Source organism: Myotis lucifugus, unplaced genomic scaffold (assembly GCF_000147115.1).
Source record: "Myotis lucifugus unplaced genomic scaffold, Myoluc2.0 scaffold_914, whole genome shotgun sequence".
Classification (NCBI taxonomy): Eukaryota; Metazoa; Chordata; class Mammalia; order Chiroptera; family Vespertilionidae; genus Myotis; species Myotis lucifugus.
In genome coordinates, this window is record NW_005871962.1 from 90,362 (window position 1) to 162,091 (window position 71,730).

The following is a 71,730-nucleotide window of genomic DNA, read 5'->3' on the forward strand; positions in this document are numbered from 1 at the left end:
AACGCTAAAAGAGTTCATCACCACCAAACCAGTATTATATGAAACGCTGAAAGGTACCCTTTAAGAAGAGGAAGAAGAAGAAAAAGGTAAAGATACAAATTATGAACAACAAATACACATCTATCAACAAGTGAATCTAAAAATCAAGTGAATAAGTAATCTGATGAACAGTATGAACTGGTGATTGTAATAGAATCAGGGACATAGAAAGGGAATGGCCTGCCTATTCTTGGGGGGGGGGGGGTGTGGGGGGTGCGGGAAGAGATTGGACAATAATCGTGCACCTATGGATGAGGACAGTGGGTGGGGAGTGAGGACGGAGGGTGGGGTGGGAACTGGGTGGAGGGGAGCTATGGGGGGAAAAAAGAGGAACAAATGTAATAATTTGAACAATAAAGATTTAATAATAATAAAAAAATACAACTAAAAGACAAAACGGACATCATCCAGAACCACAGGAAGGCTGGCTGAGTGGAAATTCTACAACTAGAAGGAAAGAGAAAAGCACACTGAGACTCAGAGGAGGTGCAGAAGTAAAGTGCAGAGGTACGGAGGCGCACACTGAAAGGGCTGGCAACTGAGGACTCGGTTGTTTTTTTCAGTTGGGGGGAGACTCAAGCTCCCGACGGCCCTGACTCCAGTTCCGGGAGAGTCTCTGGATACCCAGACTCATACGGGGAGAAACTGGACTGTCTGACAGGGGGAGAACTCAAGGGCGGCTTTCTCTCAGAGGTGCTTGCAGCGATTACCCCTGCCACTGAGACCCGGGACCTCTTAGGGCAGTGCTGAGGATCAGCCATAGTTATTTGCTCCACCCTGTTGATTACCTGGACCCATGCTCCATCCAAGCTGTGTGCAGAGGCTTTTGCATTAGAATGCCATAGCCCTTTGCAATCTAAAATTACCTAACAAACTGCAGCTGGGTCAGAGAGATCCAGATCATCCAAAAGAAGGCCCAAGGCCCCACAGCAGACTGCATTGCTTCACAGCTGGGCCTCATCTGGGCACCTCCAAATCCCAAACAAAGCAGAGGAATCTGCAGATCTCTCCATAGCTCCTGCTGGGTAGCCTCAGGCAGAGGCTAAATTAGCACCTCCTTAGAGATCCAAGTGCCAGTGTACCCAGTGGTCAGAGTGGGACCATCCAGATTACAACTCCTCAGATCCATAAGGGACACACTCAGGGGGCAGACTCAGTGAGCACCAAAGCCCCACTGAAACAAGTCTTGCCCCACAAGGATGTCTCCAGCATAGAAGTTCTCCCATCGTAGACACAGCTGAATCTCACAGCCAATTGGCCTGGAGTTCAATTCCTCCCAGTGATACCAACTACAATCAAGGCTTAACTACAACAAGACTGTGCACACAGCCCACAAAGGGGTGCACCAAGAGTGTCCACCTCAGGTTATTGGGGAGGCTGAGCCACTGGGCCCTATAGGGCACCCAGCACAGAAAGCCACTCTATCAACACAGGGAAGCATAAAAAATGTGGAGACAAAGAAACAGGTCACAAATGACAGAAATGGAGGAAAGCAAACTATTACATATAGAGTTCAAAACCACGGTTTTCAGGTTTTTCAAGAATTTTCTAGAAACTGCTGATAAATTTAGTAAGACCCTCAATAATTCTAGTGAGAGCATCGATAAATTTAGTAAGACAGTCAATAAGTCTAGTGATACCCTCAAGGATATGAAAAAGGACCAACTAGAAATTAAGCATACACTGACTGAAATAAAGAATATTATATAGAGATCCAACAGCAGACTAGAGGATACCAAGAATCAAGTCAAGGATTTGAAGTATGAAGAAGTAAAAAACAGCCAACCAGAAAAGAAAAAAGAATCCAAAAATAATGAAGATAGTGTAAGGAGCCTCTGGGACAACTTCAACCATACCAACATCCCAATTATGGTGGTGCCAGAAGAAGAGAGAGAGCAAGATATTGAAAACCTATTTGAAAAAATGATGACAGAAAACTTCCCCTACCTGGTGAAAGAAATGGACTTACAAGTCCAGGAAGTGCAGAGAACCCCAAACAAAAGGAATCTAAAGAGGACCACACCAAGACACATCATAATTAAAATGCCAAGAGCAAAAGACAAAGAGAGAATCTTAAAAGCAGCAAGAGAAAAACCCTAGTTACCTACAAGGGAGTACCCATACGATTGTCAGCTGATTTCTCAACAGAAACTTTGCAGGCCAGAAGGGAGTGGCAAGAAATATTCAAAGTGATGAATAGCAAGAACCTACAACCAAGATTAGTCTACCCAGCAAAGCTATCATGTAGAATTGAAGGTCAGATAAAGATCTTTACAGATAAGAAAAAGCTAAAGGAGTTCATCACCACCAAACCAGTATTGTATGAAATGCTGAAAGGTATTCTTTAAGAAGAGGAAGAAGAAAAAGGTAAAGATACAAATTATGAACAACAAATACGCATCTATCAACAAGTGAATCTAAGAATCAAGTGAATAAATAATCTGATGAACAGAATGAACTGGTGATTATAATAGAATCAGGGGCATAGAAAGGGAGTGGACTGACAATTCTCGGGTGGAAAGGGGTGTGGGGGTGCAGAAAGAGACTGGACAAAAATCGCACACCTATGGATGAGGATGAGGGGGTGGTAAGGGCAAAGGGTGGGGTGGGAACCAGGTGGAGGGGAGGTATGGGGGGAAAAGAGGAACAACTGTAATAATCTGAACAATAAAGATTTAAAAAAATAAAAAATAAAATAAAATGTACAGTTTACACATGTGAAAACTAAGGCTATTTGCAGCTTCTCATACAAGTGAGAAGAATCCTATCTAATAAAAGAGAAAAGGGGTAATTAACCGTACCTCCGCTATGCTTCCCATTCGCTAATCAGCAAGATATGCAAATTAACTGCCAATAAAGAAGGCGGCCGGCAGCCACGCAGCTGAAGCGAGCAGGATGCTTGCTTGCTCCAGTGATGGAGGAAGCCAAGGTTCCCCGCCTGCAGTGGCCCGGCTCTGAGCTCCGAAAGCAACAGCTCCAAAAGCAACAAAGTTTCAATTATAGAAGCTAAACAAACCCCAGATAACTGCTTTCAGCCAGCTGCAGCCTCAGGTCTAGAGCGAGCAGGACGGCAACAAAGTTTCAATTTTAGAAGGTAAATAAATCCCAGAATAAAAAAAAAAGGAAAAAAAAAAGGAGAGGTTGGGAGCTTCAGTCGCTGGCCAGCCTGAAAACGGCCCTCATCCCCTCACCCAGACTGGCCAGGCACCCCAGTGGGGACCCCCACCCTGAAGGGGGTGTGACCAGCTACAAACAGACATCAGTCCCTCACCTAGGCACCCAAGTGGGACCCCCACCCTGTTCTGGGACACCCTTCAGGGCAAACCAGCCGGCCCCCACCCGTGCACCAGGCCTCTATCCTATATAGTAAAAGGGTAATATACAAACTGACCCTAACAGCAGAGAGACTGGGAATGACTGGTCACTATGACACACACTGACCACCAGGGGGCAGATGCTCAATCCAGCAGCTGCCCTCTGGTGGTCAGTTAGTTCCCACATGGGGGTGCTCTGCTCAGCCACAAGCCAGGCTGATGGCTGCCAGTACAGCAGTGGTGGTGGGAGCCTCTCCTGCCTCCTCAGCAGCGCTAAGGATGTCCAAATGCAGCTTAGGTCTGCTCCCCGCTGGCAAGTGGACATCCCCCTAGGGCAGCCAGGCTGCCAGAGGGATGTCTGATTGCCAGCTTAGGCCCCATTCCCCCAGGGAGTGGGCATAAGCCAGCAGGTGGTCATCCCGGAGGGGTCCCAGACTGGGAGAGGGCACAGGCCGGTCTGAGGGACCCCCCCCCCCCAAGTGCACAAATTTTTGTGCACCTGGCCTCTAGTAAAAACATAAAACAATACAATTCACTAGGTAAAGGATAGATATTTAGGCTTTAAAACGTGGTTTTCCGAATTTTGAAAGTCAGAAAATAGAACCAGTTCTTTCTTTGACCATGATTTCTTTATCCTATTTCTTTGAAGTCAGCCAACACCTGCCATGTTGAGTTGCTCTAACAGTTACCGTGAAATAATGAGGTTATTTGAAAGTAAGTGTAGCTTCTTGGGTGAGGAGGAAGAACAGGTCATGGCTGTATTTGGCTATGGAAAAACTAGCCCCTGGGCCTTCTTGAAAAGGTCCAAGAGGGCAGTGTGAACTGTGATATTGGGCCACCTCTGAGAGGAGATCTGAGGACAGAGGCTTTCCTTTGAGGCTGTGGCAAGGGCTGGCTGAGTGGCTGACTCTGTCCTTACACACACAGTGTACCTGCCAACTGGTAAATGCTCTGGCGCTCAGCGGCTGCGGAGGTATAAACTTGGAATCCCAGCTGGAAAACATTACTGGCATGCTGTTCCAGCAGGTGAGTGCTGGGGGCTGCAGGTATCCTGGGCTTGGTCTTCCCCTCTTGTTTGAAGGTGATGGTTACCCCAGAGCAGATCACTACCTCCACACTGCCCTGGGCTTTTGTCATGGTGACCGTAACTGCACACACCTCAGGCTTCCCTGCCTGGATTCTAGTCACAGAGTGGATATTCTCTATGAGGTAAATTGAATACATTTCTGTATGTTTCTGGGGGTGGAGGCCATTGTTGCTCCCTCTAAACTGGTTAAGGGCAGAGAGTCCAAACCGACCCATTAGGCCTGTGGGAAATGGCAGGCCCTCTGTGTTGTAGCCTAGAGGAGGAAGAGGACAATTGAACATTTTGCTTAAAGGTGTTACCGTCCATATATTTGCTGGCCACTGTCTTCTTTTCTTTGGGGCTGTGTAGGTGTATTCCTGGGTCCTATTTTCACATCCTCCTTATGGACAAGTGCCGCACTTTTTCTGGCTGCATACCTCAGTTTCTCCATCCATGCCCAGAGCCCCAGACTTTTCAGTGCTCCCAGGTCTGATGCCCTTGGTCTCCCCACAGCTTTCTGAACGAGTGAACCCAGCAGACCCTCACTCTGTGGAGAACCACAGCCTCGCCCTGAGGGCTTTCTTCATCATGGGTAAGTCCACACATTTTCCTAACCCCAGGTATGGGTCTGGGGACTTTGTACTCCATGGGAGGCTAGGTTCCCAAGACCGCCTTCTTTCCTTAAGACAAGATGCAAAGTAATCCATGTAAAGTTTGCCTGAAATTCAATGAATCTCCAAGGGCACAGACATTCTCCCTTCCCTATCCCTTTTGTTACCACTCCCTTCCCCTGGGATTGGCTTCCCGTTCTCCTTTGGTGATCCTGAGCTCAGAAAGGTGATACTGTGATTAGAGCACTGATGGTCAGGAAAGAGGTTCTGACCTAATTGGTGATCATATGGTGGGGCATGGGAGGGACAGGCCTAGGTTAGGAAAAGCATCTGCCCCCAAGCGTGGCACATGGTAAATGCTGGACAAACACTGGCTCTCTTTCTTCCTGCTTCTTTCTCCAACCTAATAGACCCTATTTATCCAGCCCATGGCATCAGTGGTTTGCTGTGAGCATGATTTACTTCTACACACCACCTCCCACTTAAACATACCCCTGACTCCCTTTATTCATGCCCTCTAATAGCCAAGTTATACCAGGATCAGATGGTATCCCTATTACTAACCGCCATGGAATCCAGTGATCCAGCCAAGATGGAATCAGCCCTTCAAGCGTTCACAGATGTGTTCCAGGAATGTGAGTGGGAACCCAGCCTGGTCCTAGGGATCTTCTCAGGAAATATCCTTGCTCTCTCTCTCTCTTTCAATAAAATAAAAACAACATATCCTTTGGGTGAGGATTATAAAAACTAAAAATGTAGGTAACATCAATTCTTACCTTTAGCCATTTTTAGTGGGAATTAAAGGACAAAACATATCTTGGATTGTAGGTTTTAACTTCAATCAAGTGTCCATCAAAACATTGCTGTGTGACTAACAGTACGAAGCACAAAAATTACACACTTAAATAAGATATGGTCTTTGTTCTGAGGAGCTCAGTCAAGTAGGGAATATGAGACTGTTCACACAGCAAAAGGATACAGGATAATAGCTGATAAACTACTTAAATGTGATGGCAATGGGCAACAGGAAGGGAGAAGGCGTCAGTCAGGAGATGGGACAGACTCTGTGTAGGAGCTGTGCTGAGAGTAGAAAGGAGACTGAGTCAGCAAAAGGAATTCACACAGAAGAGCAGTGCTGGCAGTTCTAAAGGTTGAGATAGGCAGAGGGTGAGCAGAACAGCTCCGCCAATGAGGTAGACTTGTGTGGTCAGCTGTGGGAGTCTGGCAAGCTCTGAGGGGCAAGTGCTAGCTTGATGAAATACTGTTTTAGGTCACTTTTTAGTCTGGTTTGAAGCAGAGGGGTGGTGGAGATAGCATCTTGGGTTTGATCTGGCCTTGAAGAGCAGGACTGTATCTAAAATTTCTCCTGGCTGTCTGTCTTCTCATGCCTCCCAAAGCAACAAAGGGGGAGGAAGGAGACTGACCGCTCCGCATGTCTGTCTCTCCTCTAGTGCCTCAGACCAAGAAGCTGCAGCGCATGGTACTGAATTCAACCATTCTGGTGATTCAGGAGGACCTCAAACCAGTGAGCAGAGTGGCAGAATGTTGGGGCTGGGAGGGCAATTGCTGATTTGAGAACTTGAGGTGTGGTAAGATGGAGAGGGGGAGGTTTGGGGGAATGAAGAGAGAGGTAAGGCCCCCTTGCCAATCTAGTTCTGGCCTCAGACTTCTGCCCATGGGTTACATTTGGGCTTGTCAAAACCTGAGAAAGGTTTGAGAAGTGAACAGGTGGTTGCTTCCTATTTTCTGAGCCTTTTCTGTGGGCAATACTGTGGTGAGCCCAGTAGGGACATGGAGCTCTGAAAGATATTAATTTTCCCCCCAGAGAATTCACAGTTTGGTTAGGGAGAGAAGCTGAAACATCACATCTTGCATGTGGTCTGAGAAGATATATATATATATATATATATATATATATATATATATATATTAATATATGCTTTTCTTTATATATCTATATATATATATGTAAATTCTTTCTTTAAAATTTTTATTCAATTACAGTTGATATACAATATTATATTAGTTTCACGTGTACATCCTAGGGATTAGACATTTATTTATATAACTTATGAAGTGATCACCCCAATAAATCTAGTATACACCCAGCATAGTTATTACAAAATTATTGACTATGTTCCCTATGCTGTACTTTACATCCCATGACTATTGTATAATTACCAATTTGTACTTCTTAATTCCTTCACCTTTTCATCCATCCACCCACTCCCCTCCCATTTGCCAACTGTCAAAATGTTTTCTGTGTCTATGAGTCTGTCTCAGTTCTGCTTGTTCATTTATTTTGTTTTTTATATTCCACAACTAAGTGAAATCATATTGCATTTGTCTTTATCTGTTTGACTTATTTCACTCAGTACAACACCCTCTGCCAATGGCCAGATTTCATTCTTTTTAAGGGTTGAGTCATATTCCACTGTATATATGTACCACTTCTTCTTTACCCATTCCTCTATTGATGGACACATAGGTTGTTTCCAGATCTTGGCTATTATAAATAATGCTGCAAGAAACATATGGATGTATATGTCTTTTCAATTTAGCGTTTTGGGTTTCTTGAGATAAATATCCAAAAGTGAAATTGCTGGGTCCTCCTTTGGCTCTCTGTATAGTCTTTGTTTTAAAGTCTATTTAGTCTGATGTAAGTATTGGTACTCCAGCTATTTTTGTTTTGTTACCATTTTCATGAAATACCTTTAGCCATCCCTTTATTTTCAGTCCGTGTATGTGTCTTTTGACCTGAAGTGACTCTCTTGCAAATGGAAGCATCTTGTGTTCTTATCCATTCAATCATCCTATGTCTCATGATTGGAGCACTTTATTCATTTGCATTTAAAGTAATTGTTGATAGATATGTACTTACTGCCATTTAATTATTCATATTTTTGATATTCCTTTCTTCTTCTCCTTAAAGAAGTCCCTTTAACATTTCTTGTAATATTAGTTTGGTGTTGATGAACTCCTTTAGCTTTTCTTGTCTTGGAAGCCTTATCTCTCCTTGGGTTCTAAAGGACAGCCTTGCTGGTTAGAGTGATTTTGGTTGTAGGTCTTTGCTTTTCATTACTTTGAATATATCTGGCCAGCAAAGTTCCTGTTGAGAAATCAGCTGGGAGCTCCCTTGTAGGTAACTAACTGTTTTTCTCTTGCTGCTTTTAAGATTCTCTCTTTGTCTTGAACATTCTGCATTTAATTATGATGTGTTTAGTGTGGGCCTCTTTGGGTTCATCGTGTTTGGGACTCTCTGCACTTCCTAAACTTGTATGTCTATTTCCTTTACCAGGTGAGGGAAGATTTCTATCATTATTTTTTTCAAATAAGTTTTCAATTCCTTCCTATTTCTCTTATCCTTCTGGCACCTGATGATACGAATATTTGTATGCATGATATTGTCCCAGATGCCCCCAAACTATCCTCATTTTTTTGGGTCCTTTTTTTTTTGCTGTTCTAATGAGGTGTTTTCTGCTACCTTATCTTTCAAATTGCTGACTCAATATTTTGTGAGAAACCATATTTTTTAAAAAGCTCTTCAGACAGGGCTGGAGACAGCAGAGACTGCTTCAGTTCTGGATCACACAGAATAGGGGAACAGGAGAAGAGGAGAGCAGTGGTTTGGGGTACCAAATGCACGACAATAGCATCATCCCTAAAAATACATCCTCAGAAGGTTAATAGAAAGCTTGGAATCTTGAGGGATGGGCCCTCAGGACTTGTGGGATTTGTTCCTGGCTTTCCCTAGGAAGGCCAGACCATGGGACTTTCCTGGACTCAGATTCTCCCCCAATCCCACACTCCTGCTAATTTTCATATCTCTGGGGAAATAAGGTGAGGGCAAGGTAAGTACTAGAGTTCTCCATGGAGGTGGTGGGAGCTGAAGCGGTTAGAACTTCAGGGCAAAGTACAGAAGTGGTCAGGGTTAGTGGCTTGCGGTCTGTCATTATCGAGAGCCCACTGTAGAGTCTCACTGGGTTTGGTGTCAGGAGATCTGATCCCCTCACCTGCCTTGGTCCTCTGTGTCCTCACCTGGATTATGGAGGGTCACACTGGGAAGTCCCTGACATTCCTTTCTGTCTTGTCATGTGATGGTCTGTGACTCCACAGGTGCCGAAGTTCCTCGTGCACTTCATTGAGATACTGGGTCAGCATAACTACTTGGCCTTGCCCCAGGGGAACACTCTAATCAGCTATATCATCAAGCTTGTGGAGACTGACTCATCAGTGAGCAAGGGACTGGGCAGGGAGGGGACCGAGGATGGGAGCACACCTCAGGGGATAGAACAAGAGGAAGGCAGGGTTGGGAGCAGGAGGGAAACAGGAGGGTATGCCTGGCACATGTGAAGGGTCTTTGGTCTGTAAAACCCTAAGCAGTGAGCCAGGGAAGGCTGTGAACCCAGAGACTTAGCTAGCATTGGTTTTAGATTTAAATCTTTCCTTTTCTTATCCTAGAATGAAGAGGACATCCGAATAATGTGTTCCAGAATCCTACAGATGGTATAAACAGCTAGGGCCAAACAGGCCTCTCCATTTCCTCCTCCCCTGGCTCCCCAGATTACTACCCTGACCCTGCCCCCACCCCTGACTGCCTCCCACTTTCCCCTTCCATCAAATGCCTTGTGGTGTCTCTGTCCCCTCAACCCACCTGCATTTCATTCCCTACAAGTGCCTGGGGTTCCACTGAGAAGTGCTCAGGGCAGCAAAAGAGGGTCTCTGGGTGTGGATTTGGAAGCCAGAGTCTGAGTCCTGATCAGCCAGTTTTCTAGCTGTAAAATCTTGAATAACTTGTTCTCCCAGCTGCAGTGTCTTCTTTTTTTAAAAAGGGGGTGGTTATATTTCCTGACTGTTCTCAGCAACCTCCAGGGGTTCTGGGAGGCTCATATGAACTGATTTGCATCAGAGCTGAGGAAAGGGCTGTGTTGTGGGAGGGAAAGGACTTAAGATTCACTCTCCCTCCCAGTGAGCTCTGCCTCCTGACCTTCAGCATGTCTCTGACTCTGGAAGGTTCCTCAATGAAGGTGATTACAAGTCACACATTCCAAATTTCAAGAAGTCCTCATCTGTCAAGTCAACTTATGCCTGCTATAAGTTTAATCAGGACCTTGGTTATACTTTTCCAACATGCAGTGAGGGGTTGGGGGTGGGGTGGGGGAGAGAGAGAAAGAAGAGGGAGAGAAGGGAAAGAATGGATATGAATGGGTTAAGGGGGCTCTGTATACAGGCCTCAAATACTCGGTCCAGAAAGGGAGACAAGGTCTTGGGGTTGGAGACTGATGACGGGCTGACTTGGGGCTTGGCATTGAAATTCTTGCCACATCTCCTGCCAGGTATCTTTGCCCAAACTGGTCACGTTGGTGTGTGAGCCCAACAACACCTTGGCCTTTGTGCCTCTGTGTAAGGCAGCCACACAAATGGCTCTGAAGGCCCGTTCCCTGGGACAGGTTCCTTACCTCAGCAGCTTTCACCAGGATCGTAAGTACAAGGGTGGGGCAGCCTGTGGAGAGGTGCTCACTGTGAAATTAAGTCTGTTTGTGGGCATGGAGTGTTGTAGTTGGGGGCTGGCTGAGACACTGCAGGGGTGATGGTTGTGGGGAAGAGGATGAAGAGGATGGTGGAGATGGGGTTGTAGGTTCCATGCTTGGGCCATGATGGGAAGAGTAAGGCAACTACTTAAGGCCATTTGGCTTCATGAATGAAAAGGGGATGCCTCTCAAAGTCACAGTTCCTTCTTGCCTTCACTCCTTATTATAAAACACTTGATTCAAGATGTACAAACATTGTTAATTACAAAGTCATGAATACACACACTCCTGACCCTTAGTTCTTCCTTTGCCCTAACTCTGAGCCTCACTCTGTGCTCACCCCATCCCTGACCTTTAACCCCAGTGGGACTTAGGGTTAGAGTTAGGATGTCTGTTCAGCATACCATTGGTGTGTGTGTGTTTTTTAAAGGCTGAAGATATAATGGTTTGTGTTTTAGTCTGAATCAAAATGTCACAGCTCCCGTGGCATTGACACTGATGTTCCCTCTCCTCTTTGCTCTTTCTCCTCGTCTAAAGTACTGACGGGGAGCTGCCAGTGGAGGCTGGGGGTTGAGTATCCTGAAGTGTGCACTGACTCTGTCCTCTTCTTTTATCCTCTCTCTAACTTAGCTACCGAATACATTTCCCCTCAGAGACTCCTGACCCATCTTGTGGTAAGTGATGCCAGAATGAGTACTACAGTCATATATTCTTCCATCCACTCATCAACCCATCCATCCATCCACTCATTTCACAAAGAGCTGGTTACTACTTTGTCTCAGGCATTATGCTGGGTATGGAATAATGAGATAGGGGCCAAAGAGCATGGAGGAGGGACCTGGGAGCATAGTGGTGAGGCCTCGAGATGAGGATGTGGGCAATGGGAAAGGCTTGCCTTTCTCCTGTGTGGCCTTATTGTGAGCTGCTCTCTGTTGACCGTGGACAAGCCCACATACCTTTCTGGATCTCTGTTTTGAGTTTCTCTATTAGCCCAGACATTATGTGCTAGAAATATGCACACTTGGAATGACAAAGGTAGACCTACCCTTGAGGTGTTCACAGACTTAGTGGGGAAGACAAGTGTGGGAATAGCTATCTACAGCCTAGTGTGACACATGTACTAATAGATGAATACATAAGGTGCAACGGGACTTAGAAGAACAACAGGCTCACATGGTCTCCAGGAGGCAGGAAGGCATCACAGAAGAGGTGATGTTTCCAGAGCATCTGGGAGGATGTAGGAGTTCAACAGGTGGCAAAGAATGGGCAGGGCCTAAGCTCCAGCTCTACCATTCTATGGATTTGCTTTCATTTTCTTTCTTCTTTTAAATATTTTCTCTGCCTCCTGCTTGCTTCTCAGATGTGTTCCCGGAAGCCCTACAGGGAAAAGGAGTTTGGTACAAGCTCTCTGAGGCTACTATCTGCCCTGCATCCTATCACTTCTCTGCATCCTATTATAAACCACAGTGTTGGCCAGCTGTGGAGGAAGGTGATCCCACAGATGTTGGAGATACTGGATGGTAAGGGCTTGGTTAGCAGGGGGAGGAATGAAGCTGGGACAGTGGCCAGACTCCAAAAGAGATGGCGTCCCCAGGTGCAGGATGGACCTTCCTTAGGGTGAGGAGAACTGGAACCAGTCTCTCTGTCCCTTTGAGGTGCTATTGGATGGGTCTGCTTTTGGGGGCAATGTTGTGAACTGAGCAGAAACACAGTCCAAAGTTCTGTGGCTCCAGGGTTCCCAGAATGACTCCTGCACTTGCTTATGGGCAGAAGATCAGGGAAGAGTGTGGGCTTTGGAAACAGACCAGTTTTGTATCCTTGCTCTGACACTGGTCAGCTGTGTGTATTTGACCTTTGGAAAGTCATTCATCTTCTGGAGGCTCTGGAAAGTGGGAGAGCAGTTACCTTGTAGGCTGAGTGCCGCATAGTACTTAAATGTTTTCTTCTCCCTGGCTGGGACCTTCCGGTTGAGTGGGTCCCCATGCTCTCTCCTTTCCTAGATCATACTGAGAAGAGCCTGAATCAGGAGGAGTGGGTGGACAGGCTGTTCCTGGTAAGCACTCCCCAAGACCTCCCTCCCTCCACACTTGCCTTCTTTCCCATCTTCAAGTATCTGAGGGAGGATATCACCAGGCCCCCAGAGACTGAGGTCATGATCAAGGGCCTAACTGCTCAAACAAATCTCTTTCTGTGGTCCCCTTGCCTCCTGGCCTCTGCCTCAGAGTATTTGACTATGTGCTAAGTCTTGAGCCCCCTTCCATACCCTTACAACCCTATATCAAGGGGGAGTAAGGGAAAGGGCCATAGCTGTATGTCCTTGGGCAAGGTATTTAGCCTTTGCATGTCTCAGGTTCTTCATGGGTTAAATGGAAGTAACTCCTGCCTCCCAGAATTAAAAAGGATGATATCAGAGAGGACCTTGTAAATTGGAAAGGGCTTCACACATGTAATTGGCATTACCATCATTGTCACTGTAATGTCATTCTTCAGTCCTAACTCCCACCATGTGTTTCACCTCTTTATCCATATTTACAGGCCATAACCCCTGTCTCTTGCTTCTTCTTGACCCCACTTTTGTGGAGCAGAACAGCCTACCACTGTCCTTTGTGGTCCTCTTCTCCCTTCTTCTTCCTCAGTTTTTGAGTCAGTCATTAGTGGCTATTGATGATGACCGCTGGCAGGAGCAACTCATCAGAGTCATCTTGGAGAGGATCCGTTATTTCAGTGATGATGGTGATGAGAAGGTTTGTCTGGGTGTGTGGTGGTTGCAATGTGGGGGCGGGGGGAGTGCATTGAAGGTGGAGGATGGTGCTGAAGAAACCTGGTGCTCACACAGGTGCCTGAGGAAATGTGAATGAGTAAAGGCCTTGGGGAAAAAATAAACCAGTGTTCCTGCATCCTGGCAATCAAGGGGTGGAGAGGACCACAAACTGGTCGTCACACTGGCATGACAAAAATATCAAAAGTGTCTTACTTTTGCTTAGCCTTTTAGGCTTTATCAAGAACTTTGCCATCTATTGTCTTCATTGAAACCTCCTAATAGTCTTAATAGAATGAAGCTTGTACTTGGTGCAGTGGAAAGATTGTTGATTTTAGAGTCCTATTTAAGCAGTCAATTGAAGTAATATTTGAGGGCATCCCATAGACCAGTGATGGCGAACCTTTTGAGCTCGGCGTGTCAGCTTTTTGAAAAACCCTGATATTTGCAACCATAGTAAAACAAAGACTTATATTTTCGATATTTATTTTATATATTTAAATGCCATTTAACAAAGAAAAATCAACCAAAAAAATGAGTTCACTTGTCACCTCTGACACGCGTGTCATAGGTTTGACATCACTGCCATAGACTGTGCTTCATGTTGGGGATACAGAGTTGAGGAAGAAATATGGGCTCCTTTCCTCACAGAGTGCAAGGTTGTTGGTGGTGAAGGCCTGGGGTCCTGCCCTGGCTTTTCCATGTGCTCCCAATTTAGTCTTAATAAAGTGTCAACAATAAAGATTTTTAAAATATTAGCCTAAATAACCTATAGCTGTTGTCATCTCTACCTTGATGTTGAAGAAAGACAATCCAGGAGGATTTAAAATCTTAAGAAAATTATTGGTAAAACTGGCACCTGAATCCAAGTTTTTTTCTTCCTTTCTTTCTTTTTTTCTTCTTTACTTCCTTCCTTCCTTCCTACCTTCCTCCCTCCCTCACCTGAGGATATTTTCCCATTGATTTTTTAGGGAGAGTGGAAGAGAGACAGAAAGAGAAATATCTAGGTGAGAGAAACACATCAATTGGTTGCCTCCTGCATATGCCCTGACTAAGGACCAGGCCAGGGAGGAGGCTGCAACCGAGATATGTGCCCTTAACTGGAATCGAACCCTTCGGTCCACAGACCAACACTCTATCCACTGAGCCAAACTGGCTAGGGCCTGAATCCAGGTTTCTTGATTTTGATTCCTGTTTTCCTGTCACCGAGAAATACTTTATTTGAGCTCTGGAGGTTTCCAGGAAAGAGGCCTTATTTCTAAGACGGTTTGCTCTCTTATTATTAACAGTACTTATGAAGCACCTAATGTATGCACATCTTTGTGGTTGGTAGATTAGGGACACAAAATGAAGCAAGAGAGAATTGTGATCTTTTTAATTCAGTTATTTAAAAGGTGCACTATCCCTAGCTGGTTTTGCTCAGTGAATAGAGCGTTGGCCTGTAGACCGAAGGGTTCCGGGTTCGATTCCAGTCAAGGCCACATACCTTGGTGGCAGACTCCACCCTTTCTTGGTCCCTGTTCAGGGCGTGTGCTGGAGGCAACAATTGAGGTGTCTCTCTCACATTGATATTTCTCCCTGTCTTTCCCTCTCCCTTCTACTCTCTCTAAAAAAAATCAATGGAAAAATATCCTTGGATGAGGATTAAAAAAGAAGTGCACTAAATGCGTAGAGCAGAGCAGACACTGGGCTGGGCCCAAGGTATTCATGTAAAATCAGCCTCTGTCTTCAGGAAAGCATCATCTGCTTGAGTGAATAGACAAGAAAGTGGGCAATTATTCTAAGCCTTGTAGGTGTCAGGGTGGAAATATGCACTGTGTGCTTGGAAGCAGGGAGGAGGCCTGAGGGGGCTGGGCAGAGAAGCTTTGTCAGAGGCGATCCGCTGTTTAGGTTTGCTCAAGACTGTTTTGATGTTAGTCCTGAAAGTTCAGTGTCCGGGGAACCGCCTCAGTCCTGGGCAAAATGGGAAGACAAGTCTCCTGCAGAGGAGTGGATAAGTCTGGGAAGATGAGTAGTCTTTGCCAGTGAAGCAGAAAAGTAGGTGCCTTAGGTCAGGTTTAATTGATGCAGAGCCTAAGGTGAGGATTCTTGTCAAGTGACTTGGCGAGGAAATGCTCTCAGGAGAACTTGTGATAGAGTGAAGGGCACAGGATAGGGGAGAGGAGAAGCCAAGCCAGGATGTGGCCTGATCCCATGGGAGCCCTGCATGGAAACTGCAGAGTCTATCCTGCCTGGAGACAAGTGAGGGAGCTTTTGTACCCTCTGCCCCCCAGGTTGTTTGTCATTGGCCCAGGTTTCCAAGGTTGGTCCTGTGCAGGGAGGGGAGAGAGAACAATGTAGCGCCTGAGCATCTGGGGTAAGGAGGCCCCAGTCACCTCAGGACAGTTCTCCCCCAAGGCTGCAGGGAGTAGCTGTTCAGAAAAGTTCCTGCAGCCAGTTGAAGGGAAGGAACCCTAAGGTCTGGGCAAGGCACCATGAGCATCTGCTAGAGGGAAAAGATACCCATAAGAGGGGGAGTTAAGGCATTCATTGTACAGCCGGAATGTCCTGTTTGCCTACTGCCTCAGGCACTGATAGCAATGGGGCAGAGTAATGAACTGGGTAGACACTGCTCTTGAGCTCCATTCTCACCTGAGTTGTGGGGTTGGTGCAAGTTGGGAACTAACGGAACAAATCCACAGTCAAGATGAGAGATTATGATAAAGCCCTGAAAGAAGGAAACGGTGATGAGCTGGAGAGGGACTTCGGAGGTCAGAGCAGGCTCACTGAGGTGATATCTGAAAGATGAGAATGAGACATTTGTAAAAATATATATTTTATTGATTTTTCACAGAGAGGAAGGGAGAGGGATAGAGCGTTAGAAACATTGATGAGAGAGAAACATCGATCAGCTGCCTCCTCCTGGGGATGTGCCTGCTGGGGATGTGCCTGCAACCAAGGTACATGCCCTTGACCGGAATCGAACCTGGGGACCTTGAGTCCGCAGGCGGACGCTCTATCCACTGAGCCAAACCGGTTTGGGCAAGAGAATGAGACATTTTGAAGAGCCTGGGGAAGAGGGTTCTACTCAGAGAAAATGGGGAATACAGAGACCCTGAAGAAGGGAGTGGTGAGTCCACACAGTCTGGTATTACAAGGTAGACAGGACAGTGTGCAGTAAGCAAGGATAAAGGCCACTGAAATTCAGAGGAGGGAGAAAGAAGAATTACATAAAAGTTCTTCTTCAATTATACAATTTTGGTTTTAAAGTTATGCAAGTTTAAGGAACTTTTTAAATTTCCTAGCTGTAAGTGGGAGGTATGGGGGTCAGAGAAAGTTCCTAAAGGATCATCCCTAAGAGGCTGAGACATTGGAAAGGCAGCTTTCTCTTCCCTGTAACTTGAACCCCTGCTCTTTATGATCACTGCCTTATCCAGATGCCTCTAGAGAGCAAGGGCCAGGGTGGAGGATGGGGCTGTGGGCAAAGGTGGTGGCTAGTATAGGAAATGCTGCCCTACCCTCATTTCAAGCTATGCGTGACCCTGCCCTCCTACCTTTCCTAGGCTTTTCTCTATAAATTCTTTGGCTTCGCCCTGTGGACCTCAAGAAGTGAGAAACTGGTGAAGATGATGCTCTCCGCCATCCTTCAAACTTCCCATGAAAACGTGCAGGAGAGGGAGGTGAGGCAGAGTGCATTGGCCAAGCATTTTCAGGTTGAGTCAGGATGGCAAGGTGGCTAAAAGCTTGGGCCTGGCAAACCAGAGCACCTGGGTGAGAGTTCCAGCTCTGCCACCTACTCGCTTTGTGCCCTTGAGCAAGTTACCGAACCTCTCTGTGCCTCAGTTTCCTCCTCGTTAAGACAAGGCTATGGTACCTTCCTGATAGGATATTTCTTTAAAAGATTTATTGAATTTTAAGTAATTTTATATTTAGAGGAAAGTTGCAAAAATATCCTAAAGAATTCCTATTTATTCTTCTCCCAGATTCCCAAAATATAAATGTTTTTCCATGTTTGCTTTATCATTCTCTTTCTCATAAATTACATAATTTATTTACTAACATTATTACTATATTTTTTAAATCTGAAATGAAAGCTGCAGTCATGAAGCTCATTTACCCCTAAATACTCTAGTAGCTAAAAATAAAGATATTCTCTTACATAAGCACAGTGCAATGATCAAAATCAGGAAATTAACATTGCTACACCACTGATATGTAAATTATAGACCCAGTTTGAAAATCATTAATTGTCCCAACAATGTGTTTTCGAGAAAAAGAAAAATATTCTTTTTTTTTATTATTTTACTCCAGGGTCTAATTCAGAATCAAGCCGTGCATTCAGTTGTCATTTCTCTTTATTCTTCTTTAATCTGGAACAAGTTCCTAACCTTATCTTTCATGGCCTGGACATTTTAAAAATGCACAGACCCCTTATTTTGTACAATGTCTCTCGGTTTTGGTTTGTCTCATATTTTGTCATGATTAGATTCAGAGTGTGCATTGTTGGTGGAATACCACAGAAGTGATGTGTGTTGTAGGATGGTTTTGAGAATTAAAATGTAAAACCACTAAGAGCAATGCTGGTACATAAGCACTCTCTACTTGCTGATTACTGGTAGTGCTGGTGTTCATGCCCTAGGACCTCCCTCTCCAAGGCCCTTCTCCTGCCAGATTCCCAGAGCATCCATCAGGTCCACAATCAGCAACAGGTATTTACTAAGCCTGAGTTGCAAACAGTATCAATGAGGAGAAAGACATATACAGGAAGGAAACGGCTAACTATACTCAATGGCCTTCTAAAGGCTACATGAGCAGTCATTGTGGCATTGAGGCTTGCTGGGACTTGGGTTGGTTGGGGCGAGTTTAGGAGAAGGAGGGAGGCAGGTATTCCCAGTTGACATAACATTCTGAGTCAAGATTCAGGATCAAGACGTTGGGGAGCACATCTAGGGAACAGTCAGTGGTCCAGTGGGACTGGAGTGCAGTGTTCTTTGACAAGGAAGTAAAAGTGACCTCTTGCTAGCACTTGGGAACAGATTGAATGCAGAAGATAAAGTTAAGAGGGGAAAGGGCATCTGGGATGATTCTTGGGTTTCTGGTCCAAGTGGGAGGAGAATGGTATCCTTCCCTAAGACCAGGAACCCAGGACAAAGGGGGAGGAAGTAGATGTACTTAGTTTTTGACTGGGAGGGGTTGCAGTGTCAGGTGGACATGCACAGAAGCATGTAGACCTGGAACTCAAACCTGGGCTACGTGTCTAGATTTGGGAAACATAATTTCCCTGACTGTTAAATGGGGACGACAATATTTACCTCATTGCATTAGTGAGGATTAATCAAGTAACATGTATAAGGCTGGTAAACATTAAGCACTGATGTTCTGATGATGTCAGTTATGATGATGATATATGATGATGATGACCAGAAGGAGTGGTAGCCATGGCTAAGGGAGGACATAAGAAGAGGGACAGAATAGAACCCCCTTCTGATGCTCCACTAGCCCCTCTTTTCTAAAGAGATAAAAATTTCCCTTTATCTACCTGATATCCAATGGTCTACAAGTCCCACTAAAGTTTCATCCCTCTCCATGATCTGTGTGCTGGAGCCTGTCACTGTCCCGAGGCTCCCTCCATCTGTCTGCTCTTGCTGCAAAGTCTGAATGGTGGCCCTTCCAGCACAAATGAGCCAATTTGCCAACAGCTGGCACCTGAATGTCTGCTTGAGCATTTTCTTAGCTCTGTGCCCAGTCATCCTTGTTCAGTAAGCTCTAGGGAGGGACTCAGCTGACACTGAAGTCAAAAGGGCCTGCTATGAGGCTGAGGGGTTAAGTTAAAGACTGTTCCTGGCAGGAACCACAGAATCCCCAAGTCTTCATGCTTTTGACTCTCTCTAGGTTGTGATTCCCAAACCCACTGACACTGACAACATTACCACTGAGTTGTTTTGCCGTGATCTCCCATACAACACACTCAGAAACTCACTCTTTTCTCTCTCTCTCCAACGTAGACAGGCCTCTTTTTCACCTGCCTGTTTTGGTCAGAGTTACTGATGTTTCCTGTTCTCCTAAACTAGAAATATTAGCATTATCTGTAAGTCTTCCCTGTCTTCCATCTCCTCTCTGACTAGCTATCCAATCCTGTCAGCAAGGTGCCTGGGATTTGTTCTTCCTTCTGTTCCCTCCTCAGAGCAACCATTCTCTGAATTCCTAGTGCCTATAAAAGTATTCTCAAATGTACAGGGTTAGATTTGACAATACCAAGATTTTGTAAATCTGTGACTATGATTTTTCTTAATAATTGACTTCTTAAATTACTTCTCGCAAAGGTATTTGGTTCTTCACCCGGATTTTAAATAATTCAAATGTGGAGAACCAAATTCCCTTCCATTTCTTTCCTCTCCTTTCCCTTCCCCTTCCTCTATGTATATCCTGCTTGTGGGGGAACATAGCATGTGTCTGGTTCACCCTGAACTGTGGCATGGGGTTGAGGCTCTCTTTGTTACAGGGCATTGCTGTGGCATTCAGCGTCGTGTCCAGGAAACATCTGAGGACAGTCCTGGAGAAATTGAAAGTGTATAGTGCTGTACTCACTGACAAGGAGTCATCGTCCATCCTCACACTGGCAAAGGTGATGTCATTCCCAGGGTGCTCTACCAGCCTCCCATACAAAGCCTTCCAAGGCATCCCCATCACCCCAGCCTCCCATTTCTCTGAGGCCTTGTGACTCATCTATAAAAGCTTCTCTTTCCCTGGAAACAACTGTGGGAAAGTTTCATCCTCGATCCCTTTCTCTTGCCCTGCATTTCAGGCCCTGGTATCACCAGCTACATGCCCACCCTGTCCCCCAAGCTGCTCGCCATCCCACAGTCCCATCTTCTTTCCCAAATCCTCTGAGCAACCTTTTCCTCTCTGAACCTCTGTTTCCCCCTCCCCCCTACAGGAACATCAGCGAAGGGAATGGGTACTTGTGTGTCACACCATCTACTTAAGCTATAGCAAGATTATTTTAGAGAGCAAGGGAGATATTTTCATGCATTTCGATGCCGTGCTGGCCTTGATCCTGCAACACTACCACAACTGCATTTTGGAAAAGGTACTTCCTGCTTACTCTACTTCTCCTGCATTCCATTTCTGCCACGTCCTCTCTTACCGCCCAAGAAAAAGGTGCTTGGCCTTAAATGGGAGTCAGGGGCTAGTACAGTGACTTCTCCCACATTTTCATCCTTTCACTTAACCCTGCTACTTGGAGACTCTAATTGGCCCAAGGAGGAGACCACAGTAACTTTAGGTCTGTTTCAAAGTGTGTCCTTCCCTGTGACAGAGCTTCGTAACCTGCCAGTGAGCTCTTCACTGCCCTCTCGGATGAAGGGATGAGTAAAACCTAAATTCCCTAGTGTTTGTGGGAAGAAGCATTCAGGAGAGGCACAGGAGCTCCATACTGCTTTCCTGCCTTTGCTATGTGTCCAAAGCATGGGTCCCCAGGGTTGGAGAAGAATCCCTTTCCATTCCCAAGTCAGATATCTTTTGGTAAAACGTGTTCAAGGGAAAGACAATACCTTGAGAGACCGGGAAGCTTGATCTATCCTAATTTCAGAGTCACATGAGGGTGGCTTCAGAAGGGGGTTGGTGAGAGGAGTGGCTCTCTCCACCACAGGGATGCACTGGTCTACCCTCAGAGGGAAGATGCAGAGCAGCAGCCTAAGGAAGGCTAAAGAAGGCTTAGGTCCTCACCCCCCAGACTGTGTAGGTAGTGTGCCCTGGCCCAGATCCATTGCCACCTTGGAGAACCCTGAGCATACTGGTTCATTCAGGATAAGGACCTGAAGCTGGGTTACCTGAATGCCCTCATCATACTGACAAAAACCCTGGGCAGGCAGCAGCACGTGGCCTTTCAATTCAAGTTCCCCCACAAGCTAGCAATTGTTACCTTCATGCTGGTAAGTATCTTGCAGGAGGATGGAGGTGGGAATGCAGAGAGGAGGGAGGATGGGTCCACATGGAAACCATTGGTGGCACTCCTAGGCTAGAGCTGAAGGTAAAAGCCCAGATTTTCCTTTTCCCGCCTTAGTGTTCCCTTTGCCATCCTCAAGGCTGGGGTGAGTACTGTAGGGAAGGTGTGGTGGGGAGTAGGAGTAGGAGAGAGGTGCTGTCCTCAGAGCCTTTGGAAGTCACTAAAAATTCTAAATTCCACCTTCTTATGAACACAGCCTGGAGTGGGAGGAGGCAGAAGCAAACAAGAAAAATATGTTCACCATCCTTTTGGGGTGTGTGTGTGTGTGTGTGTGTGTTAGGACCTAATCAAGGAGGAGCCATTGAACTCCATTTCCAGCCCTATTAGACAGAAGGCAATGAACGTCATCAATAACTTCAGGTAACAACACACCATCCACTCTGTCTTCCTTGACCTGGTTCTATTGCAGCTCTTTCTTCCCTAGTTGATCCCCACCTCTTATTTTCTGCTTCTGCTTCTAGCATAAGGGAATAGTAGGAATTTACTGGACAATATCTGCCACTAGTGTTGGCCAAGATTTTTTGAATTGGATTTTCAAAGGACCCTGGAGAGATGGCCTCTCCTATCTCCATAGGCACTTGCTATTAATTCTGCCCCAGGCATCCTTTTGCTTTCAGCCCTGTCCCTGATAGGCACCTCCATCTCCATCAGTGATGTCCCTTTCTCTCAAAAGCTCTGGGAATCTAACAAGGAATAATATATCATCCCAAATTAGCAGTACCCTTTCCTGTAATAGTCATGCCTCCTCTCTTTCCTATAGTTCGTTTCTTTCCATCTTCCTGGCTCTTTTCACCCTTTCTTACTGTTACTCCCTTTCTTCTTTTAATACCCTTTCTTCTGATATCTTCCTCTTTCTTGCTCCCACTTATTCCTCTGTCTCCATCTTCTCTTTCTATACCCTTTTCTGTTGTTATTCCTGACAACACTGGTTACACTTCTTCTCCCTGGATCTTAGGATGCTCAGGCCCCTCTTAGAGATAGAAGAAAGAGTAGAGCTCCTGGGAACATGCTTCAAGAGTGTGTTCTGTCTGCCATCCATTGAAGTGTTACGAAAGGAGGCATCTAGTCCCAAGGAGGGCCAGGCCAATGTGGTAAGTAACTCTTTGATGTTTGTCTCTTTGGCTTCATTTTTTATTTTTTTTAAGAGGTTAGGAAGTATAGGTTTGGCAGTTTTATGTAATAGTCTTCTGCCTTCTTTAATAAAAACACAAAATCATTGGAAGGAAGCCCTCCTGTGAAGAAGAGGTTGCTAGGTCATGTTGTCTGAACTCTACTCCTGAGATCTAACTTCCTCCTTCTACCCGTTGATTACCACTGCCACCACTTCAACACTCTGGCCCCAAGGCAGACACTTGATCCTCCCCTTTATAACTGCTGTGTGATTGAAATGAGACTAGAAGATTCAAATATGATTTTAGTAACGGGTTGATATGTACGTAAATCCAGGGAATCCCAGGATCAAGCAATCAGAGTCTATTTCTTATAGGGCCTGCAGTGTTTCCTTGAGGAAGGAAAGAGGGATTCAATTTTTAATTTATATTCATATATTTAATTCCTAGGAATTCTTTCATGTGTTCTGATTACACCTTTATCTTGCCTGGTTGTTCTTGTTTTATTGATGCCATAGTCTCTTGAAATGTTTCTGAAGATATTAAAGAGAATTTAAAAATACAGGTTTCTATTATTTACCAAATTAGCTTGATTTTCTTTAAGGTCAGTTGGTTTGTTCATCTTGGGCCTCCTTTTCATCCGATTTCTGGTAATCCTTATTTTTTAGTTCATAGTTATGTCATGAAGGAAAGACTGGTACATATAGAAAAGGCGGAGGTGGGTTTTCTATGGCCTCCCTCCGTGTAAATCTGATTTGGATGAGGAAGTTAATTTGACAGGACTTCCCAGTAGTTGGAGCAAACTGGGATTTCCAGCTGCCCAGTACAAATAGCTTTACACCTAGGTAGGTTTCTTCTGAGTATTTTATTCCAGGGAGAGCTGGCTTTCTTTTTTCCCCCCTGCTTTTCAGTGTTAGTGGCTGGGATCTATCACAATGTTGCTCTGGTTCTCCCAGCAGGCCCTACGTTTAGAAGCCCTCCTTGGCAGATCACCTACTCTCTTTATAAGGCTTTGGGCAAGGCCACTTGGTTCATTAAAGGATGTGAGGGAGAAACCCACTATCCTAGCTTTTGTGAATCAGTTACTCTGCAGACAGCCAGGCCAGTCCTCCTCCCACCTGGAACCAGCTAGCCTGCCAGTCCTGGTTGCTTACTGAAGCTGTAACCCCTGGGACCAGAGTCCCAGATGAGCTAGAGTTAGGGAGTGAGGATGGAGGAGGCAGGGTAGCTACGTTGCAGGGGAACTTCCATTCCACCAGGACAAACTACACACCAGGCAGACATTTGTGCTCTGGTGAAACAACAGAAGGATTTATTGAAGTGAATGATGGGCCAGTAGTGCTTTAATGTAGGGAAGTTTTTGGATCAGGCTTTCTCAAGGAAGGCTGGGAGAGCCAGAATGCTGAGCAGTTTAGAAGGAGGGTTGGGGCTGATAGGTTGGCAATTTTTTGAGTTTCTTTTCCCCCTCAGGATCTGTTTGAGGGGACCATGGAATCTCTCCTAAGACTAATGGAGACACTTATTGTGGAGATGCCCACCCGGATCCAGAACTGCTTGCAGGTTCGTGGGAGGAAGCCCCTGAACGTTGGTGTATTCATTTCCTAGAACTGCCATAAAAAAATACCACAGGAAGTGACATCAAACAACAGAAATACATTCTCTCAAGTTGTAAAGGACAGAAGTCCAAAATCAAAGTTGTGGCTGGTTTGGTTCCTACTGGAGGCTCTGAAGGAGAATCTGTTCTGTGCATCTCTCCTAGTTTCTGGTAACTCCTGGCAACCCATGGTATCTCTTGGCTTGTAGACATATCATTCCAATCTGTGCCTCCATTTATTTTCACAGGGCATTCGTGCGTGTGTGTGTGTCCCCTCTTTTTTTAAAAAAATATGTTTTTATTGATTTCAGAGATGGAGGGAGATGGAGAGAGAGAGAGAGAAACATCAATGACAAGAGAGAATCAGTGATCGGATGCCTCTTGCACAACCCCCACTGAGGATTGGGCTCACAACCTGGACATGTGTCCTTGACTGGAATCCAACCCAGGACCCTTTGGTCTGCAGGCCACCCTCTATCAACTGAGCCAAACCCACTAGGGCTCTTAATACGGACAGCAGTCATTAGGTTAGGACCCACAAATCCAGTATGAACTCACCTTAATTTGAATCATCTGCAAAGACCCTATTTTCAAACAAGGTCACATTCTGAGATTCTGAGTGGACATGAATTTTGGGGGAACACTATCGACCTGGTACAGTTGGGAACTGACCAGGAGAACTGTCTAGGGACTGTTTATTTTCACAGTAAGAAAAACTAAGAAGTGGAACTGCTGATGAAGTGTGGGTGCAAAGCTTTTAGGGAAATGATAATAAGGGCTAAGATCGAATAACTAATGTTGGTCTTGCCTTTAGAGGAGAAAGCTTCCTCCTTCTTCCCCTTCAGCCATAGCTGTGGCCAGCTTCTCTCTCAGCTGCCCACTGCTCCCGCATAGCAGTTATCAGGTAAAAACATCGGCTCTGGACTGCCATACACTATGGTTACAGATCGTGGCTCTGCTGTTTGCTGTGTGGTCTTGGGAAGTTGTTTAACTTCTGTTTGCCTCAGTTTTCTCTTGGAAACTGGAATGACATATAGTACCTAGTTAATACAGTCATTTGGTAATCAAATGAGATGTTTACAAAGTGCTTGGCTCAGAGACGTGAGGTGCAGGTACAAATGATTTGCCCATTTTAAAATTGTCTTTTTATTGACTTGATTTACTCTATGCTTATGTCATTGGGATACTTTGGCTTTCCCCTGAAATTGCTATTCCCCAGTTACCACAGGGAGTTCAAGATTTCTTTGCAGTTCCCGTGTTATTAAAATATAGGTGACTGAGGACTATATTCAGAGTATTGCGTTCAAAAGTTACTTGAAATATTTTTTGTATGATTATATTGTCAATTGATATAATTTAGACTTGTTTGTCTTAAATTTTAGGGTTTTTCTTTTACTTAACTGAAGAGCTTGATGATATAAAGATTTACATAATTAAAAACTTACTGGTAAAACCATGTAAAGTTTTACTCAGAGAATTTTTGCTCCCACTCACCCTCTATAGATAACCATTTTCATTAACTTCTGGTTTGTCATGCCTGTTTTTCTTATTGTGAAAATAAGCAAATCTCTGTTTATGCTATATTCTTATTTCCCTTTCTGTTTTACACAGTTAGCACATTCTATTCAGTGCTCTTGGCCTTGCTGTTTTCATTTATCCACATCAGTTCACAGATATATTCCTTTTTTTATGGTTTCATATATTGTGTGCATGTAATATAGTTTATTCAATCAGTCCTCTATGGATGGATATTGGACTGCTTGTAATTATTTTGCTACTGGTTTTCTTCTTAACTTTTAAATTTGAAAGGATTGTAGATTCACTGGGAGTTGCATAAATAGTACATAAAGCTTCTATTAAAACCACGGAATTTCCTAGCCAGTATGGCTCAGTGGTTGAGCAGTGGCCCATGCAGCAAGAGGTCACTGGTTCAGTTCCCAGCCAGGGCACATGCCTGGGTTGCAGGCTTGATCCCAGTGAGGGGGTTTGAGGGTGTGTGCAGGAGGCAGACAATCAATGTTTCTCTCTGATCAATGTTTTGATCTCTCTCCCTCTCCTTTCCTCTCTCTCTAAATTCAATAAAAACATATTTAAAAAACAAAAAAATAGTGAATTGATGTTGACACACCATTGTAAGACATAGACTTTATTCAGTTTTCAACAATTTTTAAAAATTGATTTCAGAGCGGAAGGGAGAAGGATAGAGAGAGAGAAACATCAATGATGGGAGAGAATCATTGATTGGCTGCCTCCTGCACACCCCCTAATGAGGATCCAGCATGCAACCCGGCCATGTGTCCTTGACCAGAATCAAACCCAGGACCCTCCACAGGCCGACCCTCTATCCACTGAGCCAAACTGACTAGGGCAAGACGTGTTTCTTCTGGTCAGTGCAGCATCAGTGTTCTTTTGAGTTGGTTGTGGATTTTTCACCTGCTACTCTTCTTCTTTTTCAATTATATATCACGGTCTGTGTGGTTGCATCATTGCCAGATTTATGACTGTAGATTGACAAGTAGCAGTGGTATTTAGGACCCATAATTAACCAAAGGTGAGACACTTTTCCATTGTGTTTCAAGTGAAACCATTTATAATGATATTTTTCAAATAGATTTACACACACTTTACTCTGGAATCTGTGAATGCAGTGACTGTTATTTTTTATCACCAAGTATTTTTTCTACTGAAGAATGGGAGGCGGAGGGTAGGAGAACTCAGAGGTATGTTGAATCACTGAAGTGCATAGAGTGGATATATTTTGGGAGCCACTGTTGAACCTGAAGGAAGGGGGTTGGAATTGAGGAGATTTCTATCACCTAAACGAAGGGAAAATATGGGGCTGGAAGACTTAATATCGTGTATACTTGATAGGAGAGAGGAGAGAATGAAACCTCTGGTGCCACCCACATATAACCTGCCTCTTGGCAAAAGAGGTCCTGCTGTCAGAACTCTTGCCCTAAAACTTTGTAAAAGCCAGGTTCAAGAATATCTTTCTGTTCTCTGGGACACAGATGAAAGGGCCTCTCCTTTCATTATCTTCTTCCTCCAGATTATGGATCCTTGGCTCAATTCCAAGAAGGATAACGAGCGGGAACGGGCCATGTGGTGTGCTGCGCGTATTCTGGAGTTTACAGCAAAAATGGAGGACTTCAGTGTGAGTGGGAGCCGGCCCTGGAGTCTGAATTCTCATACCCTGTCTGGTTGCCCTTACCCCTACCTTCATCATATATATTACCTAGCCTCAGTCACTCATTCTCATCCTCATTCTCTGTGGCCCATGCTGTTTTCTCTTGTGCATCCCATCCTGTTCTCTCCTTTCTCCCTTCTGTCATCTTCTACTTGGTCTTTTTCTCCAACCATCAGTTTTATTTCATCTCACATGGTTCAGTCTGATGTTATTTGTCTGAACAAGCAATGACTAAACACTCGCCTTGTGCCAGGCACTGTGGTAGGTGCTATAGCGAATGCACGGATGACCAAGATAGTTTCTGATTTCATGAAACTTACAGTCCACTGGGGACAGAGGCATACATAGAACAAACTTAAATAGCAGGTGATAATGAATATATAAAGTGAATACAGTGGGACTAAAAGATCAAAACAAACAATTACAAGTTGAGGGGGCAGGAAAAGGTTCATAGAGAAGGCGGCATTGAACTAGATTTGACAGATGAGTGGGGTGTCAAGGGGCAAAGAAGGGGGATAGAGTAAGGTAATTATAAAACGATGACCTCTGATGTCCTTTATGGCCACAACTCATCTATCTAATTCCATTCCCATTAACCTCACATAGTCTCACCTTTCATGTCTCTGGCACATGCATTTCCTCCTCTGAGTTCTTCCTGTGATAGCTCAGCCTAAGGGAATGGCTGGGATAACTTGTGACTTCCAGCTTCCTTCCCCAGATGGAAATTGAATTCACCCGGCTGGGGCGCTTGGTAAAGCTGCTGGCCATGCGCTGCCAGGACCCAGTGGACAGCATCTGCTTCCTGTCTGCCAAGGCTGTGTATCACCTCTACTGTATCCTCTTGAAGAAAAAGCGTATGAGGAACCTGCTCTTACCACTCCCCCTCCAACCACACACTTAGGCCTGGCCATCCCCACACACTCGTCCCAAGACAGTGAGAGCCAAGAAGCTGCTTGAGTACCTCATTTCCATTGAGGAACTTACACCCAAACATCTACAGATAATCTCTTGGGAAAAAATACCTACATAGGAAATACTTCTTTGGAATTAGTTTCTTCGTTTTTGGCTCAGCCCCATCCTTTTACCCAATTCTATCTCTGCTCTGAGGCAGGCAAGATAGTTTGTCTTTTACCTCAGCTCCCACCATTTCTTACCTTAATGCCCATTCCTCTACTCCCAGCCCCAAAGGACATACATAGCCCCAAGCTGACTTAATTCAGTAGGAGCTTTGGGCTAGAAGGTGGGAAAGGGGGAGTTTAACATGCCTTCTGAGTGTCTGAGAGGTGGGGCTGGGTGTCTCTGTTTCAGAGATGAAGAAGAAAATACAAGGCTTGTGGATAGAAGAGGACATGGATGAAGTGTATAGTGCCAACTTGTTCTATAACAACACCTTTGAAATTGCCGAGGTGAGGGAGCAGGACCAGAGACAAAGTGAGGGAAGCCTGGGCGTCTCATTTACACGCTATTATAGACTCCTGGGTGGGACTCCTATCCTGTCTCTCTCCCCATTCTATTACTGGATGTGAACTTTTCCTTTGGGGGAAATTTTCCTATCACATGCTACTATTTGTCCCTCCTTGAGCATCAATGGTCCTGATCCTTGTCTTTCCCTGTCCCCCAGAAGCATTTGCTTCATGCTAATGCTGCTTTGTGAGCAATGTGTAGACTCAGAGATGTCACTGAGGATCTTAGCCCCAGCCCTCCTCTCCCGGGGTTCTGCCTCTGCACCCCCTGACCTCTGAGCCCCACATTGCACTTGAGACCACTGTTTCCTCCCTTCCATCCCCAGGACTCTGTCCCCAGGAAAGGGTCTTCTAGGAGTTAGGGAGATAGCACAAGCCTAGGACAGAAGCACAGGAGCTCCCAAGAGAAGCCCTCCCTCACCAGGAGGAATGGCACAGGCTGTCTCAGGCAGGGGGAGCCCTGCATCCAGACTCATCGCACCATGTGATCCCACCCTGTTGCAGGCCTTTGCAGAGTACTTCACCCAGAGCCAGCTCACCAACCTGGTGCTGACAGCCATGGAGGAGCTGACGGGCAGCAGGGCTAAGGTGTCTCTGGCTGCAGCCCAGTTGATGAGCGCTGTCATGAAAAAGCGGGGCTCAGATTTGATAAAGGTAGTGTGGTGCTGGGTGGGAGCTCTGCCCTGAATGTCAGGGGCACTGGCTCATGTCCTGGCTCTGTTACCAAGCAGCCAAAGGGCTGTAGCCAAGTCCCTCTCCTCAGCTGGCTTTAATTCATTCACTTCTAAAATGTAGGCTTGCATTACATTTCCTCTGTGGTCCCACTGAGCTCTGACATTTGTAATCCTGAGCTTGTAACTGCAGTGCCTCCTATCTGGGCGGCCGATTCCTCAGTAATGACAGCCATGTGCAGGGGTGTAGGCATTGTTGGGGGACTCACCCCGACCCCCTGGAAGCTTAGACCTATGTGAAGGGGTAAGGCTGTGGATTGGAAACAAGGAAGCTCACAGAATGACTGACCTATGTATAAATGTTCTTTTAAGCTAGCATAAATATGGGAAGGCCTAGCATTTAGAAATCTGTTCCTCACTTCACTAAGAAAAAAACAACTTTAAAATGGGGTCACATAGGGCAACTCTCTGAGTGGCCACCATCCTCTTTATATGTGTCATGAGCTGTCCACCCCCTTCTCTATCTGAATCCCCAGACACCCTTTGCCTCCACTCATTTATGTGACTGGCGTGGCCTAGGTACCAGAAATGGAAGGGCACCATGACAGTCCTTGAGATATTACAATGAAATGGACTTCCCAGAGGTCCATAGTTTAGAGCTCTGAGCACCAGATGAGAACCCTGTGGTCTTCCACATCCAATGCCACTGTCCCTGCAGTTTCAGGGCTGGAAGTTGACCTTAGCTGGGAGGGAAAGGCCTGAGTGCCTCCAGGGCTTTGGCTTTCCTTCTGGAGGGTCTTCTGTCTCCTGAGGAATCTCAGACCACCTCTCTGGATGTGGGGGTTCTGGGCAGGCATTTGCTCTAGTGGGTCTTGGCCCGAGCTCCCTTTTGTGGGCACTGCTGCTCTGGCCTTTGGCACCCCGGAACTCTGCCTTAAGAAGAGAGTCAGGGACAGGATTGCAACTAGGCCCCTTGAGTTTGAGGACTCAGTAGAGAGGGAGGAGGAAGGAAGGAAGTCAAGACGGACTGACGGGGTTTTCTGGCTCTCCCCTGCAGGTTGAGGAAATTGTGGTGGGCATCCTGGAACGGCTCAAATTGCAGCTGGAGCCCAACACAAAGGAGGAGACCCTTCGGGCCCTGTGCTTGCTGGCAGGCAACAGCACCCACAGCGTTGTGCCCCTGCTGCTCAACAGGCCCCTCCCTTGGGATAGGTACCTCTCCCACACCCAGGAGCACACTCCATCCCAGTAAACCCTCCCCTGCTCCAACCCAAGCCCATGTTAAAAATCACTGCACAAGGATGCTTTCTTCTTGATGCCAATCAAACTTCATGTTCTTTGGCCAAGTCCTCTTGGGCCTCACTCCCTCTAGAACCTGAGAACTGGCCCTTCATAGGCTCAGGACCAGATTGGTACTAGAATATGATTACCAGGGCCCATGACATAGCTGTCCCTGGCTCCTGCAGAACCATTCTGGCCCTGTGGAAGGTGTTCGGCACCGAGCGAAAGACCACAATCAAAGTCCTGCAGCTGCTGATAGGCATCCTGGAAAACCACTCCACAGAGGGCACGACGGAGAAAGCTCTAGAGCCCGTGAAGGTCAGCATGGGGAGGGCGGGTGGTGGGCAGAGGACTTATGTCTGGGACTTGTGTGCAGAGCTGATGATTAAAGGGCATCTGTTGGGTGCGAGCAGTTGTTAAGGAGCAGTTAAGAGGAGACTGTTAACACTGGACTCACTAGTACTGCACATACGGTTAGCACTTGAACTTTGTACATCCAAGAACTCCATGATGTAGAAAGTGCAGGAATCAATCCCATTTCATCGACAAGGAAACTGATGTTCAGAGTTAATCAGCTTTTTCTATCTCCTGATTTTGGGTCTGGCACCCATATTTCTGGGGGCCTGGCCAGGGGCATGCGGTGCTAGGCGCAGAGGATGAAGTTTGGTTGTCTGAAATGGGGTGGCCCAATTTATTTTCTGCTGAAAAATTAGAGTTGGTTCCCTTTTTGTTTTTAATGTTTGGGAATAAAGAGAGAGCAGATTACATGTGTGTGGCCCCTCATTTCCCCAGGGATGAGCTGTGGGCTTTCAGTCTTTGGATGCTTCTTAGAAACCTCAGTCAGAGTGCACTGTGACCTTTGGGCACTGACAGGGAGGGGCAGTGTGTGGGTTGTGGGACCATTTATGTCTTTACCAGACCTAGTCAATTCTGCTTCCTGCTTTCCATGTGTCCTCCCCAGGCGGCGTGTGCCTTGTGTGAGATGCTATCCGGGACTCTGTGCCGGGAGGCCATCCTGGAACTCTACCCCCGGCTATTGCTGGCTGTGCTATGTCATCTCTTCTGGGTGATTGAGCAAAAGACCCCCCAGAATGTGGTAGTCTACAGGAAGGATGGGGGCTCAGGCAAGACCTTGGACTCCACTAGGTAAGCCTAACCGTGGTGTGATGGAGGAATGAGACTAGTCAACTCCAGAGGGTCTTGGACAACTGGATGCCAATCCCCTAGGGAAGCTGAAGAAGAGACTGACAGCAGCACAGAGCTAGAATGTCGGTGTGGGTGCCCCAACATCACGTGCTGGAATGTCCCCACATATTTTCATGTTTCTCATTACCCTTTTCCTTGCATGCACTCCTCTGCTTCACCCAGCGGTTCACATCTCTGTTCATGACTCGGCACATGAGAGATTCAATTCTCTCCGTGCAGCTGTGGCCATTCGAATCTGGATCACCTCTGGCTTAGCTTTGTCACTAACAGCGCCATCTGGTGCAAATCACCACTGCAGTTTAGGGTGTTGAACTCCTAAATAAGTGGTTTTCAGACCTTTTTAAAAAACCTCAGGGTATTCTATTCAAGTGAAATCTTACAGTAAAAAAATAAAGAAAACCAGTAAGCAGAGACATTCTGGTTAGGTGGGTGTGGAGGTGAAGAGGTATCCTAACCCTGCTACACTATGGAGAGCTGAATTTGAGCTGTGGCACTAGCACATCTCTATAGTCTCTTTTATAAGACTCTGTGGTTGGATGAGCACCAAGGCTTGAGGGGTGAGCAGACACAATTGGAGATGGGTTTCAGAGAGCCATGTGTTTTCATCAGCTGGAAAGCAGGATCCAGCTAGCCACCAGATTAGAGAACTGTCTCCTGGCTTGCCAGGACAAGGATGCAAACTAGGCCATAACACCTTGTCCATCCTTCTGTTCCTTTCTTTTCACAAACCTCGTGACGATTGGCCTTCAGTTGTGCCCTGGAGGTGGTGAAGCTTGTGTTCTTCGCAGCCGCATACGATGGAGTGGTGGTCTATGCAGATGAGCATAAGTGCTGGGATCATCTGTCCTCCTCTAAATTTTACTACAGAGGGATCATGGACCTGACAAGGTGGGACCATTTCCCCAGCATGCCCAATACCACTCTAGCCCCCAATCCCAATTTTCCAGGGTCCAGCACTCAAATACAGCAGCCTGTAACCCTCCCTTGCTCATCTCTCAGACCTCAGCCTTCACATTTTCTCTGTTCTGTGCATACTGTTCCCTTGCCACCTCCCCTCCACCACTGCCCACTCCCCACCCAGCAACTCTTGGCTTCCTCTGCCCCACCCAGTGGCATTGTGAAGAACTGTGAAGCAGTCATGCTGCACCGAATTCTGAAACTTGCCAAGACCTTCCTTGACAGCGGAGATAATCATCGGAAGACCTTGGCCAGGGCCGTCTATGCACAGGTGAAAGCCTGGAGGGAGGACCACAGCCCTAGCCATTCATTCCCTGTAGCTGAGGAACTTGAACAGAAATGTTAAATAACTTGCCCCAGAAAGTGGAAAGAATAGAATTGAGTGGGGTTTGCTTCCGTGCCACTTCAGAGCCTGGTTTAAAAAAGGCAAGGAACACCCTAACCAGTTTGGCTCAATGAATAGAGTGTCGGCCTGCGGACTGAAGGGTTCCTGGTTTGATTCTGATCAAGGGCATGTACCTTGGTTGTGGGCACATCCCCAGTAGGGCATGTTCAGGAGGCAGCTGATCAATGTTTCTCTCTCATCGATATTTCTAATTCTCTATCCCTCACCCTTCCTCTCTGTAAAAAATCAATAAAAATATTTTTTAAAAAATAAAAATGCAGGGAAAGCCTGGGGAGAGGATCAGCAGCATTATTCCTCCCAGAATGATTTTAGGATCCCAGGATCTTGCCCAAAATGCTAAATGTTATCAGCGCTATCCACCATTGCCATAGGCTCTACCCCATGTGCACAGATCGACTACTACTCTCAACTGGTCACAGTTCTTACCTGAGTATGGGGCCTGAGGGTAGCTAGAGAAACACCAAGTACCCATGACCTTTTCTCCATCCATGGTTATAGTAACCTTGTTTCCACAGCTCCTCTGGCATCGATCAGTGGCTCAGACTCTGGGACAAGACTTTGTGGGCAATCTAATCAAGTGGACCAAGGAGCCCAACCTCATCATGAAAGAAATTGGACTCCGTGGAATCAGTAACCTGGCACTGCATCCAAGTCAAGTAAAAGTGGGGGGCCCAATGGGAATCAAATGTTAGTCTCTGAACCACTTAATTTATTTCCCTTGGGGTCTCTTAATTAACCAGAGCTTAGTAAATTTCCCAACCCCTCATTCTAGGGCAGTACAACATCCAGTTTACAGACTTACATAGCCTGGCCATCTGGCCTCCCAAACACCCTGAGCACCAGCCTTCCACTTCCTCTGCACATCCAGCCCCTAGATTCCCTAGGTCTGTTTCTTTTAGGCACCACCTGTTTTCTCAAAACCCTGTCCCTAAAGTGTTGCATGAAACCCACATGGTAAGTGATCTCTGCCTTCTTTCAAACAGTCAGAGTCTGTCAAGAGCCTGTTTCCATCCTTGCGAGACTTCCTGAAGAGTGAGGCACGGGTGACAGTTCAGGCAGTGAAGGCCCTACGGAACATCATCTACCATGGGCATGGAGAAGAGGTCAAGGCGATGTTCTGCAGCATCTCCAGGCATCTGCGTCCACTCATCAATGATGTATGGGTCTAAGTCCCTAGGATTAGTTGGGAATAGTATGGGCTGGGGCTGAAGGTGAACCCTGGAAGCTGAATTAAGGGTGCTGGGGCGGGGCTATGGGACTGGGTGGAAGGCTAAAATCACTGAGGGGCAGAAAAAAGGAGACTTGGCTACTTGAAGCAGTGCATTAGACAGGTGCAAAATTCACTCCCTATTACATACAGATGTAGCACTCACCCACTTACTCTCTTACCACAAATTTCCTGAAGGAGCCACTTTAGGGGAAATGTGACATACTGATGTAAAATTGGTTCTGACTCCAATGATCTTCTCCTGCAAACTTAAAGAGTGGGGGAAGAACTCATAACTTCTACCCTCCTTCCAAATAGCACAGGGACCCTAGAATGCTAGGAGGCTTGTTACAAAACCCAAAGGCTCAGAAATCTGAACTACCCAGGCCAGTAACAGCCCATTCCATGTCTAAGCCTCTTTACAATCAGAGCCATTTTGAGTTGAAGGGACTTCACATCAGAGATGTATGCTTACTTACAGTATTCCTGTTCTGGCATCTATCAATTTTTAAGATTTGAACCTTGGATTTGAATTATTTTTGTATCAGCCTCATAATCTCGAAGAGCCTGGACACTCACACCATGATTCATCCATTTTTCAGTTACTTTTAAACCCAACATGTATATTTGACTTGACAAAGCCTAAAGATAATCTTTACCCTTCATCCAAACAATATAAGAACCTTAGAAGCTTGATTACACCACCCCCGTTTTATTAATTAATATTGTCTAGTAGTTTAGTTTCACATTCTTTGAAAATCCCCAAATGTGGTCTTTAACATAATCACCACCATTGCTGTTATGTTATACAGTCAATACTCATTTAGATTTTCCCATATGTTGCTTACACATTTCTTCATTTACTTTTCCTTCTTATAGGTCTCTCCTCCCTTCTAGATTCATTTTCTTCTTTTTTCTTTGTGGCTTCTTCAGTGAGGGTCTGTCAATAGCAAATGTTTTCAGTCTTACTCTGAAAATGTCTTTATTTTGTCTCACATTTGTCTTTAGTTTTTAGCAGTTTAGGATGTGTTGGCATGAATTTCTTTAGGGTTAGCCTGAATTTTTTGAAATCTCTATGTTTATGTCTTTTACCATACTTTAAAAGTTTGTAGCCATTATTTCTCCAAAACATTTTCAGCACATTCGTGTTCCTCTCCTTTTAGAAATCTGAGACCGAAAGTTTGGACCTTTTGCTCTTGTCCCATCGGTCCCAAGATTCAGTTCATTTTCAATAATTTTTCTCCTTGTTCAGGTTGGAATATTTTTATTGGTCTTCAAGTTCACTGTGTCTTTCCTCTGACACCTGTGTTTTGATAATTTGTATTTATCAGTTTAAATATTTCCCATTTTTCTTTATCTTGTCTCCTTTTTTGCTGAGGCTTTTATTTCTGAATTGATTACAAGGTTATTCAGTGTTGTTTTGGAGTATTTTGTATCATAACTCCTTGAAGGTTTATATCAGATAATTCCAACATCTGTTTCATCTTAACTGGTATCTGTTTTATCTTAACTGTTTCATCTCAATTGGCTTTTCCCATGTGAGTCAAGTTTTTCTGGGCTCTTCATATATAGAGTGATTTTTTTTTAATCCTCACTTGAGGATAATTTTTTTATTGATTTTTTTATAAAAGAGAGTGGAAGGAGGAGAGAGGAGAAAGAGAAAAAGAGAGAGAGAAACATGGATATGAGAAAGACACGTAGATTGGTTGCCTCCTGCTCCATCAGAGGACCGAACCTGTAATGGAGGTACATGCCCTTGACCAGGAATTGAACCTGTGACCCTTTGGTCCACAGGCTGATGCTCTAATCATTGAGAAAAACTGGCCAGAGTGATTTTTGATCGTATCTTTATAAATATTAAGTTATGTGACTCTGAGTCTCATTGAAATCCTAAGGAGGATGTTCATAGTTTTGCTTTAGAAGGCAACTGGCCTATTTAACTTCAGGCTGCAAGTTCTGACTAGCCTTCTGTGTGCACAATGTGATTTCAATGTCAGTCTGAATTGCCAGCCATTGTCCCTTTGAATGTTCACTTTCCCAAGGTCCTCCCTCTCTGTGACCTCCCTGATTTTACAGTTCCCTGGGGCTCCCTTTTTCTCTTCGTTTGGCCATAAAGCTGAGGCTTTAGTTAGCCTGCAATGCCAGGGACTTCTGTGACTGTGCCTACATTTGGGCCAAGTGGCATGAAGGCAGAGAGAGGAAATAAAGAAATGGGGGTTTGCCCATCCTCTTGGGGCCTCAGCTCCTTCAAAGGGAAAGTAAGGTTTCCCTCCCTCAGAGTTTTGGCTCCTATAGGTTCCCTCTGGTTTGTGTGGGGGCTGTGGCATGAGAGAACAGTAGGAGAAAAAGAACTGAGGGATTTCCCCTCTCTTTGAGCAGTGTGAGTTCCCTTTCTGGCTCTTTGAGATTAACTAGACAACTTCTCTTGGAGCATTCTGTCAGCCTATGGTGCTTGCTTCCCAGTTTCTGGTTGCCTTCTGGGCAGGTTGGGGAGACCAATAGATAGGAAAAGCCAGGCCCCTAGGTCATAGAAACCAGTGATATCTCTCTACCCCATGGGCGCTGGAGTGTTAGCAGCCTCTTTATCTTTGGCCCTGGGAATTTCTCTTTCTTGAAATTGTAGTTATTTAAATATTTCTTGGTATATTTTCTTTTGCATTTTAAGACGTCTATAATGGGAAGGTTGTCAGGTTATCTTCCATATTGCTGGAATGGGAAGTCAAGATTTATGGCCTGAGAAATAGTAAATGGCCATTATAATGGCAACCTAGAAAGTGAAAAGAACGCTGACCCAGGCAAAGGCTGTGAAATTTGGGTTCTAGGTGCTGCTTTAACATTCACCTAGTCATATACATTTACTTGGTTAAAACTCCGTAGTTTTCGCTCCCAGTCAAGATGGCAGCATAGGTAAACACTGTACTCCCTTTCTCCCATGACCACATTACAACTAAACTTCAGAGCAACCATCATTGATACCTGCCTGAACTCTAGCTGAACAAAAGCCCTATAGCTAAGGATATACAGAAGCAGCCACAGCAAGGCTAGTAGGAGGGGCAGAGGCCTGGAATGGGCTGGTCCCACACCCACATGTACTGGTTAAAGATTGGGAGAGATATCTCAGCTGTGAAGTCTCCCACTGTGGAGTAGGTGTCCCAGCCCCACACCAGGCTCTCCAGTTCCAGTGCTGGCAAGAGAAGTCCCTCACCTCTGACTAAGAAAACCATTAGAGATGGTTGCTCAATGAGTCTGGGGTTAGGGCGTTGGAGGGTGGAGGGGCAAGGCTCCTGGAATCCCAAGCATTCCTCTTAAAGGGCCTTTGCATGGAATTACTCGCTGATGGGTTCACTTGTTCTGATCTCCAGCCCTGGGGCAGTACCTCAAAAGAAGCCAGAGGTAGAACTGACTTATCTGGCTTCAAGGAAAGGCTGGAAGGGCAGCTGTCTCCCAGAGGAAGTGCTGGCAGAAGCTACTGTTCCTTTGCTAAGCCCTCCCCATGCATGTGTAGGCAAGCATCAGATCTGAGTCTCCACTAACCTGCCTAACAGTGTTCCATACAAAGAGCTTGTCTTGGCATATGCCAACATTCCTAGAAATATCTCAAAGGTTCACAAACCCCAAACAAGCAGCATCTGGCCCTGGCATGCCTGGTCCCGCAGAGATTTTACTATGTTGTCTTCTAGAAGTTTTATGGGTTTAACTCTTTAATCCATTTTCAGTTTATTCTTGTGTATGGTGTAAGAAGGTGGTCTAGTTTCTTTCTTTTTTTTTTGCATGTGTCTGTCCAATTTTTTCAACACCATTTATTGAATGGACTGTCTTTACCCCCATTGTATGTTCTTGCCTCCTTTGACCATAGAGGGTTTATTTCTGGACTCTCCATTTTGTTCCGTTGATATGTTTTTGTTGTTTTGTTTTTTTTTGCCAATACCATGCTGTATTGATTACTATGGCCTTGCAGTATAGTTTGATATCAGGTAGCATGATACCTCCAATTTTGTATTTCTTTCTCAAGATTGTTATTAGCTATTTGGGGTCTTTTGTGGTTCTAGATAAATTTGTGGATTATTTGTTCTAGTTCTGGGAAATAAAACATTGATATTTTGATAGGTATTGTATTAAATTTATAGATTGTTTTAGGTAGTATGGACATTTTAACTATGTTAATTTTTCCTGTCCAGTATAACCTTCCTTTTATTTATATCTTTTTCAGTGTATTTCTTTAATGTCTTCCATAGTTTTCTGAGTATGGTTCATCTATCTCCTTCGTTAAATTTATTCTTAGGGATTTTATTTTATATTATTTTTGATGCAGTTGTAAATGAGATTGTTCTCTTAGGTTCCCTTTCTGATAGTTTATTATTGGTGTATACAAATGCAACTAAAATGAAAAAAGAAAAGGAAAAAATGCAATCGAATTCTGAATATTTATTTTGTATCCTGATACTTTACTGAATTAATTTATAAATTCTAGTAGTTTTTTTTGTTGGAATCTTTAGGGTTCTCAATATAGAGTATCATGTCATCTGCAAATAATGACAGTTTTATTTCTTTCCAATTTGGATGCCTTTTATTTCTTCTTCTTGTCTGATTGCAGAACTATGTTGCCTAAGAGTGTTGGAAATGGACATCTCTATCTTGTTTCTGATCTTTTAGTTTTTCCCTGTTGAGTTTGATGTTAGTTGCATGGTTGTGATAGATGGCCTTTATTATGTTATGATATGTTCTCTCTATATCTACTTTCCTGAGAGGTTTTTTTTAAAACCATAATTTTGATATGTCTTGGCGTGGTTCTCTTTGGGATTATCTTGTATAGGACTCTCTGCACTTCCTGGACTTGTGTGTCTTTTTCCTTCACAAAGTTAGGAAAGTTTTCCATCATTTTTTCTTCAAATAGGTTTTTAATCCCTTGCTTTCTTTCTGCTCCTTGTGGTGCCCCCGATAATGCAGACATTGGTATATTGATGTTGTCCCAGAGGCCCCTTATGGCATTATCATTTTTTAAAATTTTCTTTTAGCCCTGGCTCATTCACTGAGTGCTTAGAGCATCGGCCCATGGACAAAAGGGTCACAGGGTCAATTCTGGCCAAAGGTTCAATACCTGGCCCTGGTTGGGTAGTGTGTGGGACGCAACCAATCCATGTGTCTCTCTCACATCAATATTTCTCTCCTTCTGTCTCTCCCACTCCCTTCACACTCCCTCCAAAAGTTACTGGATAAGATATCCTCAGATGAAGATTAACAACAAGAATTTCTCTCTCTCTCTCTCTCTCTCTCTCTCTCTCTCTCTCTCTCTTTTTCACTGCTCTGATTGGCTATTCTGTGCTACCTTATCTTCCAAATTGCAAATTCAATCCTTTGCTTCATTTAGTCTATAGTTGGTTCCTTCTAGTGTATTCTGTATTTTTCACTGGTTCTTTTTTTATATTTTCTGTGTCCTATTACTATCTTTTCTTTTTTTCACTGAGTTCATCCATTCTTCCCCTGCGTTTATTGTGCATCCTTTTAACCATTGTTTTGAACTCTGTATTTAGTAGATTGCTTGCATTCATTGTTTTTAGTTCTTTTTCTGGGGATTCTCTGTTATTTTATTTGGGGTATGTTTCCTTGTATTCTCATGTTGGCTACCTCTCTGTATTTGTTTTATTATATTAGGTAGATCTCCTATGTCTCCCAATCTTGGTATTTATTTCGTAGGTGTCCTGTGGGGCTTGGTAGTGCTGTCTCCCTGATCACTAGAGCAAGGTGTTCTGGGAGTGTGTTATGTGAACCCTCTTTTGTAGTAGGGTATTTTTTAAAAAGATTTTTTATTTATTTTTAGAGAGAGAAGAAGGGAGAAAGAGAGAGAGAAACATCAGTATGAGAGCAACATTGATCAGCTGCCTCCTGCACGCTCCCTTAATAGGGATTGAGCCCACAATCTGGGCATGTGTCCTGACCAAGAATTGAACTGGCAATCTTTCAGTTCTCAGGAAGACACCCAACCTACTGAAGCACACTAGCCAGGGCTGTAGTTCAGCCTTATTGCTGTTGGTGCATCCATGGGTGGGGTTAACATTCAGGCTGCCTGACTATGAGGATTGAACATGACCTCACTGTATGAGCTGCTGGGCAGGGCCTAACCCCATGAAGTAGAATTCACCACAGCAGGGTCTGGTATCTGCCAAAATCTTCCTTTCAATGTGCCACTTGTGGGGCTAATTGGGTTGTTCTCTAATGTGGTCTGAAGCCTGCCACCAGGTTCTGAGGCCTCTTGGGAGGGACTCTGGTGCTGGTGAATATCAGATGCTGCCTGTGACTGGCCCTGGGCTACCTGTTAGGATCTACAAATGATCCACATTTTGTGGCAGCCTCTGAAGGATAAGGGTGCATATGGGAGAAGCCAAAGTGCATGCCATGTCTGGCCTCCATCAGCACCAAACCCATGGGAGGGGTCAGCAAAAGTCCCAAGACACTCCAAGATATGCCTTTGCCTGCTGGCTTCCTGTTAGGCCCAATCACTGGAATTGCCTCTGGCAATATGCAAATTGAAGTAGGTTCTCATGTTGGGGCCAGTGGTATTCACCAGGTTGATACATATACTAACTTGAAGCCAGTACTGCTTCTGAGGCCACTCAGCAAATGTCTCATTGTACACCAAAGTCAGGTGCCAGCTGTCACCTGCATTGGGCCTACAGACATTTGTGATGGGGTATGTTCTGAGGGAATCATCAGGGTGAGGCCAGCAGAGTTTATAGGGCTAAAACAGACCAATATTTGGTCATGTGGATAGAGCGCTTTGCACAGCAATGGTGGCTCCAGTCAGCATGTGAGGGGGAAAATGACCCTCACCCTAAAGCCACAGAACTCAGTCTCTGACATCCCGTTTGTCTGCCTACACATCCTAAAGATCCCTCCAAGAAAGTCTGCACTGCCAGCTCAGGCTGGCTGGTGGGAGCTTGGCAGGGCAGGGATACAGGTATTTGGGAGGGAGTAATAATGCATTCCACCAGGCTGATGCCCTGTGGAGGGGAATGGTCAACCCAAAAAATATGACATTTGTGGACTGTGGTGGGAGAGGGATTCAACACAAGGACCTGGGTGGCTGTCCCTTTAGCTCTCTCCCTGAAGCCACACAACCCACTCTCTCCCTGTATGATTCCAGTCTGCTCTGAGCTACTTTCCCTCCGCTTAAGCCCATGGTGAGTGGCTGGAAATGACATTTTCTGCACTGACTTTTTAAGAGGGCTCCTGGGTTTCTGGCAGACTCCCTTCTCTCCCTAGTAGATGGAATCTCTGATGACTTTCACAGCCAGGAATTAGGTGGGTTTCTCTTCCTTTTGTGGTGCTCCAGGCTGGGGAGCCTGTGTTGGGTTGAGCCCGTTGCTCCTGACAGTGGACTTTGTAGGTGAAATATCTCTCCAGATTCTCTACTGCTGCACGTGTGGGGCCACCTCATTTTGAGCCTCAGTCCGTCCTACCAGTCTCCATGTGGCTTCTTCTGTAAATCCTTGGTCATAAGACTTCTGTTCAGCTGGACTTCAATTGGTAACTTAGGTTGATTGTTCTAAAATTTAGTTGTACTTCTGGTTTGATTCTGGGAGGAGGTAAGTGTAACTTCCACCTACTCCACCACTGTATTGGATCCTGTTGTTGTTTTTTTAATTAAAATACTAACATTGAATCATCTCTCTGTTTAGCCATTATGTGCTTTGTGCAAAATATAATTCAACTTGTTAAAATATCTGTTTTCGTATCCTACAAATTCAGGAACTGTCTTGTCCCATCATGTCTGCTATTTAGTACAGTGCTAGCTCATTATAGGTGCTCAAAAAATATTTGTACAGTTAATATATACTATACTCTTGAAAGTGTATAAAGTTTAGCTGTTTGTGATCCTTGCTAATTAACACAAGCTAATATAGATTTAAAAAATTACAGCATAACTAGGACAATTAATTTTTTTTAAATTTGGCATTCTTGAGCTAAATCCCCAGAAGGAATAAAGTGATAGGTTGTAGATATGATCCAGGGCAGAACTGAAATTATAATCTTAGTTTCCCTAGCACAGTGCCATAACTCTAGGAGGCTTATTAGCTCTAGGGGGCTAAAGAGATTTACTCAGCTACACAAATTATGTTGCCTTTTTTAGTATGTAAATGCAGTGTCCTTTGGACATGAAAAATGAAATGTGGGTGCATGAAAGCCAAGCGAGGCAGGGTCAGAGGGAAACCATAACCTCCTCATCTCCATTTTGCTCTTCATGGCAGGAGAGGGACCAGGTGAGGATCATAGCCATCTCTTCCCTTGGGCACATGCTACATAGAGTCAACAAATTCAAGCCAGGATATGCCATCAAGAAACATCTGTACAGTTTTTTAGTCCCGCTGCTGCTTAGCTTAGAGGACAACAACACCGAGGTGGTCAAGGTACGGGTGATCTTTGTCCTGCCAAACTCAGCCTGATACAACCCCTTCCTGCTAGAGCAGAGCCCCTTCCCTTTAGTCCTCTTTCATGAGCCTAGTCTGGGATCTGCATTCACTCTACACCAGTGGTTCTGAACCTTCTGGCTGTTTAAATATAGTTCCTCATGTTGTGACCCAACCATAAAATTATTTTCATTGCTGCTACATAACTGTAATGTTGCTACTGTTATGAATCCTAATGTAAATATCTGATATGAATGATGGTCGTTGGCGACCCTTGTGAAAGGGTCGTTCGACAGCGAAAGGGGTCGCGGCCCACAGGTTGAGAACCACTGCTCTACACCTCTTTGGTATCATTTTCCGGGCTGAATCTGAGCACTTTTACCCTCTATTGGGTCCCATCAGTCTTAGACAGATATGGTACTCCTCCCTGAATTTATTTACATCTTTTCACAAGATCAAGGCCCCTGATCCCAGTTACTAATCCCAACCAAACCCCTTGTGGACTAGTTTCTTGGGCAGGCCTGGCTCTCTAGAATTATAGGAGCGAGACTTAGGATTTCTTTGTCTCCATCCCATAGGCCTGTGGAGCAGCTCTGACTGAGTGGACGAATGTGATTGGCTGGTCATCCTTCACACAGATGTTTCAGCATACCACCCTCAGTGATCACATGCAGGTGTTGGAAGAAACATGCAACCATTTGGTGAGTGAGAGTCTCTGAGGAAGCCGGTTGCATTCTGCATGCTATGGACTCACTGGCAGGCTCGGTGGGCAAAGAGGAGAGGGCTGACAGAAGATGTATTCTTTCCTTTCCTTGATTCTCATTCTTTCTCATCAGCAAACTCTGAGAACCCACATTTGGAATGCCAGTCCCTGGATCTCCATATTTGATCCTCTTAGCGTCCCAAACTCTGCCTCAGAGGCTAGGGACATCATGCAAGGTTAACAGATGCCAATGGGATAGAAGCCTTCTGGTTAGAGGAAGAGATATAGACAGGAGTCCGCAGGGCTTGAGATCAACAGTCATGGTGGTAACGGTCTGTAGCTTCAGTGACTTCAGTGAAGTCAAGAACAGGCCATAGAGCAGGAATCCTTGTTGAAAAGTAAACATTTAAGGGCTACGTGAGTAGGTAAGGAACTAAATGAGTAATTCTAATATTATGAATTTGAATGCCTTACATAGATAGAGCACTTTACCGTGTACACTTTAACACCCATTATCCCATTGGAGCCATTGGTAGGTTAGGCAGGTTTTATTTCAACACTTCAGATGAAAAAACTGAGGCCAATGTCAGGGCCAGTATTCAAACCTGGTCTCCTGGATCTACATCAGTTGTTTTCTCCCTTTTTTTAAAAAAATATATTTTATTGATTCTTTTTTTACAGAGAGGAAGGGAGAGGGATAGATAGTTAGAAACATCGATGAGAGAGAAACATCAATCAGCTGCCTCCTGCACACTCCCCACTGGGGATGTGCCCGCAACCAAGGTACATGCCCTTGACAAGCATCGAACCTGGGACCCTTGAATCCACAGGCCGATGCTCTATCCACTGAGCCAAACCAGTTAGGGCTGTTTTCTCCCTTATCATGTTGGTACCAAGGAGCAAAATTCTCTTTATGAACTTTCTGCTGAGTGTGCACTTTTGCTGGGGTGGGGGTGTCTGAGTGTATAGGTTCAAATCGTTTAAGCTGACTGAAGACAGAAAATGCTGCTGCTTGTGGACAAGGTGATAGGGCCAAAGCTGCAAGACGGTCTTCAGTAGAATTCCCAGCAACCCCCCTCTCCTTGTCAGCATTACTCCTCTTTGCCTTCACAGGTGAATACATGCAAAAGACAATTAGTGGGGGAGTTACTGTTTCAGAGCTTCAGCTTCCTGAAGAGCTCTGAGTCCTCCGTACGGACAGCTGCCGTCCATTTCATAGGTAAGGTGGTCCCTCCTGTCAATTCCTCCCTTCTCTCCAGCAGGAAAGCCCTCCTTGACCTTTCACTAAAGGGCAAAGCCAGAACCATGGTATGATGAAGTTGGTTACATCCTTTCCTAGCTCTGACCTGATTTGAGATGTGCTGTCAGCCTCCAAAATTTGTGTTAGAAAAGCCTGGGGAGGAGGAGTAAGCTATCTGCCTTAGTCCTGGCTCTGTGTGCATCTACCCACTTTGTCAGCATGCTGCTTTGTTAGAAAGAGAAATGTACCCATTTGGAAGGAAAAAACTGTTGCTTCAAATGGAACCCCATGGATTTCCCGAAATATTTTTTGTTTTAAACTATAATAACAGTATGTGTTTATGTTAGAAAGCATAAAATATTCAGACTGGCGGAAAGAAGACAATGAGTAATACCAGAACTTACGTCATTTGGATTTAACCACTACGAACACCATAGAATTATTTTTCTTAAAAATATGCTACACAGACGTGCGTGCATGCACACACACACACGTGCACATACACATATATATAGCACTTTACAAAATATATGTTTTTAATTGATTTTAGAGAGAGTAGAAGGGAGAGAGAGAATCATTGATTGGCTGCTTCCTTCATTGTCCCTACTGGGGATTGAGCCCACAAGCCAGGTAGGTGCCTTGACTGGGAATTGAACCATAAATCTTGGTTCCTGGATTGATGCTCAATCCCTGACCCACTGGTGCAGAGCTATAGAACTTTCATTTATTTGATTATTTTAAATATTTTTATTGATTTTTTGCAGAGAGGAAGGGAGAGGGATAGAGATTTAGAAACAAAAAAAAATGAGAGAGAAACATCGATCAGCTGCCTCCTGCACACTCCCTACTGGGGATGTGCCCACAACCAAGGTACATGCCCTTGACCAGAATGAAACCTGGGAGCAAAAAGTTAGGGCAAACTTTTTAATAATAAACTTTGGTACATAGCTCTATCACAAATACATGCATTACATACTCATCAACATTATATTTAATGACTACATAATATTAATTTAATTGTATAGACGGATTTATGAAACCAGTCCTTATTTTTGAATATTGAGACTGTGTTATCTTTTGTTTTTATAGACAGGGACATAGTGGTTAAATCTCTGCATGTCATCATGATTATTTTGTTAAGATACATTGCTTAAAAGTAGAGTTCCTGGACTCAAAGGGTATGCAGAATTTTAAGGATTTGGAACTGCCCTCTAAAAAGTTAGATTCATTTTCTCTCGTCACCAGTATGTATATGAGTATCCATTTCACCAAACATTTGGCAACCCTAGGTAATATGTTTATAAAATCATTACCAATTTGATAGGTGAAAACAAAGAAGCTTGTTGTTTTGGTTAAATTTTTTTTTAATCAACAGCTAGGTTATGTATTTTGTCCTGTTTATTGCCCATCCATATTTTATTTTTGCAAATTATTGCCTTGTGCCCCCAGTCCATCTTTCTGTTGGTGTAGGAGCCCCATGAAGTTTAACATCCTTGGCGCAGGCTCCACTTATCACTTGGGTCACAGCTGCTCTGAGGGCTGTTCTTTCACTAGGACACTGACATGTAGCCAGCAAGGCTTCTCTTACATACATTCCTTGCTAAAATCATTTTATAAATGTCCTTGTTCACTACCGAGCCTGGGGAAAGGGATGGCCCAAAGGCTCAGGAATTCTGGATGGACTTTACATCTGTTCTGTCTTTAGCATTAATAGCTAAGAAGATAAACCTGCATTCCATACATGAGGACGATGTGCAGCTGTTAATAAATGGTGAGTCTGGGCCTCGCACCTGGGTTCTGGGTTACATAATGGGATGGGGCGAGATAGAAAGGAGGAAGGGGCAATTCCTGACGTACATGTGAGATTATTTTAAAAGTTTACTCTTACCAGTATAAATGTTATATCTAAAAGTTTAAGTGAAGAGAAGTAAGAGAAAGATAAGATTATTTATCATCATACCAGTTAGATAAAAGCACTGCTAACAATACGTTTTTGTCACTGCCCCTCTATCCTGTGCTCTGGGCTGACCCTGCAGAGGTGTGTAAGGCAGACATGGTTCCTTTCCCCCCGAAGAACATGCAGTTTTGTGTTCTTTTTTACTGCCTTAAAATATTTTAAAATTAATTTATATTTATAAAGCCCTTGATATATTAATATTTAAGTTATTTCAATTTTTTTGCTATTCAAACAATGCTACCATGAACATTCTTATATATGCCTCCTTATATACAAGTGTAATTCTTAGTCCAGACTAGATACTAAAAAGTAGACTTTTATCATGCATGTTGAACTTAACCGAGTTTAAAGTACAACATTTTAATCTTTCCTACTATGTTGACATGAATTTCAATCACCGCCTTTCCCAATTACAGGCTTTTCTTAACCAATATTTTAGTTCCTATTTTAAATTCATAATTTATATGCTATGATTATTATTGTTACTTTATACAAACCATAGATTTACAAAGTGTTACATGCTCACCATTCCTTTTTGTATCTCTGACCATCCCTCAGAGGTCATTTTTCTCCATTCTTCTAGAGTAAACCATTTAGAAGTTTCTTTAGTGCTGGTATCTTTTTAAAAAATCCTCACTGGAGGATATGTTTATTGCCTTCAGAGGGAGAGAAGGAGAGGGAGGGAGGGAGGAAGGGAGGGAGGGAGAGAGAGAGAGAGAGAGAGAGAGAGAGAGAAAGAAACATTCATCGGTTGCTTCCCGTACATGCCCCGATAGGGGATGGAACCTGCAACCTTTTGGTGTAGGGAATGACACTCCAACCAACTGAGCCACCTGGCCAGGGCTAGGGCTGAAATCTTTTTTTTTACACACTTTTTATTAATTTTTTTATTGATTAAGTTATTGCATATTAGTGCTGGTATCTTGATAATATACTGTCTTAGATTTTGTTTTGTTTGTAAGAATTTCTTCTTACCCTCATCCTTGCAAGATAGCTTTACTAGTTTTAAAATTCTACACCAACAATTAATTTCTCTCAGCATTTTGAAGACATTGTGCTATTATTTCCTGGCTTTCTTTGTTGCTAACTAGAAGCCTGCTATTCTAGTTTTTTTTCCTTTGTAGGTAATCTCTCCTTTTCCTGTGGCTGTTTTAAGATATTTTAAAGTGTTATTTAAAAGTATAGAGAATCTATCTAATAAAGATGAAATATGCTAATTGACCCTCATGCCATTGCAAAGATGGCAGTGTCCACAGCCAATAAGGAGGGAATATGCTAATTGATTGCCCTGCGGCACCCACAGACATAAGATGGTGGCACCCACAGCCAAAAGATGGCAGTGCCCAGTCCCCTCAGCCCCGCCAGGGCAGCAGGCGCGCATCAAGGCTGAGCCTGCCCTCAGTGGGCACGGCTGCTCCACTTGCCTGCTTCCGGAGACCCCCAGTCCCCTCAGCGCCCCAGCTTCCCAGGTCCAGCCCGAGACTCAAGTATCAGGGCTAGCCGAGGCTTATGCTGCTGGCAGAGGCAGCAGCAGAGGTGTGATGGGGTGTTGCCTTCCCCTGATTGCCGGGTCACCTCCCACACCTGAGGGCTCCTGGACTGTGAGAGGAGCCCCCTCCAGTGCATGAATTTTCTTGCACTGGGCCTCTAGTAATATAGTAACAGGTACCCATACTCCAATTTCAAGAAGTAGCGATTCATGGTCACCTTTTCTTTTTTAAAAGATATGTGGTTTGTTGTTGTTGTTTTTTATTTCAGAAAGAAGAAGAGAGAGGGAGAGAGAGATAGAAACATCAATGATGAGAATTATCAATCAGCTACCTCCTGTATGCCCCCTACTGGGGATTGAGCTCACAACCAGGCATGTGCCCTGACCAGGAATCGAACAGTAACCCCCTGGTTCATGCGTCAATGCTGAACTACTGAGCCGTGTTGGCCAGGTCTCCATTATTCTTAATCTTACCAAAGTCCTAAAAAAGAGGTAGGGAATGGAAGTTGGTAGTGTGGAGAAAGAGGAGCTGCTATTCCCAATGTCTATCAGAGGAGAAAGTTTTACCTCACCTTTCAAAACCCTTTGTTCCCTTCAGTCCCTGAAGAGCCACACCTATGTTTTATATAGGATGTACTTCTGCTGACTCCCTGCCATTGCTCTCTAGTAATTACATTTGTTAAGTATTGAAAACCTACTGTATACTATGTACTATTCTAAGCATGAAATACTGCAGTGAACAAAACTGATAACCTATTCTTCATGCAGTTTACATTCTAGTCGGGAAGGGAGGAATACCCCCTCAACAAATACATAGATGTTACATAAGCACTGTGGAGGTCACTATCTCCATAAGGCAAGGGGTAAAAAGGGCCGGAGTGGGGCCCGGGGTACCCCTCCGCTATGGGACATTTAAGCAGAGAGCCGGAGGAAATGAGGGAGTGAACCCTATGACTCTTTGAGGGATAAGCACTTGGCATGTTCAAGGAAGAACAAGAAGATCAATGTGATGGCATGGAGTGAGCAAAAGGCAGGGCAGGAGGTGATGAGATCAGAGAACAGCAGTGGGGCCACGTTGATGCGGCCTTTAGCCATGGTAAAGATTTAGGGTTTTACCTGAGTGTAGGGTGCAGCATTGAACACAGTTCTTAACTCTGCTAATGGACACTGGGAAGAGTTTAGGTAGCTTTTGACCAATGGTGGGTGGTATAATTCATTCCAGGACCAAATGGAAAGGATTTTTGAATTACTTATTCTTCACTATTTTTCATACCACAGTTTCCTTCCTTGATGTAGAGACAAGATGAAGAGAATGTTTGCTTTTCTAGCTCCTGTTCCTATGTCTCAGCCCTTTTGTAGTTGAGAGTGTTATGTGTTTGTCTGAAAGTCCTGGCATGAATGCCACAGGCTTGCTGTTCTGGTGTTGCAGATGCCTATCCTCAGGGGCTTTGCCCTCTGGTTTGAGCCCAGTTAGAGTTTCCTGGCGCCTGCTGTGAGGTAATATTTGAGGGATGCTGTTTGTGAGGTAGTGGTGGAATCCTGTCTCAGAGGAAATGCCTAGCAGACAACTGGAGATAGACAAGTCCTTGTTTTCTTTACAGCTTTGTCCAGAGAGTAAAATGGTAAATGACTTCTAAGGGTACTTTCTTCCACAAAGTCTGCATTACTCAGACCACTGTCACATACTAGATCTCTTGATAATGAGCCATGTGAACTTGGGCCAGTTACTTTGCCTCTGTGCCTGTTTCTCCATTGGCATCATGAGGATAATAGTGCTGATCTTGAACATTGTTTTGATGATTGAACACAAAACATGGGAAGCACTGAGCTTTGCTGGGCACATAGATGTCCCAGAAAACATCTGTGTTGAACTGACTCAGGCTTCTGGGCCAGGGGAGGGGTGGTATTGGGAGGGCAGGTAGGGAGTATATTTGTAGCTAAGGGAGTATATTTGTTGCTTCCCAGAGAGAAGCCATGCTACTGCTAGCACATTAACCATCAGCTGGTAGCATCTGCCCTCTGAGGGCTTGACCCTGGCTTCAGTTCTGACTCTGACATTTTATATGCTGGCTGCCTTCTTTTAGGTTTTACAGTGTGGTCTCTAGTGTATAATAGATACCTATTCCAGCTACCATAGTTCAATTTCAGGGAAAGTATGTCCAGAATGGAAATCTTGGACTCCTAAGTCTGTCTGAGAATTCACCTTGCCTTCCTCTTCCCACCCAGCCTCCTGGAAAGATGCCCAAATACCTAGATAGGAGGAAATTTTTCCCAAGGAAAATACTTCTAATTACACTTCCACCCATATGTAGTTCTGAGCAAACCTGTGGTTGAGAAGTGGTTCTTTAAAGGATTGTATATTTTTCTATATAGTGCAAGCCCAACTCTCTTTTTTTCTATTCTAAATGAGATCAACATGAAGCTGTAGACTTTGAGGGGCCTGGTTGGCTTTTAGATTTGTTGAGCGCACATTCTTTCTGTCCCTTTTCTCCTTTGCAATACTAGTAAGTAATTTCCTGTCTCCATCCCTCTGTTCCCACTCAACTCTAAACTATGCGCCCCTATTCCTTAACTGGACCACTTTGACAGCTCCTGACATCCTGTTCCTCTCTCTACACTACTTTCCATGCAGCAGCCAGGATCTCCTTGAAACATGTACACTGGATCATGGCACGCCTTTGCTTAAACCCCTTCAGTGGCTCTCCACTGCTCTTTGGGTCAAAGTTTGGTCCCTTACCCTGGGTCACAGGCCCTGAGAAGTCTGGCTTCTGACTTCTCTCCACCCTTAGCCTACATCATGTCCCCCTCACTAGAAGGGGCAACCACACTGACTATTTTCTGCAGGATGACGTGATCCCTGCCTCCACTGGGACATTTTCTGCCCTCGATCTTCATGGGGCTGCCTTGGAGGCTGGCTGCCATTATTTGCATCCCAGCTCAAATGTCACCTTCTCAGAGAGGCGTTCCCTGACTGGCCTATCTAAAGGGGTCCTTCCCAGTTAGCTGTTCTCATCATCCTGTTAAATTTCCTTCTTTGCACTTAATTTATGTTTACTTTTTTTTCTCCACTAGAATATTAAGTTCTATTTTTAAAAATATCTATTTTTATTGATTTCAGAGAGGAAGGGGAAGGGAGAGGGAGGGAGCGATAGAAACATCAATGATGAGAATCATTGATGGGCTGCCTCCTGCACGCCCCACACTGGGGATTGAACCTGAAACCCAGGCAGGTGCCCTGACCAGGAATCGAACCGTGACCTCCAGGTTCATAAGTTGATGCTAAACTACTGAGCTGCACCGGCTGGTCTAGAATGTTCTTGACTGTGGGGAATGTCTTTCTTATTCACTACAATATCTCTAGGAAGTTGCATATGCCTCTTTCCCTTACACCCACTTGGTCAGAACTTAGTTATATGACCACACGTAGCTGCAAGGGAGGATGGGATATATAGTCTTTGTTTATGGCACAGTGCATGATGATAGTACTGTAAATCTCAATTAAGAGTTGTTGATCATTGTTTATAACAGTGAAAAATTGCAAGCAGCCTTATTGTTTACTAATAAGGTATTGATCAAAGAAATTATGATAGAATCATGTGATTGGATATTAAGTTATATGGGGAAATATTTTATGGGAAGAATAATTTTAATCCTATTTTTGTAAAACAAAACGTCTATGTTAGATATTTAAGAAATACTGCAAGGACAGGTATGAAAATATATATTTTTTGCGGGGTTGAGTGCTTTTGCTTTCTTTCCTTTTTAAAAAACAATTTGTATTTAAACATTTTCTATAATAAAACAATAGCACTTTTACAATGACACAAAGTTATTCCAAATGAAGTTATATCATAATGTGACAAGTGGGTGGAAAACAATGGTGTTTGGGAAAACAGTTTTTGGAGCTTGAGAATCTGAGTTGACTTCCTTTCTGGTTTCAGCTCTTGAAAGTTTGAAGAATGATCCTGTGGAATCTATCCAGATTCTGGTGACTACTCTTCTTCAAAATATTGAGGAATATGTTAATCCTGAGGACAGCTCTACTTCCATTATAAGTACTCGCTTCTTCCGATTACGTGGCAGGAAAGCCCTAAAAAGAAAGAGGCACCTATTTAAGACTGTCAGACGGAAAGGAGATAATGATACTGATCGGCCCAGGAATTGGCTCCTAGGCCCTCTAAATTTACTGTGGAACTGGTGCAAGGGAGGGTAAAAAATACTCCCCTTATAATAGGCAACTTAGAAAAGTCAACACAGTCACAAGCACCAAAGTCTGAAAGTCTCCCTGAGGAAACTGAATTGATCCCCAAACAAGTTACTCCTGAGTCACTGTGAACATTTAGAACTGGTGGCTAAAGCCTTTTCCAGTTGTTTATTCGGATGTCAGTGCTGGACTCTGCGTAGTCTCTCCCACCTTTTTTCCAACTGGATAGGCGACTTGGGTTTAACCCCAAATAGGTAGTTTTCATCTTAGAAGATATAGTATATTCCTTGTTCTCTATCTCCCCTAGGGTATTGTTAGCTATCAGTATATACATTTGTAAATAAACATTACTTTTTCATCCTAAACAACATGGCTTCCATCCTAGTTTGGGGGGTTAGGGGATAAACCTGAGTGACAGCAACAGCTCTGGAAGCAGTACCTTCTACCTTCAGGTAAAATTTCAAATGGCAAAAGGGAGGAGTAGGGTGGTAGAATCACAGGGTATCTAGTTTTCAATCTTTCCCTCACCTCTGCCCAGGTTGCAGGAAATTCACATGTTTGACACATTTCCATGGGTGTATTCAGATTTCAGGTTAAAGCATAAAAGGTGGGCTTTGGGTTACATACAGTAGAGCAGCAATAACTCTAACTCTCACTCAAAAAGCACATCAAAAAGCTTTTAGGAGGGGAGTTAATGATTACTGAGTTAGTATCAATAATAGTTGCTTAGCACTTTTTATTGAATTCATTTGGCACTTGAAATGCCTTCCATCAGTCAAGGGTCCACTATGTTAATATGTGCACCCTCAGAACCTACTCATGATAAATGACTGAAAAATAATGATTTAATGATCTCAAATATTTCTACAAGATGATAAGAAGACAATCCTATTTACTAGAAGTAGTAGGGAGGCTTTTGAAATTGTTGATTGCTGTTGCATGATATGTTGGCATTTCCTAATTCTAAACTTGAAGTTTTACTAAATTCCTACTAGGTGGACAAAGTCATGTGGGCCATGGCTCACGGTCTAAATAATGTACTTCTTCTAGGTATGAGTAATTGAAAGAAAATCTATAATAATAAAAGTGTAATATGCCAATTAGACCAGATGTCCTTCCAGACGACCTTCTGGACAAAGCCGCAGTGGCGGGGGCTGAGGCAGAGGCAGCCACAGTGGCAGCAGGGACAAGCCCCTTGCATGGATTTTGTGAATCAGGCCTCTAGTATAACATTAAAAAACAGTGGGGACTGTAAGCCATGGTGATAAACATTCTATTCATTTTCTTATCATACTCATGACAAACCTATGAAGTACATTTTTAGGAAAATTTTCTTTTGTGGAAAATTTTACATATATGCAGAAGTCAAGAGAATAGCATAGTAAGCCTTTTGTACTCATCACCAAATTTCACCGTTTATTAACTCAGGATCAATCATGTGTCACATATACTCCACCCAGTTCTCCCCCTTTCTTACTATTTTGAAGCAAATCCTAGGTCTCATATAATTTCATTCATAAACACTTCAGTATATATCTGTAAAAGATAAAGTTGCTTCAAAAAAACATAACAGAGTATCATGATCACACAATCATTCTTTAACTAGAGGCCCGGTGCAAGAAATTCTTGCATGCATGCAGTCCTTAGGCCTGGCCAGAGATTGAAGCACAAGTGTCTGGCATGGAAGGACAGGTCCCAGCTGACCTCTGGGCCATGGGCCGCACCTGGGCCTCCTGGGCCCTCACGTGGCCCCCTCTGCTGAGTCACAGTGCCCGAGTCCCGATGTGGAGATCCGCTGAGTGCAGCTGGACACCACAGGCCGGGGCACAGCGTGGGCCTCTAGGCCACCAGTGGTGCCACACAGAAGCTGGGAAGGCAGCACACTCTCCCGTGGCCGGCCTCACAGACCAGCTCCTGCATGAACCCACAGGGAGCCCAACTGGCCCCAGTGGTCCCAGCGCGCTTGTGTCCCAGCTCACCTCACGGGTGTGGAGCAGGCACCAGGCACCTGAGTGCAGGGGCTTCCCCAGTGTGTGAACCCTGGCATCTGGGTGAGTGTAGCAGGGGGAGTGAGAGCAAGTTTGGCCTACACCCTGCATTCTCACCACACCTCTGTCCCTCTCACCCTGCCTGTGAGAGGTCGAAGCCCCCAGCTTGGGTACCTTGGGAAGTTGGTTGCTGCCACCCACCCCCAATTTCCCATGTCAGCCTAGAGCCCAGACCTGATTGGGTGATCAGTGCCTGCGGGCTGCTGGTTGCTGTCTGTTGAACAATAGGTCGGGCCGGTGGTGTCCTGGGGGGAAAGGTGGTGGGGGGATGGGAGGATAGAGTGGGGGGAAGAGGAAAGGGAGGACCCCCCCTTCTGCCTGGCTCCCTCAGTGCCTGTAAGCTGGGCGGCAGCCCTGCTCCTTGCCGCCTCAGCTGGTCACCCTTAGCATCAAGATTGTAGCCTCAAAATCCCACTTCCCACCTGCCTTGGCCTGGCACCACCTGCTCACCTGTTCCACCATCCCACTGTGGTCCTGCTCTCATGGAGGCTCATGAGGGTTAGCACCGCCTCCATGGCTGCCAACTGCCAGTGCTGCATCCCTGATGCCTGCCTTGTTCCACGCCGCCCCCTGGTGGTCAGTGTACATCAGAGCTCCTGGTCGAGGGGACAATTTCATATTATGCTTTTTTTATATAGGATATCTTCAAATACTCTAGTATTCCAAATTTCCAATGGTCTTACTTATTTTGTACAATGTGTTTTTTTGAACCACGATCCAAATAAAGTCCTACTTTATGATTTTTAAATTTGTTTCCTGCCATTTTTAAAACAATTGTTTTTATTTTTAATTTTAAAAACTTTTAAAAATATGGTTTTACTGATTTTAGAGAGAGGGAGAGGGAAAAAGAGACATAGAAACATCAATGATGAGAGAGAGTCATTGATCAGCTGCCTCCTGCATGCCTCACACTGGGACCAAACCCACAACCCAGGCATGTGCCCTGACTGGGAATTGAACTTTGACCACTTGGTGCATGGGTTGATGTTCATCACTCAACCATACCGCCTGGGCTTCTTGGATATTTTTGAACTTTGGTTTCTACTTCGATCTCTTGTTTTTCTTCCCTTACAATTTATTTATTGAAGAAATGAGGTCATTTTTCCATATTTTGGATTTTGCTAATTATGTCTTCATGAAGTTGTCTAACATGCTTCTCTGTTCTCTGTATTTACTGTAAATTAGTAGTTTGATCCAAAGGCTTGATCATGAACCTGGAGCTCATAGTTTGATTCCTGGTCAGGGCACATGCTGGGGTTGTGGGCTCCTTCCTCAGTGGGGGGTGTGCAAGAGGCAGCCGATTGATGATTTTTTCTCATTATTGATGTTTCTGTCCCTCACTCCCTCACCCTCCCTCTCTCTGAAGTCAATGAAAACATATTAAAAATATTTTTAAACGTAAACAAAGGCTTGATCAATTCAGGTTAAATATGGAGGGACAACAAATATTTTGCTAAGTTCTTCTATCAGGAGGTACACAATGTCTGGTTGTCTATTTTTTTTCGCTGATATTAGCTGTTGATCCATTATGGATTGAAAAATAGTGGTATTCTTATATTATTTCTTCTTCATTGATTAGCTGGCATACTTCTATAAAGAGATACTGTCCCTTATAAACTGTTTTGTTACCCAGTGGTCAGATATATATATATATATAAAAGTCTGGATATAGTTTGATTTATTCTTTTTATTTACAATTTTTAAAATAATTGGTTGTTTCATACCCTTCAATTGCAATCAACTTTATTTTTTCTTAAGAATCATTATGAACTTCGAGTTTTAAGCATTTTGTTTTGTTTTGTTTTTTGTTAATCCTTACCCAAGGATATTTTTTCATTGTTTTTTGGGAGAGTGGAAGAGAGAGGAAAAGCCAGAAAGAAACACATTGATTGGTTTCCTCCTGCACCAGTCCTGACGAGGGCCCGGGCCAGGGAGGATACTGCAACAAGGTACGTACCCTTGTCCTAAACCGAACCCAGGACCCTTTGGTCCGCAAGCCTACACTCTATTCACTGAGTCAGACCAGCCAGGGTGAGATTTAAACATATTTGATGTATTTCAATTGATTGCAATTATTTTCCTTATTGTGCAAAATGTCTCATTTTTGGCCAGGAGTCCCTTCAAATTTGCTTTTGAGACTTGTTGACATCACCCTGATAATCTTTGCTCCCTAGAGTGGCAATATGTTCCAGGCTCATCTCACATATCTTTGGCTCTAGGCCTGGAATCAATAATTTCTCCAAGAAGTCCTGGTTTCTTTTAGTGGGAAGTGGGATTTGGAGGCCACAATCTTGATGCTAGGGGTAGATATGACCATTTTAAAACATTAAAAAAATTAACAGCTTTATTGAGGTTTAATTTACATATCAAAATGTATACACTAAAAACTATAAAACATTGCTGAAAGAAATTAAAGACCTAAACCAGCGGTTCTCAACCTGTGGGTCGTGACCCCTCTGAGGGTCGAACAAGCCTTTCACAGGGATCACCTAAGACCATCGGAAAACACATATATAATTACATATTGTTTTTGTGATTAATCACTATGCTTTAATTGTGTTCAATTTGTCACAATGAAAATACATTCTGCATATCAGATATTTACAATATGATTCATAAGAGTAGCAGAATTAGAGTTATGAAGTAGCAAGGAAAATAATTTTATGGTTGGGGGTCACCACAACATGAGGAACTGTATTAAAGGGTCGCGGCATTAGGAAGGCTGAGAACCACTGACCTAAACAAAGGAACGCATCACATATTCATGGATCAGAAGACTAAAATTATTAAAATGGCAATACTCCTCAGTTGGTCTGGAGCAGTGGTCAGCAAACTGCGGCTCGCGAGCCATATGCGGCTCTTTGGCCCCTTGAGTGTGGCTCTTCCACAAAATACCGACTTCTGTGCATGGGCCGCAAAGTTTCAGTCGCACTATACATGCTCGCCCACACGTGGTATTTTGTGGAAGAGCCACATTCAAGGGGTCAAAGAGCCACATGTGGCTCACGAGCCAGTTTGGCGACTACTGTTCTAGAGATTCAACACAATCCCTACTCCTTTTTCTTTTCTTTTCTTTTTTTTTTGGCAAAAATTGGCAAGCTGATCCTAAAATTCATATGGAAATGCAAAGGACCCAGAATAGCCAAAACAATCCTGGAAACGAATAAGGTTGGAGGGCTTACACTTTCTGATTTCAAAACTGAGTACTAAGATAATCAATACAGTGTAGTACTGGCATAAAGATAGACATATAGGTCAATTGAAAGTCCAGAAATGAACCCTTACATTTAGAGCCCTGGTTGGGTATCTCAGTTGGTTAGAGCATTGCCCTAATATGCCACAGGTTGTGGCTTCGATTCCCCATCAGGACACATACAAGAATCAATCAATGAATGCATAAATAAATGGAACAACAAATTGATATTTCTCTCCTCAAATAAATAAATTTAACCTTATATTTATAGTCAATTGATTTTTTATAGAAGTGCCAAGAATTGTATTAAATATTCATAGAAGCACTAACCACAAGAGCCAAACTGTGGCAACAATCAAACACCCATCAACTGATGAAAGAATAACCTAAGTGTAGTATGTCTATATAATGAAATACTATTCAACCATAAAAAGGAAGTTCTAATACATACTACAATAATGATGGACCTTGAAAATGTATGTTCCATGAAAGAAGCCAGACACAAAAGAACACATACTGTAAACTTTCATTTATATGAAATGTCCAGAATAGTATATGTACTACTTGGTGTGAATACTGCACCATGTGGATATGTTACCATGTTGATGTATATCCTTCCAGTTTTTTCCTGCATTTCTGAGTGATGATTGTCTTGTAGTTTAGTTGTAATTTTGATGTGGTTGTGGGAGGATGCAAGTACTGTGTTTCCTGTGATACTGTCTTGACCATAAGCCCCTGTAACCTCTTTAATTAATTAACTAATTAATTAATTTATTTTGTTAATCCTCACCCGAGGATATTATTTTCCCGTTGATTTTTAATTTTTTATTTTAATTTCTTTATTGGTTAAGGTATTATAAATGTGTCCTCATTCCCCCCTTAACCTACAGCCTCCCCACTCCTCATGTTCTCATCCCCCTGTTGTCCATGTCCATTGGTTTGGCTTATATGCATGCTGGGATCCAGCCCCAGCAGGTCCAGGGGTCCCCAAAGGTGTGGACGTAGTCGGTGAAGAAGGAATGACACGGAGACAGCATTCAGTTGATCAGCAGCCTAGCCAGGATCTCTAGCCAGGATCTCCAGCCAGGTTCTGTCCAGGATCTCCAGCCAGGTTCTGTGTTTTATTGTCTTGTTACATCTGTATTTATACCAGTTGATTTTAATCCTATCAATTTCTATTCCAAAGGTTAGGGCATTTCTTATCTCCATTCCAGGGAGTAAAGATTATGTAGCTTAAGCGTGATTGTTTGTAGTTAAAGTGATTAACTACCTGCCTGGCACTTAGTTAAGGGGTTTTATTCCCTCCCTAACTTCAGGGAAAAATCCCTACCTGGGGAAACAACCTTTCTCGGAGAGGTGACCTTGGTTAAAACATATAGCGCCAAGAAGGGGAGCAAACATATTAAGAACAGTATGCCATATACACCAGGTCCCTTGAAACATATGCTGTGCAGATGTTTCTTCTCTGCAGTGACTGTGTCAAGCAGCAAGGATGGACCGGCTTCCGGCATATGCATGCATACAACTCGTTTGGTTGATCTCTTCCCCTTACACCCACACTCCACTACTTTTCCTCTGGGGGTTGATAGTCTGATCCTGTTTCTCTGTCTTTGGATCTATCCCTGTTCATCAGTCTATGTAGTTCTCTATATTACACAAATGAGTGAGATCATGTGGTATTTATCTTTCTCTGACTGGCTAATTTCACTTAGCACAATGCTCTCCAGTTCCATCCATGCTGTTGCAAAAGGCAAGAGTTCCTTCTTTTTTACCACAGCATAGTATTCCATTGTGTAGATGTACCACAGTTTTCTAATCCACTCATCTACTGATGGGCACTTAGGCTGTTTCCAAATCTTAGCTATGGTGAATTGTGCTGCTATGAACATAGGTGTGCTTATATCCTTTCTGATTGGTGTTTCTGGTCTCTTGGGATATATTCCTAGAAGTGGAATCACTGGGTCAAATAGGAGTTCATGTATTTTTAGTTTTTTGAGGAAACTCCATACTGTTTTCCACAGTGGCTGCACGAGTCTGCATTCCCACCAGCAGTGCAGAAGGGTTCCTTTTTCTCCACATCCTCTCCAACACTTGTTGTTTGATGATTTGTTGATGATAGCCATTCTGGGTGTGAGATGATACCGCATTGTCGTTTTGATTTACACCTCTCCTATAATTAGTGACTTTGAGCATGTTGTCATATGTCTCTTGGCCTTCTGAATGTCCTCTTTTGAAAGGTGTCTATTTAGGTCCTTTTCCCATTTTTTGATGGGATTGTTTATCTTCCTTTTGTTAAGTTGTATGAGTTCCCTATAAATTTTGGAGATTAGGCCCTTATCAGTGATAACATTGGCAAATATGTTTTCCCACAAAGTGGGTTTTCTTGTTGTTTTGTTGATGGTTTCTTTTGCTGTGCAGAAGCTTTTTATTTTGATGTAGTCCCATTTGTTCATTTTCGCTTTAGTTTCAACTGCCCTAGGAGCTGTATCAGTGAAGAAATTGCTTCGGCATATGTCTGAGATTTTGTTGCCTTTGGATTCTTCTAGTATTTTTATGGTTTCCCGTCGTACATTTAAGTCCTTTATCCATTTTGAGTTTATTTTTGTGTATGGTGTAAGTTGGTGGTCTAGTTTCATTTTCTTGCATATATCTGTCCAATTTTCCCAACACCACTTATTGAAGAGACTATCTTGGCTCCATTGTATGTTCTTGCCTCCTTTGTCAGATATTAATTGAGCATATTGTTTCGGGCTGAATTCTGGGCTCTCTATTCTATTCCATTGATCTATATATCTGTTCTTGTGCCAGTACCAGGCAGTTTTGAGAACAGTGGCTTTGTAATACAGCTTGCTATCTGGTATTGAGATCCCACCTACTTTGTTCTTTCTCAGGGTTGCTGCAGGTATTCGAGGTCTTTTTTTATTCCAGATGAATTTTTGGAGAGTTCGTTTTAGATCTGTGAAATATACTGTTGGTATTTTAATGGGAAGTGCATTGAATTAATAGATTGCTTTGGGTAGTATGGACATTTTAATGATGTTGATTCTAGCAATCCATGAACACAGTATGTTCTTCCATCTGTTTATGTCTTCCTCTATCTCTTTTACAACGTCCTGTAGTTTTCTGAGTAGAGGTCTTTTACCTGTTTAGTTAAGTTTATTCCTAGGTAGCTTAATTTTTTTGGTGTGATGGTAAATGGGATTGTTTTTATAATCTCTCTTTCTGAAAGTTCACTATTGGCGTATAGAAATGGCTTATATTTCTTGGGGTTAATTTTGTATCCTGCTACTTTGCCAAATTCATGTATTAAGTCTAGTAGTTTTTTGATGGAGACTTTAGGGTTTTGTATGTATAATATCATGTCATCTGCAAATAAGGACAGTTTTACTTCTTCTTTTCCAATTTGGATGCCATTTATTTCTTCTTCTTCTTGTCTAATTGCAATGGCTAATACTTCCAGTACTATGTTGAACAGGAGTGGTGAGAGGGGGCATCCCTGTCTTGTTCCTGTTCTTAGGGGAAATGGTGTTAGTTTTTGTCCATTGAATATGATGTTGGCTGTGGGCTTGTCATATATGGCTTTTATTATGTGGAGGTATGATCCTTCTATTCCCACCTTGCTGAGAGTTTTTATCAAAAATGGGTGTTGGATTTTGTCAAATGCTTTTTCTGCATCAATTGATATGACTGTGTGTGTTTTTTCTTTCAATTTGTTTATGTGATGTATCATGTTTACTGATTTTCGGATTTTGTACCATCCTTGCATCCCTGGGATAAATCCTACTTGGTCATGGTGTATGATCTTTCTGATGTACTGCTGGATCCGATTTGCTAAGATTTTGTTGAGGATTTTGGCATCTATGATCATGAGGGATATTGGCCTATAATTCTCTTTCATTGTGTTGTCTTTACCTGGTTTTGGTATTAGGGTAATGCTGGCTTCATAGAATGAGCTTGGAAGTGTCCCTTCCTCTTGAATTTTTTGTAGTAATCTGAGGAGGATAGGTTTTAGTTCTTCCTTGAATGTTTGGTAATACTCCCCTGTGAAGCCATCTGGTCCTGGGCTTTTGTTTGCTGGAAGCTTTTTGATGACTGCTTCAATTTCTTCCATAGTTATTGGCCTGTTGAGATTTTTAGATTCTTCCTGATGAAGTTTTGGAATGTTGTATTTTTCTAGGAATTTGTCCATTTCCTCCAGGTTGTCTAGTTTGTTGGAGTAGAGTTGTCTATAGTATTTTTTAACAATCATTTGTATTTCTGTGGGGTCTCTTGTTATTTTGTTTCTATCATTTCTGATGTTTTTATTTGGGTCCTCTCTCTTTGCTTCTTAGTGAGCCTGGCTAGAGGTTCATGGATCTTGTTTATCCTTTCAAAGAACCAGCTCTTGGTTTCATTGATTTTCTGTATTTTTTTTTTTTTTTGGTCTCTAGGTCATTTATTTCTGCTCTAATCTTTATTATCTGCTTCCCTCTGCTCACTCTGGGGTTTTCTTGTTGCTCTCTTTCTAATTCTTAGTGTTAGATGGTTTACTACCATTTTTTCTTGTTTTTTGAGATAGGCCTGTAGAGCTATAAACTTCCCTCTCAGGACTGCTTTCATTGTGTCCCATAGGTTTTGGATTGCTGTGTTTTCATTGTTATTATTTTCCAGGATGTTTTTAATTTCTTCTTTGATCTCATTGGTAACCCAATCAATATTTAATAACATGCTATTCAGCTTCCAATTGTTTGAGTATTTTGGGTTGTTTTTATTGTAGTTTATTTCTAATATTATGCCATTGTGGTCTGAGAAGATGGTTGGTATCATTTCAATCTTCTTGCAATTCGGGAGACTTTGTTTGTGACCCAATATGTGGTCTATTTTTGAATGTGTCTTATGAGCCCTTGACTAGAATGTATATTCCATAGCTTTGGGGGAATTGTTCTGAAAATGTCAATTAAGTCCATCTGATCTAGTGAGTCATTTAGGATTGCTATTTCTTTGCTGATTGTTTGTCTAGAGGATTTATCCAGTGATGTCAGTGGTGTATTAAAGTCCCCTACTATGATCTTATTGTCAGTCTCTCCTTTGATATCTTCCAGGAGTTATTTTATATATTTGGGTGCCCCTGCATTGGGTGCATATATGTTTATCAGGGTTATATCTTCTTGTAGTATTGATCTCTTTAGTATTATGAAGTGGCCTTCCTTATCTCTTGTTATGGCCTTCACTTTGAGGTCTATTTTGTCCGATATAAGTATTGCTTCCCCAGCTTTCTTTTCATTTCCATTTGCCTGAAAGATATTTTTCCATCCTACACTTTCAGTCTGTGTGAGTTCCTTCTTCTGAGGTGGGTCCCTTGTAGACAGCAAATGTATGGGTCATGTTTTTTATCCATTCAGCCACTCGATGTCTTTTGGTTGGAGCATTAGTCTACGTTTAAAGTTATTATTGAAATGTACTTGTTTGTAGCCATTTCTTTTTTTGTGTTGCTGTGTTCTTTCTTACCTTTTTATTTCCTCATTTTACACCAGTCGCTTTAGCATTTCTTGCATTGCTGACTTGGTGGTGATAAACTCCCTTAGACTTTTTTTGTCTGTGAAGCTTCTTATTTCCCCTTCAATTCTGAATGATAGCCTTGCTGGATAGAGTATTCTTGGATTCAGTCCTTTGCTTTGCATCACTTTGTAAATTTCCATCTATTCTTCTCTGGCCTGATGTGTTTCTGTTGAGAAATCATTTGATAGTCTAATGGGAGATCCTTTGTATGTAACTTTCCGTTTCTCTCTTGCAGCCTTTAAGATTCTCCCTTTGTCCTGAACATTTGCCATGGTAATTATGATGTGTCTTGGCGTGGGTCTTTTCAGGTTCATCTTTTTTGGGACTCTCTGTGCTTGTGTGACTTTTTTCTTTCCCATCTCAGGGAGGTTTTCTGATATTATTTCTTCAAATTGATTTTCTAACCCTTGTCCCTCCTTCTGTTGTTCTGGCACCCCTATTATTCGTATGTTGTTTCATTTCATGTTGTCCCATAGCTCCCTTAGGATCTCCTCCTGTCTTTTAATTTTTTTCTCCAATTGCAGTTCAGTTTGGGTGTGTTTTGCTTCCCTGTCTTCTCATTTGCTAATTTGGTCCTCCGCTTCTCCTAGTCTACTGTTGAAACTTTCAATGGTGTTTTTTTATTGCAGTTATATCACTCTTCATTTCTTCTTGGTTCTTACATAAGTTATTGATTTTTTTATCCATTTCTTTTTGATTCTTACATAAGTTGTTGATTTTTTCATCCGTTTCTTCTTGATTCTTGCATAAGTTGTTGATTTTTTCCTTCATCCGTTTTATGCAATCTAGGACCCTTAATCTGAATTCTTTTTCTGACATGTTGCATCCCTTGTTTCACTTAGCTGCTTTTCTGGTTAGTCCTAATTTTTTTTTCTTTGGGGGTTTCTTTGTCTACTCATGTTTGATCTCACCGACAAATTTAAATGTTGAGTCCTTCAGGGGCTGCTCCTTGGGTGGCAGTGGCTCCTTGGGCTGCGGTTGCTCCTCAGGCGGTTGTGGTAGCAGCTGCTCCTCAGTTGGCAGCAGCTCCTCTGGTGAGTGCTGTCACAGCCGTGGTGGCTCCTCTGGCTGGTGGGGAGAGGCTTCTCACACAGCTGCTGTTCCTTAGACAGAGGGTGTGCTGATCATGAGGCTGCTGTTCCTTGGATGGGGGCGGGCTAAACACTCAACTGCTACTCCTTGAACTGGGGCGGACTGCTCACGTGGCTGCTGTTCCTTGAATGGGGGCTGGCTGCATGCTGCTGTTGTTCTTCTGATGTGGTGGAATGCTTGTGGGGCTACTGCTCCTTGGACTTGGACTGGTTGATTGCAAGTCTGCTGCTCCTCCGATGGGGGTGGGCTACTTGCTAGGCTGCTGCTCTTTAAATGGGAGTGAGCTGCTTGCGTGGCTGCTCCTCCTTGGACAGGGCCAGGCCACTCACCCAGCTGCTGCTCTTCGGAAAGGTGCAGGCTGTGTGTGGCTCTGTTCCTCGGACCAGTGTGTGCTGCTCAGGGCTGCTGCTCCCCTAATGTGGGCGGTCTGATCATGTGGCTGCTGCTCCTCGGACCAGGGTGGGATGCTGCTGCTCCTCGAATGGGGACAGGGTGCTCGCAGAACTGCTGCTCCTCAAATGGGGACAGGCTGCTCACACAGCTGCTGTTCCTCGGATTGGGCAGGCTGCTCATGCGGCTGCTGCTGCTTGGACGAGGGCAAGATGGTTGCGCAGCTGCTGCTCCTCAGACTAGTGCAGGGTGCGGGCTGTGTGCAGCTGCTGTTCCTCAGGTGGGGGCACGCTGCACAGGGCTGCCACTCCTCAGACATAGGCAGACTGCTCATGCGGCTGCTGCTCCTCGGACAGGTCGGGCTGCTCGCGTGGTTGCTGCTCCATGGACAGGGGAGCGGTCCACTCACGCAGTTGCTGCTCCTTGGACAGGGGCAGGCCACGTGAGGCTGCTGCTCTGAGGCCTGGGGCAGGCTGCTCATGGGGCTGATGCTCCTTGGACAGGAGTGTGCTGCTCACGTGTCTGTTGCTCACGTGGTTGCAGTGCCCTGGACTAAAGCGTTGGGCAGGTCAGCGGGGAGCGTGGTTCAGAACTTACAGGAACCTGTGCCGTGGGTGGCTGGAGACTTGGTGACTGTGGGACCACAGCCGGAGTATCAGGTTCCTGGCAGGGGTGGCTGTAGAGTCCCAGGTGTTACCTGAGGGCACCCTGGGTGGAGGTGAGGCTGGGCTCCCAGTAACATCAGCTCTTCCCTTTGAAAAGGCGAGGCCTCTGAGGACGAGCTGGCCTCCTGGTCCTGTTTGCAATGGTAGAAGTGGCTGCCTAGTTAGGCGAGCCCAGTTAGCCTGCCCCCGAAGGTCCTGCGGGGTCTAACTGTGCCTCGGGTCTAACTGTGCCTCAGTCACACACACACACACACACACACACACACACACACACAACCACACACTCCTCTTTTGCACCCTCGCTGCCGCCTTCTTCCTGCCTCTGTAGCTGAATCTAGGGTGTAATTGATCCGTTTGTTACTGAAGTTTCCTCTCCAGGTGTCTGGTTATGTGGCTTGCTCTCTAGCACTTTAGCCAGACAGGATAAAATTCACCTTAACAAGGCATGACCCATAGGGAACAAAGCATGAATGTACTCCTCAAGACACTGATAACCCCAATGTAAGTGACCACCTGAGAAAAGAGAATTAGGGGAGAGAAAAAAGAGCACAAGTAGAGAGAGAGAGAGAGAGAGAGAGAGAGAGAAAAGATGGGAGAGAAAAGAAAAAGGAGAAAAAAATATATATATACACACACACACACACACATATACATACATGTATATATGTATATATGGAGAAAACACCACAGAACCAATAGATAAACCAAACAAATACAAACACCAAACACCCAGTAAAGAGGGTGGGGGCAGAATCTATAGAGGCTAAGCCAGCCGTGGGCAAACTATGGCCCGTGGGCCGGATCCGCCCCGTTTGAAATGAATAAAACTAAAAAAAAAAAAAGACCGTACCCTTTTATGTAATGATGTTTACTTTGAATTTATATTAGTTCACACAAACACTCCATCCATGCTTTTGTTCCGGCCCTCCGGTCCAGTTTAAGAACCCATTGTGGCCCTGGAGTCAAAAAGTTTGCCCACCTCTGGGCTAAGCTAATATACAGGAAATAAGGTTAAGAATTGGATAAATACGGGGAGGACCTCACTTCAGTATAGAGGAAGTAGAAAAGGGATGAGTGGATAAGAAGAGACAGAATGGGAACAAAATAATATATTTACAAAAAAAGATTTAAAAAATAGTATAAAAATAGAAAATAACAAGTAAAAATAAAATAAAATTGAATGATGAAAAAATAATGTGAAAAGAAGTAGAAAATAAAGCACCAAAAAAAGGAGAACAAAGAAAAAAGCAAAAAAAAAAAAAAGCTAACAAAATAATAATAAAATAAAAATGAAAAATTGAAATGTCGTTCCTTTGGCTGGCTTAAGATCCCAGTTTTCTGGAAGTCTGTGATTTTATTTTTCCTCTTGCTGGGTCTGAAGGCCCCTCTATAGGCCAGACCCTGTTAACTCTCAGGGACTAACCAGATTTGTTTAATCCTTCGTACCATTCAGGGTGGAATGTGGGTGTAGCTGTATTCCTTGCCTGGGGGCTGGAGAGAGGAGTTATATCCTCAGGAGAAAATGGCTGCCCAGTCTTGGGCTCAGATGTGACTCAGCACTCAATTTGCTGTCACCTCTCCTGGACCCCCTTCTCTCCCCAGCCTCTCCCCAGATTCCACTGGTCTGCACCTTCTCCTGCTCCTCAGCATGGGTGAGTGTCTGTATCCAAAATGTGCTATGAAGAGGGTTCAGTGAAAACAAACAAACATCGGCCACAGAAACGGGGAGGACTGAGTCTCTGTAAGCTGCTCTCTTACCGGCACTGCATGGTCTGGTCAGCGTTTCAGGCTGCCCCCTGTAGGCTCAGTCCTCCGTAATTATGGAACCCAGATCTCAAATCCCCCGGTGCCAACAGTCCTGAGGATCTCCTTTCCCCAGTCAGGGGCTGTGCCTGTCCCAAGGGAGGCGGCTGGGTGCTGCGTGGTCTCCCTCTGACCCTCTGGGCTCAGAGATCTGGCAAACTTTCCTGCCCAGATCCCTGGTTTTTACCTTTCCAGGGGAACTCTGCCCTTCCAGGCTGCAAACTGTCTCACCAGTTGAGTATACTTCACCAATTCGGGGTAGATGTTGTTTGTTTCAGCTGCTCATCTATTTGCTCTGGGACAAGCCTTGGGACGCATCTGCCTATTCCGCCACCATCTTGTCTCCTCCCGTGTAACCTCTTTTTAAAAAATATTTTTTATTGATTTATGAGAGAGAGGAAGGGAGGGAGAGAGGGAAGGAGGGAGGAAGGGAGGAAGGGAGGGAGGGAGGGAGGGAGAGAGAGAGAGAGAGAGAGAGAGAGAGAGAGAGAGAGAGAGAGAAATCAGCTGCCTCCTGCACGCCCACCCCGACTGGGGATCGAGCCTGTAACCTGACCATGTGCCCTGACTTGTAACCTGACCATGTGCCCTGACTGGGAATCAAACCAGTAACCTTAAGTGCCTGGGACAACACTCAAGCAACTGAGTCACATCAGCCAGGGCATGAAACCTCTTTTTTAAAACTTAATGTACTATGAACATTTCCTTATGTCATTAAAAAGTATTTAAAAATTATTTTAATGAATTGCATCATGTATTTGAACTGTAATGTATCTATATACATGAAATGCCGAGTATTTTGAAGTTTACTTATTGATAAACTAGAGGCCAGGCACACAAAATTTATGCATGGGTATGTTCCCTAGGCCTGGCGTGTAGTCAACACCATCTTCTCAGCTGCCCACAGCCAGCCCAACCACAAACCCCTGGTTCCCAGTTCGCCATCAGGTGATCAGTGCCTGATGGCTGGGGGAAGGGACTGAGAGGTGGGCTGTTCCCACTGGCTCTTTATCCCCGCACCTGCCACAGGTGGCCATCGGGCAATGGGAGCCTGCTGGCCAGGGAAAGAGACCAAGAGGTGGTCAGTGCGCCTCATGGTGACTGGTCCAGCGGTTATTCTGGTCATTCTGCCCTTACAGTCAATTTGCATATTACCCTTTTATTATATAGGACAATGTCATCGTGAACATATATTTGTATATATCTCCTTGTGCATAATTTTGATTCAAAATAAGATAAAAATAGTTCATTTACTCATTTTTTCTCTCAACAGATATTTATGGAGTAACTGTTTTGTGCCATTTCTCTCAGGAGTCAACATTGGGGGGAGGGGCTTTCCATTTCACCTTAAGGTCTTTAGATATGAGCTGATTGGTCAGTTACAGTTGGGCATTCTAGGCTTGGATGCTAAGATACGAATATTTCTCAACAGTTTTAACAGTCATTTCAGGAGACCTTTCTGTGTCGTCTGACTGCTTTCTCATGATGCTACTTGCGCATTTGGTGTTGGTGAAAGAATAGAAATAGGCTCAGCCCTAGAGCGGAGGTGAGTTCGAACATGAGAAATAAAGTTGGTCAGTGGCTGTGTCAGAACAGGAAAGGGATGGATTCAAGGGGTATTTCCTAAGTACAATTTTCTGTTCTTGAAGGGCTGTGGGTGGTTCGAGGGAGAAGGAGTAAGACTCAAGCAGTGCCTAGACACAGAAATTAAGTTTGAATGGAGAGCAGATACTAAGTTCAATGTGGGCTGTACTGAATTTGAAGAACTGTAAGAAATTAGGAATTCTAAAATTTAGAGATAAAAGTTTGCAACTCAAACAAGTCTGGATATACACACATATATATATATGTATATACTCAAAAATTTTAAACATTCATTCTGAATATATTTTTCTAGCAAAGGTTAAATTTTACTAATTCTCTATATTCATTCTGAACAAGCTAAGGGTCTTTAACCCCTTAATTGCCCTGTAATTCACATTTCTCTTCTGTTGTGTTGGCTAATATTTTAGTTCTATTACGACTTAAATTGTCTCAAATTTGGTGATTATTACTATATTTTAACAGTTAATAACTTATTTAGATTTTCCAACTTCTTAGTCAGGGTCGTAATAGAAAACAGATTACATACTCAAATTAGGACAATTCCAGGAGAGTTTAACAAATTAATTAAAGCAGCTTTATCTAATGGGTATGTATGGGTAGAGAAGAAGAAACCAATAAGAGGCAGTGTAATGTGCCAGAGCTAGTAACAACCAGAGTTTTAGCACTGCTAGGTCTGAAGGGATTTGGGAAAGGAGCAGTCATAGAAACCTGAACGAAGAGATGTATGTACGGGGTTATCTTGAGAGAAGCAGTGGCCTCAGAGGTTTACACCCAAGCCAAGAATCATCATGCGAGAAGGAACCTGGAGACTATACAGTCCAGTGGTTCCCAAACTTATTTGGCCTACAGCCACCTTTCCAGAAAAATATTACTCAGCCCCTGGAAATTAATTTTTTTAAAATTTTAATAGCAGCTACTCATCGCCCCCAAATGCACCTGTGGCCATCACCGCCCCCCTGGATCGCTGCAGTGCCCACCGGGGGGCGGTAGCGCCCACTTTGGGAATCACTGCTATACACTCTGACATGACCATCCTCCCTTTCTGCAGTATATTATTGGGGCTATTCATTGGCAAACTCAATTGCAAGCAAGAGAATAAGGGAACTTACTTGATGTAGTCCATACTGGCCAGCCTCCACGAAACTTAGAGTGGAGCAGGGTGTAGGGAAGATTTGGAGAGCCAACAGAAGATATTCAGGGTGCCCTGTGTTTTTACTAATTCTTAGTACATATTTCTCGCATCCCACTACTCCTTTCCAGGTTTATTTTATTCCTCGGTGAAGAAAATATATTAGAATTTCTTTCAGTGAGGGCTTATGAGTAATACATGTCTTAGTATATCTGAAAATGTATTCATTTTGCCTTCACTCTTGAATGTTATAGCTGAGGATAAGTTTCTAGATTGATAGATATTTTCCTTCAAAACTTGGAGGCTATTATTGCATTGTCTCATCTACTATTGCTGACGAGAATTCTGCCGTTGGTCTGTTATCTCCTCTGTAGTTCATTTTTTTTCTCTGAACGTTTTATGATTCTCATACTTTCCTTGATCTTTAATCTTATTCCAATGTATCCAGGTATGAATTTATTTTTATCCTGTGAAAGACTTGGTGTGCTTTTTCAATCTGAGGATTCATATCTTTAATTCTGAAAGATTCTCAGCCATTATTACTATTACCTTCTGCCCATTCACTCTATTTTTTTTGAATTCCCATTAAGCATCTATTGGAGTTTTTCATGCTATCTTTCATATCTCTCAACATTTTTCTTCATCTCTCTCTCTGTATCTGTACTATGTTCTGAGTCACTTTAGTCTACTTTCCAATTCACGAATTCACTTTCAGCTGTTTCTAGTCTACTATGAAATCTTTCTACTGAGGTGTTTCATTCATCTCGATGTTTTTCTTTTCTGTATCTGTCATGTAAAAATGTAACTGCTGCCCTGACTGGGTGGCTCAGTTGGTTGGAGCATCATCCTGTACACCAAAAGGTGTGGGTTTGATTCCCATTTAGGGCACATACCTAGGTTGGGGATTCACTCCTAGGTTGGGGTTTATATACAGGAGGCAACTGATCGATGTTTCTCTCTCACATTGATGTTTCTATCTCTCCCTTCTTCTTTTTCTCTAAATAAACATATTTTCAGAGGAGGATAAAAATTAAAAATATATATTTTTGTTGTTAAATAAACACAGAAAAACATGCATGAGCCAAGTATGTAGACCTCTATGATTTATCACAAGGAAGATATCAGTGTCACTACCATCTAGGTAAAAAAAAATGACATCACCAGAACCCTGGAATTCCCTCTTGTGATCCTTCCCAGTCACAATTCCCTCGAGCATAGCCCACGAAAACTTCATAAAAATCACTCCCTTGCTTTTCTTAAAAATTTTACTACCTAAGTTTGCATCCCTAAACACAGTAGTCTATATATGCCTGCCTTGAGCTTTTTATAGATGCAATAATGAAGTCTGTGTTAATTTGTGTATGGCTATTTTCACTCATTTTACATTTGTTAGATTTATGCATATTATTGCATAAGATTGTCATTTGTTCATTTTCACTGCTATAGAGTATTCCATCAGATGAATAGTATATAAATATATCACAACTTATCTGTTAGGATAATGTTGAAAATTTGACTCACAGTTTGGGGCTGTCATGATAATGGCACTATGAACAGTCATGTGTGTCTGCTGCTGTAAGTGAACATACATATTTGTAGGTGCATAGCTAGGAAAGGATCATAAAGTAGATAATAGCAAATTGTTTTCCAGAGTGGCTGTTTTGTTATACACTCCCACTAGTAGTATAAGAAAATTTCTATTGTTCCACGTCCTTGCCACATTTGTCATTGTAAACCTTTTAAATTTAAGCCATTCTGGTGAGTGTGTAGGATACATTTTTGTGGTTTTAATTTCCACTTTCCTAATTCCTAGTGAGGTTGAGCCACACTTTTTAAGTGTTTATGGACCATTAGTATATCCTCCTTTATGAATACCTCAGAA

General features: G+C 43.8%; 1 protein-coding gene across 1 annotated transcript; it reads left to right on the top strand.

Annotated features, from left to right (window-relative positions):
- Window positions 1-4,364: 4,364 nt before the first annotated feature.
- LOC102438492 (maestro heat-like repeat-containing protein family member 1) lies at window positions 4,365-52,735 on the top strand. The gene is made up of 34 exons (XM_023747577.1): window positions 4,365-4,379; window positions 4,933-5,011; window positions 5,555-5,665; window positions 6,482-6,555; window positions 9,147-9,263; window positions 9,492-9,536; window positions 10,367-10,511; window positions 11,192-11,235; window positions 11,922-12,081; window positions 12,562-12,614; window positions 13,198-13,305; window positions 16,862-16,978; window positions 19,801-19,923; window positions 20,236-20,388; window positions 21,107-21,232; window positions 21,587-21,666; window positions 22,262-22,397; window positions 23,886-23,975; window positions 27,059-27,163; window positions 27,915-28,050; window positions 28,505-28,602; window positions 29,164-29,313; window positions 30,388-30,542; window positions 30,797-30,929; window positions 31,573-31,757; window positions 32,568-32,705; window positions 32,928-33,045; window positions 33,696-33,836; window positions 34,164-34,337; window positions 42,634-42,792; window positions 43,371-43,493; window positions 44,609-44,714; window positions 46,441-46,506; window positions 52,123-52,735. Exons 1-34 carry the CDS (start codon window positions 4,365-4,367, stop codon window positions 52,392-52,394), a joined length of 4,035 nt encoding a protein of 1,344 aa, XP_023603345.1. The 3' UTR covers window positions 52,395-52,735.
- The last annotated feature ends 18,995 nt before the right edge of the window (window positions 52,736-71,730 follow it).

Excerpts from the sequence above, each read along its gene's own strand:
- LOC102438492 (XM_023747577.1), top strand. Across the intron at positions 33,046-33,695 it reads CCAGGGCCGTCTATGCACAG|CTCCTCTGGCATCGATCAGT; the intron begins GTGAAAGCCTGG and ends TTGTTTCCACAG. Across the intron at positions 34,338-42,633 it reads TGCGTCCACTCATCAATGAT|GAGAGGGACCAGGTGAGGAT; the intron begins GTATGGGTCTAA and ends TCTTCATGGCAG.